This window comes from Lepisosteus platostomus, chromosome 5, assembly GCF_059453375.1.
Source record: "Lepisosteus platostomus isolate fLepPlt1 chromosome 5, fLepPlt1.hap1, whole genome shotgun sequence".
Classification (NCBI taxonomy): domain Eukaryota; kingdom Metazoa; phylum Chordata; class Actinopteri; order Semionotiformes; family Lepisosteidae; genus Lepisosteus; species Lepisosteus platostomus.
The window spans coordinates 13,785,232-13,851,077 of record NC_142615.1 but is presented as its reverse complement, the minus strand read 5'-3'; the positions used below and the strand labels follow the sequence as shown (position 1 = coordinate 13,851,077).

The 65,846-nt window shown below is 53.0% G+C and overlaps 3 long non-coding RNA genes across 3 annotated transcripts; 1 reads left to right on the top strand and 2 right to left on the bottom strand.

Moving 5' to 3' along the window:
- Positions 1–24,597: 24,597 nt before the first annotated feature.
- On the top strand, positions 24,598–33,481 carry LOC148663773 (uncharacterized). The gene is made up of 4 exons (XR_015936440.1): positions 24,598–24,686; positions 26,953–27,026; positions 27,905–27,975; positions 32,492–33,481. It is a non-coding gene; the product is annotated as an uncharacterized LOC148663773 (long non-coding RNA).
- Positions 31,591–32,494, bottom strand: LOC148663774 (uncharacterized). The gene is made up of 2 exons (XR_015936445.1): positions 32,093–32,494; positions 31,591–31,921 (listed from the first exon to the last, which is right to left on the bottom strand). It is a non-coding gene; the product is annotated as an uncharacterized LOC148663774 (long non-coding RNA).
- Positions 33,482–45,086: 11,605 nt separating the features above from the next.
- Positions 45,087–46,026, bottom strand: LOC148663772 (uncharacterized). The gene is made up of 3 exons (XR_015936444.1): positions 45,972–46,026; positions 45,589–45,647; positions 45,087–45,417 (listed from the first exon to the last, which is right to left on the bottom strand). It is a non-coding gene; the product is annotated as an uncharacterized LOC148663772 (long non-coding RNA).
- Positions 46,027–65,846: the final 19,820 nt, after the last annotated feature.

Genomic DNA, 65,846 nt, shown 5'->3' with positions numbered 1-65,846 from the left:
TTCTGTTCTTTTCTCTGTCCATCTGTCCTTCTGACTTTCTGTTCTTTTCTCTGTCCATCTGTCCTTCTGTCCATCTCTTTCTGTCCGTCTGTCTTTCTGTCCGTCTGTCCTTCTGTCCTTTTCTCTGTCCATCTTTCCTTCTGTCCATCTGTCCCTTTCACTGTCCTTCTGTCTTTCTGTTCTTTTCTCTGTCCATCTGTCCTTCTGACTTTCTGTTCTTTTCTCTGTCCATCTGTCCTTCAGTCCATCTGTCTTTCTGTCCTTTTCTCTCTTTCTGTCCATCAGTCCATCTGTCCTTTTCTCTGTCTTTTTGTCCGTCTGTACTTCGCTCTTTCTGTCTTTCTGTCCTTCTGTCTGAGTCTCTGTGTTTGTCCCTCTCTCCCTGTCTCTCTCCCTGTGTCTCCCTGCTCTCTGTCTGTCCTGCGTTGTCCCAGCTGGGTCTCTCTCCCTGTGTCTCCCTGCTCTCTGTCTGTCCTGCGTTGTCCCAGCTGGGCCTGTCTCCCCGGCTCTCTGCCTTCAGCTCTGTTCGCCGATGTCCCGCCAGCCCGTCTCTCTCTCAGCCTGTCTCTTGACTTGCAGGAGGAAGAGGAGGTGGAGACAGCTCTTCCGGCAGGAGAGAGGAAGGAGGTCAGTGCTGGTCCCACCCTGCCCCCTGTCCTGTCTGTGGTGGAGTTTCGCCGTCTTGTCTGTCCCTGGGTCTCAGTGTCTCTCTCTCTTTCAGCCCTGTCTGTCAGTGTCTCTCTCTCGGCCTGCTGTCTGTCTGTCCCTGCCTCTCTGTCTCTCTCTCTTTCAGCCCTGTCTGTCAGTGTCTCTCTCTCGGCCTGCTGTCTCCCTGTCCCTGGGTCTCAGTGTCTCTCTCTCTTTCAGCCCTGTCTGTCAGTGTCTCTCTCCTCCTCCTCTCTGTCCTCAGTGTGTCTCTCTCCTCCTCCTCTCTGTCCTGTGGTGTCCAGGCAGTGTGTCTCTCTCCTCCTCCTCCTCTCTGTCCTGTGGTGTCCAGGCAGTGTGTCTCTCTCCTCCTCCTCCTCTCTGTCCTGTGGTGTCCAGTGGGTCAGTATTAGTGGGCTACACCCAGGCTCACTCCCTGCGAGTGTGATCTCAGCAGAGTCTCTGTGCTCTTGGGACACTTGACTCACCTGTCTCTCTCTTTCTCTCCCTGTGCTGTCCCTCTCCTGCCCCCTCTCTCCCTCCTCGGACTCCAGCTGGAGGAGGTCCAATCACCACCTCCTGTGAGACAGAAGAAAAAGAAGGTGGGTGATGCTCTGATCCTCTCTTTACTCCTGTCCAGTGTCCAATCAGTGTGTGTGTATGAACCCCTCTCTCTCTCAGTGCAGTGTTCATGTCCTGGAGTGTCCAGTCAGTGTGTCTGTATGAACCCCTCTCTCTCTCAGTGCAGTGTTCATGTCCTGGAGTGTCCAGTCAGTGTGTCTGTATGAACCCCTCTCTCTCTCAGTGCAGTGTTCATGTCCTGGAGTGTCCAGTCAGTGTGTCTGTATGAACCCCTCTCTCTCTCTCTCAGTGCAGTGTTCATGTCCTGGAGTGTCCAGTCAGTGTGTTTGTATGAACCCCTCTCTCTCTCAGTGCAGTGTTCATGTACTGGAGTGTCCAGTCAGTGTGTCTGTGTGAACCCCTCTCTCTCTCAGTGCAGTGTTCATGTACTGGAGTGTCCAGTCAGTGTGTCTGTGTGAACCCCTCTCTCTCTCAGTGCAGTGTTCATGTACTGGAGTGTCCAGTCCGACTCTTAACGTGACTCTCCTGTCTCTGCTTCAGAAGCGCCGATGCGTCTTTTTGATGTCCCTGAGCTGCGTGTCGGTGGAGCCAGAAGACCAGGACGAGCCGATGGAGACCGTAGCTCAGGAGAGGAAGAGCGAGGGAGAGGAGGAGCTGGCTGCCGGGAAGGACAAGAGGAGGAAGAGGAGGTGCAGGTGAGCAGACAGGGGGGCGCCGCCTGGTCGTGTCTGTGATTCAAGGAGGAGTCTCCTCTTGCTGTTTGATGTCATGGTGACGTCTGTGTCTGTGTCCCTCACACCTGCAATAACAATATTCTTTCCAGGTTCCTTTCCTGGTTCTGTGCCGGCTAAGATCTGGACTGGACTGGACTGGACTGGACTGGACTGGAGCTGAGGGACACCAGACGGAACTGGACAGGAGCCTAGGGACACCAGACTGGACTGGACCGGAGCTGAGAGACACCAGACTGGACTGGACTGGAGCTGAGGGACCCCAGACTGTGCTGGACCGAAGCTGAGGGACCCCAGTCTGGACCGAAGCTGAGGGACCCCAGACTGTGCTGGACCGAAGCTGAGGGACCCCAGTCTGTGCTGGGCCGAAGCTTAGGGACACCAGACTGTGCTGGACCGAAGCTGAGGGACCCCAGTCTGTGCTGGACCGAAGCTGAGGGACCCCAGACTGTGCTGGACCAAAGCTGAGGGACCCCAGTCTGGACCGAAGCTGAGGGACCCCAGTCTGTGCTGGACCGAAGCTGAGGGACCCCAGTCTGGACTGCACTGGAGCTGAGGGACACCAGACTGGACTGGAGCTGAGAGACACCAGACTGGACTGGAGCTGAGGGGCCCCAGACTGGACTGGACCGAAGCTGAGAGACACCAGACTGGACTGGAGCTGAGAGACACCAGACTGGACAGGACCAAAGCTGAGGGACCCCAGACTGTGCTGGACCGAAGCTGAGGGACCCCAGTCTGGACTGCACTGGAGCTGAGGGACCCCAGTCTGGACTGGACTGGAGCTGAGAGACACCAGACTGGACTGGACTGAAGCTTGTAATTTTTATTCTTTTGTTAGGGATCAATAAAAAAAAAATAAAAAAAAATCTGTTTAGCTTTTGGTTTTTTCCCTCCCCCCCCCCCCCCAAGGCTGCTGCTGGGAGAGGTGTGAGTGGGGCCAGCAGGGGGCGCTCTCACCCTGCGGTCTGTGTGGGTCCTGATGCCCCAGTATAGTGACGGGGGACACTGGACTGTAAACAGGCGCCGTCAAACCGAGGTCCTGACTCTCTGTGCTCATTAACAATCCTGGGGTGTCTCTGGAGAAGAGTAGGGGTGTTACCCCAGTGTCCTGGCCTGATTCCCCCCCTGGTCTTGACCCATCATGGCCTCCTAATCACCCCCCCCTCTCTGAACTGGCTCCATCCCTCTGTTCCCTCTGCTGTGTGCTGAGCGGACTGGAGCATCATCCAGGTGGGGGCTGCACACTGGGGGGGCTGGAGGGGATCCCCCTGACCTGGGAAGAGCTCTGAGGGGAGGGTCCAGACTTATTAATTATTATTATTATTCATGCTGCACTGGGCTTCAGTCCTGGCAGTGAGAGGGGGACTCTGTGATCAGGACAGATACTTATGACTGTATAATAACACACGATAGAAATGGAAAACAGGGTAGCGCTGTAGTCTCTTCGAAACGTTTTGAACTGCCAGAAGACGTTTTCACAACCCGGACTCGTGAAGGTACAGGTCTTCTCCCATCGTCCGGAGCAAGGTGTATCGTGTCCTGGTGATTTCTCCCGTTTTGAACGGAGTTTAATGTCGCGTTTCTACTTTATTAGAGAGAGGCACTGAACATCCTGTGATGGACTGGTGTCCTGTCCAGGTTGTGTGAGTGTGTGTGTGTCCTGTGATGGACTGGTGGCCTGTCCAGGGTGTGTGAGTGTGTGTGTGTCCTGTGATGGACTGGTGTCCTGTCCAGGGTGTGTGAGTGTGTGTGTGTGTCCTGTGATGGACTGGTGTCCTGTCCAGGGTGGGTGAGTGTGTGTGTGTGTCCTGTGATGGACTGCTGCCCTGTCCAGGGTGTGTGAGTGTGTGTGTGTGTCCTGTGATGGACTGGTGTCCTGTCCAGGGTGGGTGAGTGTGTGTGTGTCCTGTGATGGACTGCTGTCCTGTCCAGGGTTTGTATGTGTGTCCTGTGATGGATTGGTGTCCTGTGATGGACTGGTGTTCTATCCAGGGTGTGTGTGTCCTGTGATGGACTGGTGTCCTGTGATGGACTGGTGTTCTATCCAGGGTGTGTGTGTCCTGTGATGGACTGGTGTCCTGTCCAGGATGTGTGAGTGTGTGTGTGTCCTGTGATGGACTGGTGTCCTGTCCAGGGTGTGTGAGTGTGTGTGTGTCCTGTGATGGACTGCTGTCCTGTCCAGGGTTTGTATGTGTGTCCTTTGATGGACTGGTGTTCTGTCCAGGGTGTGTGTGTCCTGTGATGGACTGGTGTCCTGTCCAGGGTGTGTGTGTGTCCTGTGATGGACTGGTGTCCTGTGAAAGACTGGTGTCCTGTCCAGGGTGTGTGTGTGTCCTGTGATGGACTGGTGGATCACAATATTAATTCTCCTCCTTGATTCCCTCCTTCATCGCCAGAGTGAAAGCGGGACACGGCAGTAAAAGCTCAGCCCTGCGGCTGGTGGTCCTCTCGGCCACACGGGGGCGCTGTGGCCCCACGGGGGGGGGTTATGTTCACGTCCCGCTGGGAATCGCACCGACGCGGTGGAGTTCGTGAACGTCCCAGACACCAAGAAAACGAGAGAGAGAAAAAAGGTCGTTTTCGGGGTTCAAGAAGCAACCCCGAGATTCAGGGAGTTTCCCCGCTGAGCTTACTCTGCCGAAAACACGCAGGTTTTATTTTTTTCCCGTGCCCCCCCTCACACAGGCCGTTTCTGTAGCGTGAAGTTGTGTTTTTTTGCGCAGCGGTCGGTGAGGGGCGAAATTGTATTTATTTTTTTCCCACGGTCTGAAACAGAAACAGCCGGGTGGTGTTGTAGAGAGGTCGACGTGCCTGGGTTTCTTCGCCTGCGAAGCCCGGTTTTTTTTTTTTGGGGGGGGGGGTCGTGAGGTCCCACGCAGCGCTCGGAAGAGAAAATGGCGTCTCTTTTCCCCGCAGGACGGGGGGGACTCGTGTTTTTTGGACGTGGCGTGGCCCGAAGTTTCCGCCCTTGGCCGCTAGAGGGGGGTGGAGGTTGGTCTTTCTTTGATTTGGGGGTCGGGGGGGGGGGTGCTAATTTCACTGAACCAAACCCCACGGAAACCCGTGTTGGACGTGGGGGTGCTGAATGCGCCCTCGACGTGATTTTGTCTTTAAATTCAAGTGCAGCTTTTGTAAGCCTTGGGCCGGAAACAGCTGGACCCGTTTCCCCTGCCTGTCCGAGGTGGCGACTACCGGGGTCGTACAGGGACACCCGGCTGGCCGCCGAGAGTTGGAAACATAAAATGTCCACCCAAAAAAAAACAACAACCGTGAAAAATGTCGGCCATTTTTGTTTCGCGGCCGAGCCGTGAGCGCTTCGGGGGCGACGTCACGGAGGCGTCACAATGAGCCGCCTGACGTCACAGAGCGGCGGATTCTTGCGGGTGGCGGCGCCGGAGCCCCGTGAGCTCAGAGGAGTGAAGAGAGAAGAGGAGGAAAGCGCTATATAGTCTTTTCTGAACACGTGTTTCTTCCAATAAAGTTACTTCGACTTAGATCGTTAGTTTCAGCTTCAAAATCGCTCTTCAGTATCCCCGTGAAATTGGTAAGTCAGTCAAAAGTGCTGCTGGCGAGAAATAACAAAATAAGTGGAGAAATACGTTGTTTTTTTTACCGTTACTCCACTCTTATGGGTGTGATCGTGCTGTAAAAAGATATTGAGAGGAGGTGCACCTCTACACAGAGAGTGGTGGGGGTGGGGAACAAGCTGCCCAGCCCTGTGGTTGAAGCCGATACCCTGGCTTCTCTCCAGACACAGCTGAGTGAGCTCCTCCAGTCAGGACAGGAGGCTCTTCTGTACACAGAGGGTGGCGGGGGTGTGGAACAAAGCTGATACCCTGGCTCCTCTCCAGACAGAGCTGGGTGAGCTCCTCCAGTCAGGACAGGAGGCTCTTCTCTACACAGAGGGTGGCGGGGCTGTGGAACAAAGCTGATAACCTGGCTCCTCTCCAGACACAGCTGGGTGAGCTCCTCCTGTCAGGACAGGAGGCTCTACTGTACACAGAGGGTGGTGGGGGTGGGGAACAAGCCGCCCAGCCCTGTGGTTGAAGCCGATACCCTGGCTTCTCTCCAGCCACAGCTGGGTGAGGTCCTCCAGTCAGGACAGGAGGCTCTTCTATACACAGAGGGGGGCGGGGGTGGGGAACAAGCCGCCCAGCTGTGTGGCTCCGCCCCCTCCCCTCCCCTCTGTGACTCTGCTTGTCTCGGCAGGACGATGGACCGACAGAGATGCCGCACGGCCGTGCGCGGTCGCAGCAGGACCCGGGCCCGGCGAGGCGTCGTAAGTCCACCCCTCCCGCCAGCCGTCCAGCGTCCAGCGTCCAGCCCTCCTCCGACTGGCCTCTCCGCCCCCAGCAGTGCTCGCTGTATTATAATAATAATAATAATAATAAACTTCACTGATAGAGCACCTTTCACACACATAGCAGCGCAAAGCGCTTGACAGACCAGGTCTCACGGTAACACCTCTAGACGAGGAGAGACACTTCCAGTGGTGATCTTGACTGAGGACACGTCTCGGCTCAAGAGACAGGGTCGCGGGTCCGAGGAAAACCAAGCTGCAGGTCCATTATGGCCTTCTGAGAGCACAGATTGCCTCTGGACGTCCCACACTCTTCCTGGACACACTGTAGAGACTCACCTGTCCAGACTCTCACTGGACACACTGTACACACTCACCTGTCCACACTCTCACTGGACACACTGTACACACTCACCTGTCCACACTCTCACTGGACACACTGTACACACTCACCTGTCCACACTCTCACTGGACACACTGTACACACTCACCTGTCCACACTTTCACTGGACACACTGTACACACTCACCTGTCCAGACTCTCACTGGACAGACTGTAGAGACTCACCTGTCCAGACTCTTTCTGGACACACTGGACACACTCACCTGTCCAGACTCTCACTGGACACACTGTACACACTCACCTGTCCACACTCTCACTGGACACACTGTACACACTCACCTGTCCACACTCTCACTGGACACACTGTACACACTCACCTGTCCAGACTCTCACTGGACAGACTGTAGAGACTCACCTGTCCAGACTCTCACTGGACACACTGTACACACTCACCTGTCCACACTCTCACTGGACACACTGTAGAGACTGCCCAAGGCCTCTAGTCTCGACACGACTGGGCTGGGCTATGTGGTCAGAGCTGTCTCGGAGATGGGCTGTTTGGCGTCTTCACAGGTCACACCGGTCAGGCCGAACCCGGACTGGCAGCGGGAGAGGTCCCGGCCCAAATCCCGGTGCTTTTCCGTAAGTCTGACCCGGTCGCCTTCCGCGAGACTGGACCGGCCGCCCTGTGGTGGGCCCGGTGCCCCACATCTACCCTACAGCTCCCCACACTGACCCCTAAACTCCCGATACCCTACAGCTCCCCACACTGACCCCTAAACTCCCGATACCCTACAGCTCCACACTCTGACCCCTAAACTCCCGATACCCTACAGCTCCCCACACTGACCCCTAAACTCCCGATACCCTACAGCTCCCCACTCTGACCCCTAAACTCCCGATACCCTACAGCTCCCCACTCTGACCCCTAAACTCCCGATACCCTACAGCTCCCCACACTGACCCCTAAACTCCCGATACCCTACAGCTCCCCACTCTGACCCCTAAACTCCCGATACCCTACAGCTCCCCACACTGACCCCTAAACTCCCGATACCCTACAGCTCCCCACACTGACCCCTAAACTCCCGATACCCTACAGCTCCCCACACTGACCCCTAAACTCCCGATACCCTACAGCTCCCCACTCTGACCCCCACAGTCCTGATGGCCGAGAGGTCTCTGCTTGCTGTAGTGATTGAGTGAGCTCTGTGGACCTGACCTCTGTCTTGTGTCCTCGTTTCCAGCGTCTCCTAGTGGTCCGGCATTTCAGCAGGCCTGAAGGTGAGATCTGGGGAGGAGACAGAGCACCCCCTAACACCCCTGAGCTAGGTTACAGGGTAAGACAGCTTCTTACTGTTGGACACACCTGTCCACACTCTTTCTGGACACACTGGACACACTCGCCTGTCCGGACTCTTACTGGACACACTGGACACACTCGCCTGTCCGGACTCTTACTGGACACACTGTACAGACTCACCTGTCCACACTCTCACTGGACACACTGTACACACTCACCTGTCCACACTCTCACTGGACACACTGTACACACCCACCTGTCCAGACTCTTACTGGACACACTGTCCACACTCGCCTGTCCGGACTCTTACTGGACACACTGGACACACTCACCTGTCCAGACTCTTGCTGGACACACTGTACACACTCACCTGTCCAGACTCTTACTGTCCACACTCACCTGTCCACACTCTCACTGGACACACTGTACAGACTCGCCTGTCCACACTCTCACTGGACACACTGTACACACTCACCTGTCCAGACTCTCACTGGACACACTGGACACACTCACCTGTCCAGACTCTCACTGGACACACTGTACACACTCACCTGTCCAGACTCTTTCTGGACACACTGTACACACTCACCTGTCCAGACTCTCACTGGACACACTGGACACTCTCACCTGTCCAGACTCTCACTGGACACACTGTAGAGACTCACCTGTCCACACTCTCACTGGACACACTGTACACTCTCACCTGTCCAGACTCTCACTGGACACACTGGACACACTCACCTGTCCAGACTCTTACTGGACACACTGGACACACTCACCTGTCCAGACTCTTACTGGACACACTGTACACACTCACCTGTCCACACTCTCACTGGACACACTGTCTACACTCACCTGTCCACACTCTCACTGTCCACACTCACCTGTCCAGGCGTAGTCTCATCCCCCCTGCGTTGTGTCTCCCCCTCTCCCCGCTGGACAGAATCCCGAGGTGTCTTCGTGTCTCCCCGAGCTCGTCCAGAAGCTGGAGAGGGCGGCCGAGCTGCATCTGGAGCTCCCAGAGTCGCCCGGCTCGTCCCGCTCGGGCTCGCCCGGCTCATTCCGCTCGGTGTCCCCCCCGTCCTCGCCCGAGAGCCCCCTCCGCCCCCCGCCCCCGGCCCCCCCCTCCGGCCCCCTCCGGCCCCTGACCGCCCCGCCCCGCCGCCCCCCCTTCCTCGCCGCCATGCCCCTCGAGCCCCCCCTGCTGCCCGGGGCGGTGCCCCTGCCCCTGCCCCCACCCGTCCTGCCCCCCATCGCCCGCCCGGCCCCGCCAGGCCCCTCCTGGGGCTCCCCGGTGCGGAGGGCAAGGAGAGAGGCGGAGATGTCTGACGAGGCAAGTGGGGCAGAGTCTGTCCGTCTGTCTGTCTGTCTGTCTGTCCGTCCATCTGTCTGTCTGTCTGTCTGTCTGTCCATCTGTCCGTCTGTCTGTCTGTCTGTCTGTCTGTCTGTCCGTCTGTCCGTCTGTTTGTCTATCTGTTTGTCTGTCTGTCTGTCTGTCCATCCGTCTGTCCTTCTGTCCTTCTGTCCGTCCATCTGTCTGTCTGTCCATCTGTCCTTCTGTCCGTCTGTCCGTCTGTCTGTCCATCCGTCTGTCTGTCTGTTTGTCTGTCTGTCCATCTGTCCGTCTGTCTGTCTGTCTGTCTGTCTGTCTGTCCATCCGTCTGTCTGTCCGTCTGTCCGTCTGTCTGTCTGTCTGTCCATCTGTCCGTCTGTCTGTCTGTCTGTCTGTCTGTCCATCCGTCTGTCTGTCTGTCTGTCTGTCTGTCCGTCTGTCCATCTGTCTGTCTGTCTGTCCATCTGTCCTGCTGTCCTTTTCTCTGTCTATCTTTCCTTCTGTCCATCTGTCCCTTTCACTGTCCTTCTGTCTTTCTGTTCTTTTCTCTTTCCATCTGTCCTTCTGACTTTCTGTTCTTTTCTCTGTCCATCTGTCTGTCCGTCCATCTGTCTGTCTGTCCATCTGTCCGTCTGTCCTTCTGTCCTTTTCTCTGTCCATCTTTCCTTCTGTCCATCTGTCCCTTTCACTGTCCTTCTGTCTTTCTGTTCTTTTCTCTGTCCATCTGTCCTTCTGACTTTCTGTTCTTTTCTCTGTCCATCTGTCCTTCTGTCAATCTCTTTCTGTCCGTCTGTCTTTCTGTCCGTCTGTCCTTCTGTCCTTTTCTCTGTCCATCTTTCCTTCTGTCCATCTGTCCCTTTCACTGTCCTTCTGTCTTTCTGTTCTTTTCTCTGTCCATCTGTCCTTCTGACTTTCTGTTCTTTTCTCTGTCCATCTGTCCTTCAGTCCATCTGTCTTTCTGTCCTTTTCTCTCTTTCTGTCCATCAGTCCATCTGTCCTTTTCTCTGTCTCTGTCATCTGTCCATCTGCACTTCTCTCTTTCTGTCTTTCTGTCCTTCTGTCTGAGTCTCTGTGTTTGTCCCTCTCTCCCTGTCTCTCTCCCTGTGTCTCCCTGCTCTCTGTCTGTCCTGCGTTGTCCCAGCTGGGTCTCTCTCCCTGTGTCTCCCTGCTCTCTGTCTGTCCTGCGTTGTCCCAGCTGGGCCTGTCTCCCCGGCTCTCTGCCTTCAGCTCTGTTCGCCGATGTCCCGCCAGCCCGTCTCTCTCTCAGCCTGTCTCTTGACTTGCAGGAGGAAGAGGAGGTGGAGACAGCTCTTCCGGCAGGAGAGAGGAAGGAGGTCAGTGCTGGTCCCACCCTGCCCCCTGTCCTGTCTGTGGTGGAGTTTCGCCGTCTTGTCTGTCCCTGGGTCTCAGTGTCTCTCTCTCTTTCAGCCCTGTCTGTCAGTGTCTCTCTCTCGGCCTGCTGTCTGTCTGTCCCTGCCTCTCTGTCTCTCTCTCTTTCAGCCCTGTCTGTCAGTCTGTCTGTCCCTCGATCTCAGTGTCTCTCTCTCGGCCTGCTGTCTGTCTGTCCCTGCCTCTCTGTCTCTCTCTCTTTCAGCACTGTCTGTCAGTGTCTCTCTCCTCCTCCTCTCCGTCCTCAGTGTGTCTCTCTCCTCCTCCTCTCTGTCCTGTGGTGTCCAGTGGGTCAGTATTAGTGGGCTACACCCAGGCTCACTCCCTGCGAGTGTGATCTCAGCAGAGTCTCTGTGCTCTTGGGACACTTGACTCACCTGTCTCTCTCTTTCTCTCCCTGTGCTGTCCCTCTCCTGCCCCCTCTCTCCCTCCTCGGACTCCAGCTGGAGGAGGTCCAATCACCACCTCCTGTGAGACAGAAGAAAAAGAAGGTGGGTGATGCTCTGATCCTCTCTTTACTCCTGTCCAGTGTCCAATCAGTGTGTGTGTATGAACCCCTCTCTCTCTCAGTGCAGTGTTCATGTCCTGGAGTGTCCAGTCAGTGTGTCTGTATGAACCCCTCTCTCTCTCAGTGCAGTGTTCATGTCCTGGAGTGTCCAGTCAGTGTGTCTGTATGAACCCCTCTCTCTCTCTCTCAGTGCAGTGTTCATGTACTGGAGTGTCCAGTCAGTGTGTCTGTATGAACCCCTCTCTCTCTCTCAGTGCAGTGTTCATGTCCTGGAGTGTCCAGTCAGTGTGTGTGTATGAACCCCTCTTTCTCTCAGTGCAGTGTTCATGTACTGGAGTGTCCAGTCAGTGTGTCTGTGTGAACCCCTCTCTCTCTCTCTCAGTGCAGTGTTCATGTACTGGAGTGTCCAGTCAGTGTGTCTGTGTGAACCCCTCTCTCTCTCAGTGCAGTGTTCATGTCCTGGAGTGTCCAGTCAGTGTGTCTGTGTGAACCCCTCTCTCTCTCTCTCTCTCTCAGTGCAGTGTTCATGTACTGGAGTGTCCAGTCAGTGTGTGTGTATGAACCCCTCTCTCTCTCAGTGCAGTGTTCATGTACTGGAGTGTCCAGTCAGTGTGTCTGTATGAACCCCTCTCTCTCTCAGTGCAGTGTTCATGTACTGGAGTGTCCAGTCAGTCAGTGTGTCTGTGTGAACCCCTCTCTCTCAGTGCAGTGTTCATGTACTGGAGTGTCCAGTCAGTGTGTCTGTATGAACCCCTCTCTCTCTCAGTGCAGTGTTCATGTACTGGAGTGTCCAGTCAGTGTGTCTGTATGAACCCCTCTCTCTCTCTCTCAGTGCAGTGTTCATGTCCTGGAGTGTCCAGTCAGTGTGTCTGTATGAACCCCTCTCTCTCTCTCAGTGCAGTGTTCATGTCCTGGAGTGTCCAGTCAGTGTGTCTGTATGAACCCCTCTCTCTCTCTCAGTGCAGTGTTCATGTACTGGAGTGTCCAGTCAGTGTGTCTGTATGAACCCCTCTCTCTCTCAGTGCAGTGTTCATGTACTGGAGTGTCCAGTCAGTGTGTCTGTGTGAACCCCTCTCTCTCTCTCTGTGCAGTGTTAATGTACTGGAGTGTCCAGTCAGTGTGTCTGTATGAACCCCTCTCTCTCTCAGTGCAGTGTTCATGTCCTGGAGTGTCCAGTCAGTGTGTCTGTATGAACCCCTCTCTCTCTCAGTGCAGTGTTCATGTACTGGAGTGTCCAGTCCGACTCTTAACGTGACTCTCCTGTCTCTGCTTCAGAAGCGCTGGTGCGCCCTTCTTAACTCCCTGAGCTGCGTGTCGGTGGAGACAGAAGACCAGGACGAGCCGATGGAGGTGGCGACCGTAGCTCAGGAGAGGAAGAGCGAGGGAGAGGAGGAGCTGGCTGCCGGGAAGGACAAGAGGAGGAAGAGGAGGTGCAGGTGAGCAGACAGGGGGGCGCCGCCTGGTCGTGTCTGTGATTCAAGGAGGAGTCTCCTCTTGCTGTTTGATGTCATGGTGACGTCTGTGTCTGTGTCCCTCACACCTGCAATAACAATATTCTTTCCAGGTTTCCTTTCCTGGTTCTGTGCCGGCTAAGATCTGGACTGGACTGGACTGGACTGGACTGGAGCTGAGGGACACCAGACGGGACTGGACAGGAGCCTAGGGATACCAGACTGGACTGGACCGGAGCTGAGAGACACCAGACTGGACTGGACTGGAGCTGAGGGACCCCAGACTGTGCTGGACCGAAGCTGAGGGACCCCAGTCTGGACTGAAGCTGAGGGACACCAGACTGTGCTGGACCGAAGCTGAGGGACCCCAGTCTGTGCTGGACCGAAGCTGAGGGACCCCAGACTGTGCTGGACCGAAGCTGAGGGACCCCAGTCTGGACCGAAGCTGAGGGACACCAGACTGTGCTGGACCGAAGCTGAGGGACCCCAGTCTGTGCTGGACCGAAGCTGAGGGACCCCAGACTGGACTGGACTGGAGCTGAGGGACACCAGACTGGACTGGACTGGAGCTGAGGGGCCCCAGACTGGACTGGACTGGAGCTGAGGGACCCCAGACTGTGCTGGACCGAAGCTGAGGGACCCCAGTCTGGACCGAAGCTGAGGGACCCCAGTCTGGACTGCACTGGAGCTGAGGGACACCAGACTGGACTGGAGCTGAGAGACACCAGACTGGACTGGACTGAAGCTTGTAATTTGTATTCTTTTGTTAAGGATCAATAAAAAAAAAATTAAAAAAAATCTGTTTAGCTTTTGGTTTTTTCCCTCCCCCCCCCCCAAGGCTGCTGCTGGGAGAGGTGTGAGTGGGGCCAGCAGGGGGCGCTCTCACCCTGCGGTCTGTGTGGGTCCTGATGCCCCAGTATAGTGACGGGGGACACTGGACTGTAAACAGGCGCCGTCCTTCGGATGAGACGTCAAACCAACTCTCTGTGCTCGTTAACAATCCCGGGGTGTCTCTGGAGAAGAGTAGGGGTGTTACCCCAGTGTCCTGGCCTGATTCCCCCCCTGGTCTTGACCCATCATGGCCTCCTAATCACCCCCCCCTCTCTGAACTGGCTCCATCCCTCTGCTCTCCTCCCCACTGAGAGCTGCTGTGTGCTGAGCGGACTGGAGCATCATCCAGGTGGGGGCTGCACACTGGGGGGGCTGGAGGGGATCCCCCTGACCTGGGAAGAGCTCTGAGGGGAGAGTCCAGACTTATTAATTATTATTATTATTGGTGCTGCACTGGGCTTCAGTCCTGGCAGTGAGAGGGGGACTCTGTGATCAGGACAGATACTTATGACTGTATAATAATACACGATAGAAATGGAAAACAGGGTAGCGCTGTTGTCTCTTCGAAACGTTTTGAACTGCCAGAAGAAGTTTTCACAACCCGGACTCGTGAAGGTACAGGTCTTCTCCCTTCGTCCGGAGCAAGGTGTATCGTGTCCTGGTGATTTCTCCCGTTTCGAACGGAGTCTAATGTCGCGTTTCTACTTTATTAGAGAGAGGCACTGAACATCCTATGATGGACTGGTGTCCTGTCCAGGGTGTGTGAGTGTGTGTGTGTCCTGTGATGGACTGGTGTTCTATCCAGAGTGTGTGTGTCCTGTGCTGGACTGGTGTCCTGTCCAGGGTGTTTGAGTGTGTGTGTGTCCTGTGATGGACTGGTGTCCTGTCCAGGGTGTGTGAGTGTGTGTGTCCTGTGATGGACTGCTGTCCTGTCCAGTGTTTGTATGTGTGTCCTTTGATGGACTGGTGTCCTGTCCAGGGTGTGTGTGTCCTGTGATGGACTGGTGTTCTATCCAGGGTGTGTGTGTCCTGTGATGGACTGGTGTCCTGTCCAGGATGTGTGAGTGTGTGTGTCCTGTGATGGACTGGTGTCCTGTCCAGGGTGTGTGAGTGTGTGTGTGTCCTGTGATGGACTGCTGTCCTGTCCAGGGTTTGTATGTGTGTCCTTTGATGGACTGGTGTTCTGTCTAGGGTGTGTGTGTCCTTTGATGGACTGGTGTTCTGTCCAGGGTGTGTGTCTCCTGTGATGGACTGGTATCCTGTGAAGGACTGGTGTCCTGTCCAGGGTGTGTGTGTACTGTGATGGACTGGTATCCTGTGAAGGACTGGTGTCCTGTCCAGGGTGTGTGTGTGTGTCCTGTGATGGACTGGTGTCCTGTCCAGGGTGTGTGTGTGTCCTGTGATGGACTGGTGTCCTGTCCAGGGTGTGTGTGTGTCCTGTGATGGACTGGTATCCTGTGAAGGAGTGGTGTCCTGTCCAGGGTGTGTGTGTGTCCTGTGATGGACTGGTGGATCACAATATTAATTCTCCTCCTTGATTCCCTCCTTCATCGCCAGAGTGAAAGCGGGACACGGCAGTAAAAGCTCAGCCCTGCGGGTGGTGGTCCTCTCGGCCACACGGGGGCGCTGTGGCCCCACGGGGGGGGGTTATGTTCAAGTCCCGCTGGGAATCGCACCGACGCTGCGGAGTTCGTGAACGTCCCAGACACCAAGAAAACGAGAGAGAGAAAAAAGGTCGTTTTCGGGGTTCAAGAAGCAACCCCGAGATTCAGGGAGTTTCCCCGCTGAGCTTACTCTGCCGAAAACACGCAGGTTTTATTTTTTTCCCGTGTCCCCCCCCACACACATACACAGGCCGTTTCTGTAGCGTGAAGTTGTGTTTTTTTGCGCGGCGGTCGGTGAGGGGCGACATTTTATTTATTTATTTTTTTTCCCACGGTCTGAAACAGAAACGGCCGGGTGGTGTTGTAGAGAGGTCGACGTGCCTGGGTTTCCTCGTCTACCGAAGCCCGTTTTTTTTGGGGGGGGGTCGTGAGGTCCCACGCAGCGCTCGGAAAAGAAAATGGCGTCTCTTTTCCCCGCAGGACGGGGGGGACCCGTGTTTTTTGGACGTGGCGTGGCCCGAAATGTCCGCCCTTGGGCGCTAGAGGGGGGTGGAGGTTGGTCTTTCTTCGACTTGGGGGTCGGGGGGGGTGCTACTTTCACTGAACCCCACCCCACGGAAACCCGTGTTGGACGTGGGGGTGCTGAATGCGCCCTCGACGTGATTTTGTCTTTAAATTCAAGTGCAGCTTTTGTCACCCTTGGGCCGGAAACAGCTGGACCCGTTTCCCCTGCCTGTCCGAGGTGGCGACTACCGGGGTCGTACAGGGACACCCGGCTGGCCGCCGAGAGTTGGAAAAATAAAATGTCCGCCCCCCCAAAAAAAACAACCGTGAAAAATGGCGGCCATTTTTGTTTCGCGGCCGAGCCGTGAGCGCGTCGGGGGCTGACGTCACGGGGGCGTCACAATGAGCCGCCTGACGTCACAGAGCGGCGGATTCTAGCGGGGGGCGGCGCCGGAGCCCCGTGAGCTCAGAGGAGTGAAGAGAGAAGAGGAGGAAAGAACTATATAGCGCTTAATAAACAGAATCGGTCTTCAGTATCCCCGTGAAATCGGTAAGTCAGTCAAAAGCGCCGCTGGCAAGAACTAACAAAGTAAGTGGAGAAATAAGTTGTTTTTTTTTTACCGTTACTCCACTCTTATGGGTGTGATCGTGCTTTAAAAAGATATTGAGAGGAGGTGCACCTCTACACAGAGGGTGGTGGGGGTGGGGAACAGGCCGCCCAGTCCGTGTGGTTGAAGCCGATACCCTGGCTCCTCTCCAGACACAGCTGGGTGAGCTCCTCCAGTCAAGACAGGTGGCTCTACTGTACACAGAGGGGGGTGGGGGTGGGGAACAAAGCCGATACCCTGGCTCCTCTCCAGACACAGCTGGGTGAGCTCCTCCAGTCAGGACAGGAGGCTCTACTGTACACAGAGGGTGGTGGGGGTGGGGAACAAAGCCGATACCCTGGCTTCTCTCCAGACACAGCTGGGTGAGCTCCTCCAGTCAGGACAGGAGGCTCTTCTGTACACAGAGGGTGGCGGGGGTGGGGAACAAGCTGCCCAGCCCTGTGGTTGAAGCCGATACCTTGGCTTCTCTCCAGCCACAGCTGTGTGAGCTCCTCCAGTCAGGACAGGAGGCTCTACTGTACACAAAGAGTGGCGGGGGTGTGGAACAAAGCTGATACCCCGGCTTCTCTCCAGACACAGCTGGGTGAGGTCCTCCAGTTAGGACAGGAGGCTCTTCTGTACACAGAGGGGGGCGGGGGTGGGGAACAAGCCGCCCAGCTGTGTGGCTCCGCCCCCTCCCCTCCGCTCTGTGACTCTGGTTGTCTCGGCAGGACGATGGACCGACAGAGATGCCGCACGGCCGTGCGCGGTCGCAGCAGGACCCGAGCCCGGCGAGGCGTCGTAAGTCCACCCCTCCCGCCCGCCGTCCAGCGTCCAGCGTCCAGCCCTCCTCCGACTGGCCTCTCCGCCCCCAGCAGAGCTCGCTGTATTATAATAATAATAATAATAAACTTCACTGATAGAGCACCTTTCACACACATAGCAGCGCAAAGCGCTTGACAGACCAGGTCTCACGGTAACACCTCCAGACGAGGAGAGACACTTCCAGTGGTGATCTTGACTGAGGACACGCCTCGGCTCAAGAGACAGGGTCGCAGGTCCATTATAGCCTTCTGAGAGCACAGATTGCCTCTGAACGTCCCAGACTCTTACTGGACACACTGTACACACTCACCTGTCCAGACTCTCACTGGACACACTGTACACACTCACCTGTCCACACTCTTACTGGACACACTGGACACACTCACCTGTCCAGACTCTCACTGGACACACTGTACACACTCACCTGTCCACACTCTCACTGGACACACTGTAAACACTCACCTGTCAACACTCTCACTGGAAACACTGTAGAGACTGCCCAAGGCCCCTAGTCGCGACACGACTGGGCTGGGCTATGTGGTCAGAGCTGTCTCGGAGATGGGCTGTTTGGCGTCTTCACAGGTCACACCGGTCAGGCCGAACCCGGACTGGCAGCGGGAGAGGTCCCGGCCCAAGTCCCGGTGCTTTTCCGTAAGTCTCACCTGGTCGCCTTCCGCGAGACTGGACCGGCCGCCCTGTGGTGGGCCCGGTGCCCCACATCTACCCTACAGCTCCCCACACTGACCCCTAAACTCCCGATACCCTACAGCTCCCCACACTGACCCCTAAACTCCCGATACCCTACAGCTCCCCACACTGACCCCTAAACTCCCGATACCCTACAGCTCCCCACTCTGACCCCCACAGTCCTGATGGCTGAGAGGTCTCTGCTTGTTGTAGTGATTGAGTGAGCTCTGTGGACCTGACCTTTGTCTTGTGTCCTCGTTTCCAGCGTCTCCTAGTGGTCCGGCATTTCACACGACCTGAAGGTGAGATCTGGGGAGGAGACAGAGCACCCCCTAACACCCCTGAGCTGGGTTACAGGGTAAGACAGCTTCTTACTGTTGGACACACCTGTCCACACTCTTACTGGACACACTGGACACACTCGCCTGTCCGGACTCTTACTGGACACACTGGACACACTCACCTGTCCACACTCTCACTGGACACACTGTACACACTCACCTGTCCACACTCTCACTGGACACAGTGTACACACTCACCTGTCCAGGCGTAGTCTGTGCTCCTCATCCCCCCTGCGTTGTGTCTCCCCCTCTCCCCGCTGGACAGAATCCTGTGGTGTCTTCGTGTCTCCCCGAGCTCGTCCAGAAGCTGGAGAGGGCGGCCGAGCTGCAGCTGGAGCTCCCGGGGTCGCCCGGCTCGTTCCGCTCGGTGTCCCCCCCCTCCTCGCCCGAGAGCCCCCTCCGCTCCCCGCCCCCGGCCCCCCCCTCCGGCCCCCTCAGGCCCCTGACCGCCCCGCCCCGCCGCCCCCCCTTCCTCGCCGCCATGCCCCTCGAGCCCCCCCTGCTGCCCGGGGCGGTGCCCCTGCCCCTGCCCCCGCCCGTCCTGCCCCCCATCGCCCGCCCGGCCCCGCCAGGCCCCGCCTGGGGCTCCCCGGTGCGGAGGGCAAGGAGAGAGGCGGAGATGTCTGACGAGGCAAGTGGGGCAGAGTCTGTCCGTCTGTCTGTCTGTCTGTCTGTCCGTCCATCTGTCCGTCTGTCCATCTATCCTTCTTTCCATCTGTCCTTTTCTCTGTCCTGTCCTTCTGTCCTTTTCTCTGTCCTTCTGTCTTTCTGTTCTTTTCTGTGTCCATCTGTCTTTCTGTCCTTTTCTGTCTTTCTGTCTTTTTCTGTCTTTCTATCCATCACTCTATCTATCCTTTTCTCTGTCCATCTGTCCTTCTGTCCATCTGTCTTTCTGTCCTTTTCTGTCTTTCTGTCCTTTTCTCTGTCTTTTTGTCCATCTGTACTTCTCTCTTTCTGTCTTTCTGTCCTTCTGTCTGAGTCTCTCTTTTTCTCTGTGTCTGTCCCTCTCTCCCTGTCTCTCTCCCTGTGTCTTTCCATGTCTCCCTGCTCTCTGTCTGTCCTGCGTTGTCCCAGCTGGGTCTGTCTCCCTGTGTCTCTCCGTGTGTCCCCCTGCTCTCTGTCTGTCCTGCGTTGTCCCAGCCGGGTCTCTCTCCCTGTGTCTCTCCGTGTGTCTCCCTGCCTGTCTCTCTGTCTGTCCTGCGTTGTCCCAGCTAGGTCTCCCTCCCTCCTCTCTCTCTCCGTGTGTCTCCCTGCTCTCTGTCTGTCCTGCGTTGTCCCAGCTGGGTCTCTCTCCCTGTGTCTCTCCGTGTGTCTCCCTGCTCTCTGTCTGTCCTGCGTTGTCCCAGCTGGGCCTCTCTCCCTGTGTCTCTCCGTGTGTCTCCCTGCTCTCTGTCTGTCCTGCGTTGTCCCAGCCAGGTCTCTCTCCCTGTGTCTCTCCGTGTGTCTCCCTGCCTGTCTCTCTGTCTGTCCTGCGTTGTCCCAGCTAGGTCTCCCTCCCTCCTCTCTCTCTCCGTGTGTCTCCCTGCTCTCTGTATGTCCTGCATTGTCCCAGCTGGGTCTCTCTCCCTGTGTCTCTCCGTGTGTCTCCCTGTCTGTCTCTCTGTCTGTCCTGCGTTGTCCCAGCTGGGCCTGTCTCCTCTGCTCTCTGACTTCAGCTCTGTTCGCCGATGTCCCGCCAGCCCGTCTCTCTCTCTCAGCCTGTCTCTTGACTTGCAGGATGAAGAGGAGGTGGAGACAGCTCTTCCGGCAGGAGAGAGGAAGGAGGTCAGTGCTGGTCCCACCCTGCCCCCTGTCCTGTCTGTGGTGGAGTTTTGCCGTCTTGTCTGTCCCTGGGTCTCAGTGTCTCTCTCTCTTTCAGCCCTGTCTGTCAGTGTCTCTCTCGTCCTGCTGTCTGCCTGTCCCTGCCTCTCTGTCTCTCTCTTTTTCAGCCCTGTCTGTCAGTGTCTCTCTCCTCCTCCTCTCTGTCCTCAGTGTGTCTCTCTCCTCCTCTCTGTCCTGTGGTTTCCAGTGGGTCCGTATTAGTGGGCTACACCCAGGCTCACTCACTGCGAGTGTGATCTCAGCAGAGTCTCTGTGCTCTTGGGACACTTGACTCACCTGTCTCTCTCTTTCTCTCCCTGTGCTGTCCCTCTCCTGCCCCCTCTCTCCCTCTTTGGACTCCAGCTGGAGGAGGTCCAATCACCACCTCCTGTGAGACAGAAGAAAAAGAAGGTGGGTAATGCTCTGATCCTCTCTTTACTCCTGTCCAGTGTCCAGTCAGTGTGTGTGTATGAACCCCTCTCTCTCTCAGTGTAGTGTTCATGTACTGGAGTGTCCAGTCAGTGTGTCTGTATGAACCCCTCTCTCTCTCAGTGCAGTGTTCATGTACTGGAGTGTCCAGTCAGTGTGTCTGTATGAACCCCTCTCTCTCTCAGTGCAGTGTTCATGTACTGGAGTGTCCAGTCAGTGTGTCTGTATGAACCCCTCTCTCTCTCAGTGCAGTGTTCATGTACTGGAGTGTCCAGTCAGTGTGTCTGTATGAACCCCTCTCTCTCTCAGTGCAGTGTTCATGTACTGGAGTGTCCAGTCCGACTCTTAACGTGACTCTCCTGTCTCTGCTTCAGAAGCGCCGATGCGTCTTTTTGATGTCCCTGAGCTGCGTGTCGGTGGAGATAGAAGATCAGGACGAGCCGATGGAGGTGGCGGAGACCGTAGCTCAGGAGAGGAAGAGCGAGGGAGAGGAGGAGCAGGCTGCCGGGAAGGACAAGAAGAGGAAGAGGAGGGGCAGGTGAGCAGACAGGGGGGTGCCGCCCGGTCATGTCTGTGATTCAAGGAGGAGTCTCCTCTTGCTGTTTGATGTCATGGTGACGTCTGTGTCTATGTCCCTCACACCTGCAATAACAATATTCTTTCCAGGTTCCTTTCCTGGTTCTGTGCCTGCTAAGATCTGGACTGGACTGGACTGGACTGGAGCTGAGAGGCACTAGACTGGACTGGAGCTGAGGGACACCAGACTGGACTGGACCGGAGCTGAGAGGCACTAGACTGGACTGGAGCTGAGGGACACCAGACTGTGCTGGACCGAAGCTAAGGGACCCCAGTCTGGACTGAAGCTGAGGGACCCCAGACTGTGCTGGACCGAAGCTGAGGGACCCCAGTCTGTGCTGGACCGAAGCTGAGGGACCCCAGTCTGTGCTGGACTGAAGCTGAGAGACCCCAGACTGTGCTGGTCTGAAGCTGAGGGACTGCAGACTGGACTGCACTGGAGCTGAGGGACACCAGACTGGACTGGACTGGAGCTGAGGGGCCCCAGACTGCACTAGACTGGAGCTGAGAGGCCCCAGACTGGACTGGACCAAAGCTGAGGGACCTCAGGCTGTGCTGTACCGAAGCTGAGGGACCCCAGACTGTGCTGGACCGAAGCTTAGGGACCCCAGTCTGGACCGAAGCTGAGGGACCCCAGTCTGTGCTGGACCGATGCTGAGGGACCCCAGTCTGGACTGAAGCTGAGGGACCCCAGACTGCACTGGACTGAAGCTGAGGGGTCCCAGACTGGACTGATGACCTTTTGTTAAGCATCAATAAATTTTTTTAAAAAAATATCTGTTTAGCTTTTGGTTTTTTCCCTCCCCCCCCCTAAGATTGCTGCTGGGAGAGGTGTGAGTGGGGCCAGCAGGGGGCGCTCTCACCCTGCGGTCTGTGTGGGTCCTGATGCCCCAGTATAGTGAGGGGGGACACTGGACTGTAAACAGGCGCTGTCCTTCGGATGAGACGTCAAACCGAGGTCCTGACTCTCTGTGCTCATTAACAATCCCGGGGTGTCTCTGGAGAAGAGTAGGGGTGTTACCCCAGTGTCCTGGCCTGATTCCCCCCCTGGTCTTGACCCATCATGGCCTCCTTATCACCCCCCCTCTCTGAACTGGCTCCATCCCTCTGCTCTCCTCCCCACTGAGAGCTGCTGTGTGCTGAGCGGACTGGAGCATCATCCAGGTGGGGGCTGCACACTGGGGGGACTGGAGGGGATCCCCCTGACCTGGGAGGAGCTCTGAGTGGAGAGTCCAGACTTATTAATTATTAATATAAGAAGTTTTCACAACCCGGACTCGTGAAGGTACAGGCTCCCTTAATCCAAATGGGAATAGGAGTTCTTTTTTTCTTTCTTTTCCGGACGTCAGTTGTATCGTGTCCTGGTGATTTCTCCCGTTTCGAACGGAGTTTAATGTCGCGTTTCTACTTTATTAGAGAGAGGCACTGAACTTTGGGGAACGTGACATCCACCCAGTATTACTAGTAGGTTGATAAATATAAATGTTATTTTTCCCCCCGTATTATACCTCGCGAAATATAACGATGGCCAACTCCTTAAGTCGAAATTTAAACCCTTATCAGCTACAAGACAGTCCGTCAACATCGCCGCGGCCCGAAGCGCGACCTTCGGTATGACGTTGGCCGAAGCGGGTAGGGTAAGTACGTCACAGCCGGGGGAAGCCCCTATCACGTGAGAGGGGTGCGGCGGGCGACGAGCCCCCGGGGGCGAAGAGAAGCTGATTTGCGTGGGGTGTGGAAACACTACACGACCGGGCAAGCGAGCCGTTTTTTTTTGTTTGTTTTTTTCCAGAACATCAGAACAACTGCAGAGATGACCATCGATCCACTCCGGACGTTTCCTTTTTTGTCCTCTTTGGCCTCCAAAATAAAAAAAAAAACTGGGATCCATCGTGGCGTTGCCAAATTAAAACGTCGACCACATTTCGGGCTTTCGTGGTGTCCATGATGAAACCGTCATGGTTGTGTAAGGATACGTTACGTCACAGACCGGCGGCGCTCGGGCGTGAGGACTATCGTTACGTTTTTGAAACGGGCATGTCAGACAAGATCTCTGACAAGATCTCCGAAAAACCCAAACCTGTAAGATTCAATTTCAATTGAGTTTGTTTTATATAGCGCCTTTCACAACAAGAATGCCCCAAGGCCCCGAACAAAGGAGTTGTTCCACACCCCCGCCACCCTCTGTGTACAGTAGAGCCCCCTGTCCTGACTGGAGGAGCTCACCCAGCTGTGTCTGGAGAGAAGCCGGGGTATCGGCTTCAACCACAGGGCTGGGCGGCTTGGGCTTGTTCCCCACCTCCACCACCCTCTGTGTACAGTAGAGCCTCCTGTCCTGACTGGAGGAGCTCAGCCAGCTGTGTCTGGAGAGAAGCCAGGGTATCGGCTTCAACCACAGGGCTGGGCGGCTTGTTCCCCACCCCCACCCCCTTCTGTGTACAGTAGAGCCTCCTGTCCTGACTGGAGTGACAGTAGAGACGGGGTTCATGGGTTATCTGGAGGGGGACTTCGCTCCAACAAGACGCCCAGCCCTGCTGCTCCTACCTCGGACGGAAGACACTTTCCCCAGCTGCTTCATCGTCTTCTCCCTGCGGGAGACCGGCCGCCTGCCGGATCGGGGGGCGCTGTCGTTGGGGCGGGCCGCGGCCCCGACGTCGAGGGGCTCACGGGGGGGGGGGGGCACCCCGCTCGTCGTCGGCACCGGCGCCGCGTTCTCTGCCGCCGCCAGCACCGCCACCACCGGCGTCGGGCCGCAGGCCTCACCTGGAGGCAACACACCGGCTTCTTTTAACAGATCACCTCGGGAATCGGGAACAACGGAGCTGTGTGCGGCCGTCTGTACGGAGGGGTTCAGCGCGGGGGGGCTCCGGGCTCGGGTCTGGACCCGGGGGGGGGACTGTCTGTGTGGAGTCTGCATGGTCTACCTGTGTTCTCCGGGTCCAAACACAGGCTTTTGGGCTAATTGGCTTCTGGGAAAACTGGACCTGGTGTGTGTGTGTCCTGTGATGGACTAGTGTCCTGTCCAGGGTGTGTGAGTGTGTGTGTGTCCTGTGATGGGCTGGTGTCCTGTCCAGGGTGTGTGAGTGTGTGTGTGTGTCCTGTGATGGACTGCTCTCCTGTCCAGGGTGTGTGAGTGAGTGTGTGTGTGTCCTGTGATGGACTGCTGCCCTGTCCAGGGTGTGTGAGTGAGTGTGTCTGTGTGTCCTGTGATGGACTGCTGCCCTGTCCAGGGTGTGTGAGTGAGTGTGTGTGTGTCCTGTGATGGACTGGTGTCCTGCCCAGGGTGTGTGAGTGAGTGTCTGTGTGTCCTGTGATGGACTGGTGTCCTGTCCAGGGTGTGTGAGTGTGTGTGTCTGTGTGTCCTGTGAGGGACTAGTGTCCTATCCAGGTTGTGTGTGTGTGTCCTGTGATGGACTGGTGTCCTGTCCAGGGTGTGTGAGTGTGTGTGTCTGTGTGTCCTGTGAGGGACTAGTGTCCTATCCAGGTTGTGTGTGTGTGTCCTGTGAGGGACTGGTGTCCTGTCCAGGGTGTGTGTGTGTGTGTCCTGTGATGGACTGGTGTCCTGTCCAGGGTGTGTGAGTGAGTGTGTGTGTGTCCTGTGATGGACTGGTGTCCTGTCCATGGTGTGTGAGTGTGTGTGTCTGTGTGTCCTGTGATGGACAGATGGTACCCAGCCTGGACACCCATGAGACACTGTCTTCCTCAGAAGACTCTCACGGAGGGCACACTGTCCCTAACCCGGGTCCAGAAGAAACTACAGTGATCTATAATTCCTGCGCCTCGGAAGGGGTTATGACGTCTATGTCCGGCGCCCGCGCCCGCGGACTGGCGGTTCGGCGTCGCGCTCCGCAGCTCGAGCTTCGGTGCGAGGCAGGGCGGGAGGGAGTCGATGTGGCCTCGGCGCCATCTTTGCTGGTGAGTCAATTGTGACCGTTGCGGTACAATAAACCATCAAATAACCTTTTCCCACCCCGACCAGTATTTCTTTCGCGGTCCACGTCCCTTACAATCGACAAACTATAAAAAAACAGTAGCCCTTCGCAACATTACACGCCATTTTTTTATTTTAAACGTCCGTTAGATACGCAGGTGGCTCGATACCTGTCTTAACCTCGCCGGCGTCTTTATACCGGCAAGTGAATTTTATTTGGGGTCCCTCAGAATTGTGACAGAAATGTCAGTGAAACACAATAAAAAACGAAACTTTTTTTTTAAAGGCGGTGAATGGATTTTATGAGTAAGCGTGTAGCAACTAACGTAAGGAAAAAAAAGTTGTCTTTCCCTACGAAGACGTTTTGATACAGGACTTTCTTTAAATATCAGTTGTGCATAGCGTTTTACAAAAAGTTGATGATGATCTTGGAGATAATTGCAAAGGAAAATTGAGATAACTACCAAAACATTACGTGTGAAACGACAGGACAGAACTTTGAACCCACAAAGAAACAAAGGTATGAAATATTGCCTCGTCATGGGGGGTTGATAATTGTAATAAGTGTTCCTAATTTTCGTAAAGAAATGTATATTATGGGAGTCACACGTGAGATTTAGTGTATATACGTTTCATATTGTGCATATATACGGGGTTAAAAAGTGGAATGAGTATGATTATAAACTCGTGTGTCCTATAATCAGATAATTTTTGAACAAGCTTTGATTAGACAGGTGAAAAACAACATCAGATCCCTTTTTTAAATATATTCTCACGTCTGAATATCAGCTTCTGCCCTCTGACCAACATTTCAGGGCTCTCAGGTGTAGATCCCAAATTGAAACAAATATTCATTTGTTACCCTTATTAAAACAGTTAATAGAAGTGAGTGACCAGGGTAAATAAAGGTGGGTCAGTGTAAACTGTTTATTCTGGACCAGACTTTGTCATGTGTGATATGTCATGACTTCTTATATCAAGTTTTATCTTTATATTTAGCTATACATGTGTAATAGATGCGATATGTGTCCATAAAAAGGTTTCTCCAGGGGAAAATCAAGTTGGTTTTAAAACCGTGTTTCCTTTTTAGGGTACGTTTGCATTCCAAGTGTGGGGATTTTGTCTTTATGTCATATTTCGGATGTGAATCCGTGGTATTTTTGCCGAGACAAGTTGCCTTTCTTATACGCGGAGGGATCTGCTCGTGAGATGTCCGCTCGGTCCATTTCTGAGCTCAGTATAAGGTGTAGAAAGCATGACTGTCATCATAACCCGCCTGTCACCCTGGCCCGAGCCTGAAGCACGCCCCTTAGTGCAGGGTTAGAGGTGTGGAATAATGTTGTGACTATTGCTTCATCAATAACATGCTGATTGCATGTTTCTAGATGGGTATAACAGAGATCTCAACTACTGAGGGGCCTTATTAATAATTGCTTACACTTATATAGCGCTTTTCTGGACACTCCACTCAAAGCGCTGCACAGGGAATGGGGAATCCCACTATCACCACCATTGTACAGCCCCCACCTGGATGATGTGACGGCAGCCATAGTGCGCCAGAACGCTCCCCACACAGCAGCTCTCAGTGGGGAGGAGAGCAGAGGGATGGAGCCAGTTAAGAGAGGGGGGTTATTAGGAGGCCATGATTGGTAAGGGCCAATGGGAAATTTGGCCAGGACGCCTGGGTTACACCCCTACTCTTTTCGAGAAACACCCCGGGATTGTTAATGACCACAGAGAGTCAGGACCTCGGTTTTACGTCTCATCCGAAGGACGGCGCCTGTTTACAGTATAGTGTCCCCCGTCACTATACTGGGGTATCAGACCGCAGGGTGAGCGCCCCCCTGCTGTCCCACTAACACCTCCTCCACCTCTTATTAGCCAATGAAAAATGGTAGCTTCCTCAGAGATACCGCAGGAAGACAGGAGTTTGTGATGAAAGTTCGAGAGGGATGGCCACACCCTAGTTCGGTCAGACTCGGCTGTCGATATTTTAGCAATCACTCCTGACTCCTCTCCTGAAACACTGTCAATACTGCACGTGATCCCCCTCTCACCCTCGCGTCCCTCTCTCACCCCGTCTCCACCTGTGTAGCTGCCCCCCCTGGTCACTCCTCCTCGCTTAGCAGGGGGGGTCCCAGCCTCCTCGTCTTCTGGCCAGGAGCCCTCAGCCAAGCGGGTTCAGCCAGATCATCACTCCATGATCCTTTCAGTATGCTAAATTCCTGGTGTTGTTTTTTTTCTCCCCAGAAAACTGACTGTTCACCCCACCTCTGCGCTAAGTGGACGATGAAGTCAGGTTCAAGTGTGCCTGGTGTTTACAGGTAATACTTCAGACTGGTCGGCCTCACCTCAGGGTGTCTGGGCGTTTGATATTATACAGTTGCAATGCTGAGATCCTGGAGATCCTGAGTGGTTTCCGGCGTTCGTGTGGAAACACAGCCCCACCCTCCCGCAGTGTCCAGTCCGCAGAATTTCCTGGAGACGTGGTCTCGTTGATGGGCGACCCCGCCAGCGAGAGACTAGCTGAGGCAGGATGTTCTGTACGGTTCAGTTAATTAGACACGCACAGATGTTGAGCTCATCGTCCTTTTAATTGTGCCATCTATGCTAACTGTAGCCGAGATCGAACTATCAAGGTGACAGATCAATAATTTTAAATTAAATAGATGCATGATATTGCTAGCGCTGATGCAAGAGGCAAGTCAGAGGAACGTAACACAGAATGGATAGGAGTCGCAGTGAGTGAGAGAGGAATGAGCTAAATTATTTAAGAGGATTAAAACACTGAAGAACAGGAGACACAGTGAGAGAGAGGAGATCACAGGAAATACCTCAGTAACAAACAAACTAACACACAGGACAGGAGACACAGTGAGAGAGAGAGGAGATCACAGAGAATCCCTCAGTAACAAACACACAGGACAGGAGACACAGCGAGAGAGAGGAGATCACAGAGAATCCCTCAGTAACAAACCCACAGGACAGGAGACACAGCGAGAGAGAGGAGATCGCAGGAAATACCTCAGTTTTAAGTGCAGACAACCGGACAGGAGACAGAGTGAGGAAGAGTAAATGAAACACAGTAGGATTGATAGGAGATGGGTTATGAAGAGATGGGACACATCTATTCATAAAGAGATGTGTCCCATCTCGCTGAACTCACTGGCTGAGTTAATTGACGCTGCTGTTTCTTTGGCAGATGAAGTCGGGGTCCAGAGTTTCGCTGACGTGGCAGAACCGTCTCAGCTCGGTCTCCTCCCATTCCTGCAGGTCAGTGCCCCTTCAGTCAGACCCTGTATTCGGGGAGACACACAGGGAAGTCGCACACTGTGAAAAAAGGCTCCAGAGACATCGCTGAACCACAGAATAGCTCCTGAGCATTTGTGCACCTTTTGGAATTCTTCACGTATAGTGAAAGGTGAAAATAAAACCAAGAATGGGTGTCGCGTCTTTACACAGAGGCGGATGGGGAACAAGCTGCCCAGCCTTGTTGTTGATGCCGATACCCTGGCTTCTCTCCAGATACAGGTGGATTAAATCATGGGTCCAATTAATCACTAACTACCAGACAGGCTTGAAAAACCGAATGGCGTTCTCTCGTTTTTAACCTTTCTTCAATTCTTAGAAAACCTGCACGCAGAAAAAAAATAATTTGCATTTTTTTACTACTTCCAACGGTCAGGTCTGTGGGTATTTAAATCTGACTAGAATGTGTATTGTTCAAAATCTCTTGTTCACTATCAGTGTTGTTGTTTTTAGTGTCATTCTCATTACTCCTGTGGGTTTTATACTGTGGTAGAGAGTTAAAAAAGTCCTCACTTTGTGCTGCTCTCGGTTTGTTGACGGTGGCGTACTCCACATCACTGTTTGGTAGTGTGATGTCTGTAGAGAACAGGATACGGGTCAATACTTATGTTAACTTATACTATACAGGATAAGACTTACATTAACACCATACTGAACAACAGGGCTCACTGTTCACACGTGTATTGACACTGTTCAGACGACATGATTCACTGTTCACGCTTGTATTCACGCTGTACACAACAGCAGGACTCACTATTATTACAAATGTTCACACTTGTGTTAAAACTGGACAGAGCAGCAAGAAGTTATCATGATGTTTTATTTCTGCTAGTTTAATAGATAGAAGTAAAAGATCCTCACTTTGTGCGGCTCGGGGTTTGCTGACTGTGGAGTATTCAACAGCAGTATCTGTCTGTGTTAATTCTGCAAAGAATAAAACACGTGTTCTCACCCGTTAACACTGTGCAGAGCAAGAGGGAATTCAATGAGTTAACACTGTACAGAACCGGACTCACTGTTCACACTCGTATTGACACTGTACAGAACCGGACTCACTGTTCACACTCGTATTGACACTGTACTGAACAACAGGACTCCCTGTTCACACTCATATTGACACTGTACTGAACAACAGGACTCGCTGTTCACACTCGTATTGACACTATACTGAACAACAGGACTCACCGTTCACACTTCTATTAATACTTTTTTGATCAACAGGACTCAGTGTTCACACTCATGTCGACACTTATCACACTCGTATTGACACTATACTGAACAACAGGACTCACCGTTCACACTTATATTGAGGTTCAGGTGGGTATCTGCGTCAGCATGCGTAGGCTGCAAAGGAACAAGTAATAGGTTTATTCCATGCTGACACCTGAAGAAGGCTCCACGGCCGAAACGTTGTGTTCTCTTTCTTCTTTTTTTTCAGCATGGAATAAACCTATTACTTGTTCCTTTGCACACTTATATTGATACTTTTTTTGATCAACGGGACTCACTGTTCACACTCGTGTCGACACTGTTCACACTCGTATTGACACTGTACTGACCAACAGGACTCACCGTTCACACTTATATTGATACTTTTTTGATCAGCGGGACTCACTGTTCACACTCGTGTCGACACTGTTCACACTCGTATTGACACTGTACTGACCAACAGGACTCACTGTTCACACTCGTATTGACACTGTACTGAGCAACAGGACTCGTGTTGACACCGTTCACACTCGAATCGACGCTGCTCACACTCGTGTCGACACTTGACACTCGTATCCAGTAAGCCTTTGCTACCATTATCAAACACAGAAATCGTTATAATTTAATTTTAAAAACATGGCTAAGCATGGGTTTAAAGTATATTCAACAGTGCAGGTGCATTCAAAGAAATAGAGTTTCCCAAGCCCTCGGAAAGAATTACCATTTCCAAAGATGTCTAGTCTCAAGCATTAACATCCAAAGTACCTGTCTTAGCTGGGGCAGGAAGTTTGCCAAGCCACCTGAAAGAATTACCATTTCAAAAGATGTCTGTTGTAAGCCAGGTTCAATCATTACCATCCAAAGTATCGGTCTTCCCTTGGGGCAAGAGGGTTTCCTGTGTGTCTAGGATGTGTACTTCCCTTAAATAAAGGATGAATATGGGTACCATAGGTATTAAATCTCTCAAAGCTCAGAGTTAAACTAAAAAACCCTTGGTGAGTGTGTTATAACATGGATGGGTATTTATAGTCCAGTGCCTCCTATTTTACTAGAGATTCTGTTTGGGATTCAGAACTCGGGATCAAAATACTCCTAGGTACAGAGTAATTAACACACCTTCCTGCTACCATGATCAGAGCAGTATTAGATTAAATTTGTCATTTATTGAAAGCCCAGTTTTTAACAATCATTTTCATTTGAACTTACTTTTTTCAAAAAAGGATCTGAGGTTCACTTCCTGAATTAAATCTTTTGACAAGAGGTAAGACTTCTATTTTACATTTAAACCCATGTTTAGCTGTGTTTTTTAGATTTAACTGAACCAATTTCTGTGTGTGATAATGTCCTTGAATTCTGACAACATCACACTAAATTACATGATATAAAACAGCTAATGTTTCTAGAGATAAAGTTTCTGGGATGCTTCTAATTACTTTGCATTACCAGGGACAGTTTAATTCACCTTGTACAGTACTGAAAGACCAAAATGCTTTTTTTAAAAGTTATTTAACATTTTATAGAACTTTGTCTACTATGGCAATATGATGAGCTTGGCCACTTATCTTAGGATAAAGATAGGATAAAGGTTTATCTTTTGCACCTACCTGCCCCCCAGGGAAGGCCAATGCTTTCTACGTTGATGGTTCCCTACAGTAGATTGTACCTTATCTTCAAAGGTAATGTATATTGACCCAAATCAGTTTTGGGATCCAATCTACTGACGAGATGGAGCACATCCTTTTTTCAGTATTTTAGCATCATATGTTTAGTATATTTAGTCCCTAATGCTGAAAGAAATGATCATAGAACATTTGGACACTTTGTGGGCATGAAATACAAAGAAAATCATGTTCTATGGTACAAGATAAATACAAAACTTAAGCTTTTATTTTAATTAGATTTGTTGTTAAAGCATAAGCAATGATTTATTACATTAATATATGTGAAAATAACATTTTAGCATCATACGTTTAGTATATTTAGTCCCTAATGCTGAAAGAAATGATCATTTGTTTAACACGCACGGGTCTGTCTCAAAGGATGCAGTGCTCCTGAAAGGGCTTTCAAACCCTGCATTTCAGATGCCTAGCTGTATCCCTCACATGTGGCACCTCAGAATGACTTCTAACCTTACCTGTGGTGTCTTCAGTCCCTATTGCTCAATGCATGGTGTACGTACTACATACATGTGTCTTGAGAATGAGGAATGGGCCCCTGAGACAGTCATTTGCCTGTTTCACAAATGATCGTATTTTACTAGAGATTCTGTATGGGATTCAGATGTGCATTCGGATTTATTGGTACATGCCCAGGGCAGTAAGCAGTCTGAGGATTTATTTCCAGACAGCATAGAGCAGTGAAGCAGTGAAGTAGTGCATAAAGCATAAGCAATCATTTATTACATTAATATATGTGAAAATAACATTTTAGCATCATACGTTTAGTATATTTAGTCCCTAATGCCAAGGACTCCAGCAGTCTTACAACCACTGCCCTGTTTGCCTCGCCAGACACGATCTCTATTCTGTTGTAATCCACGATGTTCTTCAGGTGATTTATCATGTCCTTCCTCGCCTGTTGAGAGGCCATCCTGATCTCTTCTGCCGTGGCGTGCTTCATACATGCCCTCTTCAAGTGAGCAGGAAGCTGATCAAAAGTATTCAGGCACATCTTGCACACCAGGGGAATCCTCGTGGGTTTCCTTTGAGAATAAATAATACCATCTGTGTATAGAAACAAGCTAAGACTGATTTCTTAAATTATCCTTAATTTTCTCTCTCATAGTTTGAGCATAATGATTTTATTGTATTTATATAAGAATTGCTCATTGCTCCAAAATAAATAATGGTTTCATAAAAAAGTGAACACTTACTTGGTCTCAGTCACAGACTTTCCAATAGAAGCCATTGTGGAGTTCAGCAACTGCAGGTCCTAGAAGTGGGGAAGGAATTTTAAAAGAGAAATTGAATTACAAAACAGAAGGAATGGCTGAGGGATCACTGAAATATATATATATATACAAATTCCAAAGACTGAGTCTATATCTCCTTTAGGTGAGGACAGACTGGATCAAACAAAAACAACATTTGAAGTGAATTGCAAATGTATTGAGTTGTGATGCAACTGTAACTTGAACCTAACATGACTGGGGCGTGCATTTTTGAAATTGCATTTTCACAGCTGAAATACAAAATGAAGCTGATCGCAGTCCAAACTCAAGGTATTGTTGTAAAACTAAATATTCAACATGTTTCTACCTGTCCCTTTTCAGCTCACTCAGAAGTCCACAGCCTGCAGCCTGGTGCCTCTCTGTCTCTCCCCCTCCACACTGCTGGTCCAGTGGAGGTGCTGTTTGATCCTGCAGGATCTGTCCAGTCTCGTATAGTCTTACTGAGCAACGCAGGGCTCCCTGGCCCCAGGTACGAACAGTGAGTGTCAGTGCAGAACAGCTCTCTGACACTCCGCTCCCTCACTCCAGCTGATCAGGGCAACTACACAGTGTGATCGTCACTGTGGGCGGTGAGCAGGTCTACAGTAGGGTCACTAGAGGGCTCTATATTCTTGACAGAGTGTGTTCTTCTATCATCCTCTGTCCTGATTGTCTTTCAGCTCACAGAGACACTGTCACCCTGCAGCCTGGAGCCTCTCTGTCTGTCCCTCTGTTCACTGGAGAGCCAGTGGGGGTGCTGTTTGATCCTGCAGGAGGTGGAAACTGGACCTCAGTGTGTTCTGTCCAGAACAGCACAGCCAGCTGTGTCCCCCAGTACAGTTTTTTTATTTTTGATGATTAGCCATATGTTGATTATAATATTGTACATAATGTATAATTTGAACTCAATATTTTTCAGGAGTGAATGATTGTATATTTTCAGAATAAATTTCGAAACCAAATTATTGTCCCTCGATCTCTGTCTCTCTATCTCTGTCTCTCTCTCGTCCTGCTGTCTGTCTGTCCCTGCCTCTCTGTCTCTCTCTTTCAGCCCTGTCTGTCAGTCTGTCTGTCCCTCGATCTCTGTCTCTCTCTCTCCTTCCTCTCTCTCTCTCGGTTTGTTTGTCCCTCAATCTCAATCTTTCTCTTTGCCTTCTGTCTTTCTGTGCCTTCATCTTTGTCTCTCTCCTTCCTTTCTGTCTGTCTCTCTGTCTGTCCTGCGTTGTCCCAGCTGGACCTGTCTCCCCGGCTCTCTGCCTTCAGCTCTGTTCGCCGATGTCCCACCAGCCCGTCTCTCTCTCAGCCTGTCTCTTGACTTGCAGGAGGAAAAGGAGGTGGAGACAGCTCCTTCGGCAGGAGAGAGGAAGGAGGTCAGTGCTGGTCCCACCCTGCCTCCTGTCCTGTCTGTGGTGGAGTTTCGCCGTCTTGTCTGTCCCTGGGTCTCAGTGTTTCTCTCTCTTTCAGCCCTGTCTGTCAGTGTCTCTCTCCTCCTCCTCTCTGTCCTCAGTGTGTCTCTCTCCTCCTCCTCTCTGTCCTGTGGTGTCCAGGCAGTGTGTCTCTCTTCTCCTCCTCCTCCTCTCTGTCCTGTGGTGTCCAGTGGGTCAGTATTAGTGGGCTACACCCAGGCTCACTCACTGCGAGTGTGATCTCAGCAGAGTCTCTGTGCTCTTGGGACACTTGACTCACCTGTCTCTCTCTTTCTCTCCCTGTGCTGTCCCTCTCCTGCCCCCTCTCTCCCTCCAAGGACTCCAGCTGGAGGAGGTCCAATCACCACCTCCTGTGAGACAGAAGAAAAAGAAGGTGGGTAATGCTCTGATCCTCTCTTTACTCCTGTCCAGTGTCCAGTCAGTGTGTCTGTATGAACCCCTCTCTCTCTCAGTGCAGTGTTCATGTACTGGAGTGTCCAGTCAGTGTGTCTGTATGAACCCCTCTCTCTCTCAGTGCAGTGTTCATGTACTGGAGTGTCCAGTCAGTGTGTGTGTATGAACCCCTCTCTCTCTCAGTGCAGTGTTCATGTACTGGAGTGTCCAGTCATGTGTCTGTATGAACCCCTCTCTCTCTCAGTGCAGTGTTCATGTCCTGGAGTGTCTAGTCAGTGTGTTTGTATGAACCCCTCTCTCTCTCAGTGCAGTGTTCATGTACTGGAGTGTCCAGTCAGTGTGTGTGTATGAACCCCTCTCTCTCTCAGTGCAGTGTTCATGTACTGGAGTGTCCAGTCATGTGTCTGTATGAACCCCTCTCTCTCTCAGTGCAGTGTTCATGTCCTGGAGTGTCTAGTCAGTGTGTTTGTATGAACCCCTCTCTCTCTCAGTGCAGTGTTCATGTACTGGAGTGTCCAGTCAGTGTGTCTGTATGAACCCCTCTCTCTCTCAGTGCAGTGTTCATGTACTGGAGTGTCCAGTCAGTGTGTCTGTATGAACCCCTCTCTCTCTCAGTGCAGTGTTCATGTCCTGGAGTGTCCAGTCAGTGTGTCTGTATGAACCCCTCTCTCTCTCAGTGCAGTGTTCATGTACTGGAGTGTCCAGTCCGACTCTTAACGTGACTCTCCTGTCTCTGCTTCAGAAGCGCCGATGCGTCTTTTTGATGTCCCTGAGCTGCGTGTCGGTGGAGACAGAAGATCAAGACGAGCCGATGGAGGTGGCGGAGCCTGTAGCTCAGGAGAGGAAGAGCGAGGGAGAGGAGGAGCAGGCTGCCGGGAAGGACAAGAAGAGGAAGAGGAGGGGCAGGTGAGCAGACAGGGGGGCGCCGCCCGGTCATGTCTGTGATTCAAGGAGGAGTCTCCTCTTGCTGTTTGATGTCATGGTGACGTCTGTGTCTGTGTCTGTGTCTCTCACACCTGCAATAACAATATTCTTTCCAGGTTCCTTTCCTGGTTCTGTGCCTGCTAAGATCTGGACTGGACTGGACTAGACTGGACCGGAGCTGAGGGGCCCCAGACTGTGCTGGACCGAAGCTGAGGGGCCCTAGACTGGACTGGACCTAAGCTGAGGGTCCCCAGACTGGACTTAATCTGTATTGTAATTTTTGTTCTTTTGTTAAGCATCATTAAAATGGTTTTAAAAAAAATCTGTTTAGCTTTTGGTTTTTTCCCTCCCCCTCCTTGAAACGAACGGAGTCTGTCCTTCTCTTTCATCCCGGAGAGTTTGTGGTTGACGGATTGAGGCCGAGAGCCCTCGTCGTCGACGTGCCACCAGTTGGCGGGGATATAGCAGGGGGGGGCATCGTGTCCAATACTCCTTGAAACGAGACAGATTTCAAGCCACCTCCGTCTGAAGAGCAGGAAGTTGACCACGAAGTCCAGGGTGTCCTAGGAAGATCTTTAGCCCTCGTTTGCCCAGCAGCCATCTCACCCTGCAGCTCCCAGCTGGCAGCCCCCTCCCCACTGGAGCCCAGCAGGTGGGAGCCTGGTCAGTACCTGGAGGGGAGACTCCTGGGAAAAACTGAGGTTGCTGCTGGGAGAGGTGTTAGTGGGGCCAGCAGGGGGCGCTCTCACTCTGCGGTCTGTGTGGGTCCTGATGCCCCAGTATAGTGACGGGGACACAGGACTGTAAACAGGCGCCGTCCTTCAGATGAGACGTCAAACCGAGGTCCTAACTCTCTGTGGTCATTAAGAATCCCGGGGTGTTTCTGGAGAAGAGTAGGGGTGTTACCCCAGTGTCCTGGCCTGATTCCCCCCCTGGTCTTTACCCATCATGGCCTCCTTATCACCCCCGTCTCTGAACTGGCTCCATCCCTCTGCTCTCCTCCCCACTGAGAGCTGCTGTGTGCTGAGCGGACTGGAGCATCATCCAGGTGGGCTGCACACTGGGGGGGCTGGAGGGGATCCCCCTGACCTGGGAGGAGCTCTGAGGGGAGGGTCCAGACTTATTAATTATTATTATTATTCGTGCTGCACTGGGCTTCAGTCCTGGCAGTGAGAGGGGGACTCTGTGAGCAGTACAGATACTTATGACTGTATAATAATACACAATAGAAATGGAAAACAGGGTAGCGCTGTAGTCTCTTCGAAACGTTTTGAACTGTCAGAAGAAGTTTTCACAACCCGGACTCGTGAAGGTACAGGTCTTCTCCCATCGTCCGGAGCAAGGTGAGAGGCCACCCCCTCGGGGCGCAGTATCCCCGATGCACCCCCCACCACCACCCAAAACGACACACACTTCTGTGACGATTGGGAGACCCCGGTTCGACCAGCCCCTGTGGTGGAGGAAACGACCCGCTGGAGAGAACACGCAGACTCCACACAGAAGGGTCACCTCGGCATTTATTCCAACAGCAAAACAACACCAGAGAGAAACGGTCTCCGAAAGAGAAGCGTACACCGGGAAAAACACGACGGGGTCATTACAAATGGGAATAGGAGTTCTTTTTTTCTGTTCCGGACGTCAGTTGTATCTTGTCCTGGTGATTTCTCCCGTTTCGAACGGAGTTTAATGTCGCGTTTCTACTTTATTAGAGAGAGGCACTGAACTTTGGGGAACGTGACATCCACCCAGTATTACTAGTAGGTTGATACATATAAATGTTCTTTTTCCCCCCGTATTATACCTCGTGAAATATAACGACGGCCAACTCCTTAAGTCGAAATTTAAACCCTTCTCACGCTACAAGACAGTCCGTCAACATCGCCGCGGCCCGAAGCGCGACCTTCGGTATGACGTTGGCCGAAGGGGGTAGGGTAAGTACGTCACAGCCGGGGGAAGCCCCTATCACGTGAGAGGGGTGCGGCGGGCGACGAGCCCCCGGGAGCGAAGAGAAGCTGATTTGCGTGGGGTGTGGAAACACTACACGACCGGGCAAGCGAGCCGTTTTTTTTTTTGTTTGTTTTTTTCCAGAACATCAGAACAACTGCAGAGATGACCATCGATCCACCTCCGGACGTTTCCTTTTTTGTCCTCTTTGGCCTCCAAAATAAAAAAAAAACTGGGATCCATCGTGGCGTTGCCAAATTAAAACGTCAACCACTTTTCGGGCTTTCGTGCTGTCCATGATGAAACCGTCATGGTTGTGTAAGGATACGTTACGTCACAGACCGGCGGCGCTCGGGCGTGAGGAGTGTCGTTACGTTTTTGAAACGGGCACGTCAGACAAGATCTCTGACAAGATCTCCGAAAAACCCAAACCTGTAAGATTCAATTTCAATTCAGTTTTTTTATATAGCGCCTTTCACAACAAGAATGCCCCAAGGCACCGAACAAAGGAGTTGTTCCACACCCCTGCCACCCTCTGTGTACAGTAGAGCCCCCTGTCCTGACTGGAGGAGCTCACCCAGCTGTGCCTGGAGAGAAGCCGGGGTATCGGCTTCAACCACAGGGCTGGGCAGCTTGTTCCCCACCCCCACCCCCTTCTGTGTACAGAAGAGCCTCCTGTCCTGACTGGAGTGACAGTAGAGACGGGGTTCATGGGTTATCTGGAGGGGGACTTCGCTCCAACAAAACGCCCAGCCCTGCTGCTCCTACCTCGGACAGAAGACACTTTCCCCAGCTGCTTCATCGTCTTCTCCCTGCGGGAGACCGGCCGCCTGCCGGATCGGGGGGCGCTGTCGCCGGGGCGGGCCGCGGCCCCCGACGTCGAGGTGCTTTCGGGGGGGGGGGGGCGCCCCGCTCGTCGTCGGCACCGGCGCCACGTTCTCTGCCGCCGCCACCACTGCCACCACCGGCGTCGGGCTGCGGGCCTCACCTGGAGGCAACACACCGGCTTCTTTTAACAGATCACCTCGGGAATCGGGAACAACGGAGCTGTGTGCGGCCTTCTGTACGGAGGGGTTCAGCGCGGGGGGGCTCCGGGCTCGGGTCTGGACCCGGGGGGGGGGGACTGTCTGTGTGGAGTCTGCATGTTCTCCCTGTGTTCTCCGGGTCCAAAGACAGGCTTTTGGGCTAATTGGCTTCTGGGAAAACTGGCCCTGGTGTGTGTGTGTCCTGTGATGGACTGCTGTCCTGTCCAGGGTGTGTGAGTGAGTGTGTGTGTGTCATGTGATGGACTGGATTCCTGTCCAGGGTGTGTGAGTGTGTGTGTCTGTGTGTCCTGTGAGGGACTGGTGTCCTATCCAGGTTGTGTGTGTGTCCTGTGAGTGACTGGTGTCCTGTCCAGGGTGTGTGAGTGTGTGTGTGTCCTGTGATGGACTGGTGTCCTGTCCAGGATGTGTGAGTGTGTGTGTCTGTGTGTCCTGTGATGGACAGATGGTACCCAGCCTGGACACCCATGAGACACTGGCTTCCTCAGAAGACTCTCACTGAGGGCACACTGTCCCTAACCCGGGTCTTGAAGAAACTACAGTGATCTATAATTCCTGCGCCTCGGAAGGGGTTATGACGTCTATGTCCGGCGCCCGCGCCCGCGGACCGGCGGTTCGGCGTCGCGCTCCGCAGCTCGAGCTTCGGTGCGAGGCAGGGCGGGAGGGAGTCGATGTGGCCTCGGCGCCATCTTTGCTGGTGAGTCAATTGTGACCGTTGCGGTACAATAAACCATCAATAAATCTTTTCCCACCCCGACCAGTATTTCTGTCGCGGCCCACGTCCCTTACAATCGACAAACTTTAAAAAAACAGTAGCCCTTCGCAACATCACACGCCATTTTTTTTTATTTTAAACGTCCGTTAGATACGCAGGTGGCTCGATACCTGTCTTAACCTCGCCGGCGTCTTTATACCGGCAAGTGAATTTTATTTGGGGTCCCTCAGAATTGTGACAGAAATGTCAGTGAACCACAATAAAAAACGAAACTTTTTTTTAAAGGCGATGAATGGATTTTAAGAGTAACCGTGTAGCGACTGACGTAAGGAAAAAAAAGTTGTCTTTCCCTACGAAGACGTTGGTACAGGACTTTCTTTAAATATCAGTTGTGCATAGCGTTTTACAAAAAGTTGATGATGATCTTGGAGATAATTGCAAAGGAAAATTGAGATAACTACCAAAACATTACGTGTGAAACGACAGGACAGAACTTTGAACCCACAAAGAAACAAAGGTATGAAATATTGCCTCGTCATGGGGGGTTGATAATTGTAATAAGTGTTCCTAATTTTCGTAAAGAAATGTATATTATGGGAGTCACACGTGAGATTTAGTGTATATACGTTTCATATTGTGCATATATACGGGGTTAAAAAGTGGAATGAGTATGATTATAAACTCGTGTGTCCTATAATCAGATCATTTTTGAACAAGCTTTGATTAGACAGGTGAAAAACAACACCAGATCCTTTTTTTAAATATATTCTCACGTCTGAATATCAGCTTCTCCCCTCCCAGATCTACATCTGGGAGCCCAACATTTCAGGGCTCCCAGATGTAGATCCCAAATTGAAACAAATATTCATTTTTTACCCTTATTAAAACAGTTAATAGAAGTGAGTGACCAGGGTAAATAAAGGTGGGTCAGTGTAAACTGTTTATTCTGGACCAGACTTCGTCATGTGTGATATGTCATGACTTCTTATATTAAGTTTTATCTTTATATTTAGTTATACATGTGTAATAGATGCGATGTGTCCATAAAAAGGTTTCTCTTTCAAGTTGGTTTTAAAACAGTGTTTCCTTTTTAGGGTACGTTTGCATTCCAAGTGTGGTGTTTTTGCCTTTTTATCATGTTTCGGATGTGAATCCGTGGTATTTTTGCCGAGACAAGTTGCCTTTTTATACGCGGAGGGATCTGCTCGTGAGATGTCCGCTCGGTCCATTTCTGAGCTCAGTATAAGGTGTAGAAAGCATGACTGTCATCATAACCCACCTCTCACTCTGGCCCGAGCCTGAAGCATGCCCCCTAGTGCAGGGTTAGAGGTGTGGAATAATGTTGTGACTATTGCTTCATCAATAACATGCTGATTGCATGTTTCTAGATGGGTATAACAGAGATCTCAACTACTGAGGGGCCTTACTAATAATTGCTTACACTTATATAGCGCTTTTCTGGACACTCCACTCAAAGCGCTGCACAGGGAATGGGGAATCCCACTACCGCCACCAATGTACAGCCCCCACCTGGATGATGCAACGGCAGCCATAGTGCGCCAGAACGCTCCCCACACAGCAGCTCTCAGTGGGGAGGAGAGCAGAGGGATGAAGCCAGTTCAGAGAGGGGGGTTATTAGGAGGCCATGATTGGTAAGGGCCAATGGGAAATTTGGCCAGGACGCCTGGGTTACACCCCTACTCTTTTCGCGAGACGCCCTGGGATTTTTAATGACCACAGAGAGTCAGGACCTCGGTTTTACGTCTCATCCGAAGGACGGCGCCTCTTTACAGTATAGTGTCCCCCGTCACTATACTGGGGTATCAGACCGCAGGGTGAGCGCCCCCCTGCTGTCCCACTAACACCTCTTCCACCTCTTATTAGCCAGTGAAAAATGGTAGCTTCCTCAGAGACACCGCAGGAAGACAGGAGTTTGTGATGAAAGTTCGAGAGGGATGGCCACACCCTAGTTCGGTCAGACTCGGCTGTCGATATTTTAGCAATCACTCCTGACTCCTCTCCTGAAACACTGTCAATACTGCACGTGATCCCCCTCTCACCCTCGCGTCCCTCTCTCACCCCGTCTCCACCTGTGTAGCTGCCCCCCCTGGTCACTCCTCCTTGCTGTGCAGGGGGGGTCCCAGCCTCCTCGTCCTCTGGCCAGGAGCCCTCAGCCAAGCGGGTTCAGCCAGATCATCACTCCATGATCCTTTCAGTATGCTAAATTCCTGGTGTTGTTTTTTTTCTCCCCAGAAAACTGACTGTCCGCCCCACCTCTGCGCTAAGTGGACGATGAAGTCAGGTTCCAGTGTGCCTGGTGTTTACAGGTAATACTTCAGACTGGTCGGCCTCACCTCAGGGTGTCTGGGCGTTTGATATTATACAGTTGCAATGCTGAGGCCTGTGACTGTGATGCTGTAAGGCTACAGGAGTCTCTCTGGAGATCCTGAGTGATTTCCGGCGTTCATGCGGAAACACAGCCCCACCCTCCCGCAGTGTCCAGTCCGCAGAATTTCCTGGAGACGTGGTCTCGCCGATGGGCGACCCCGCCAGCGAGTGACTAGCTGAGGCAGGATGTTCTGTACGGTTCAGTTAATTAGACGCGCACAGATGTTGAGCTCATCGTCCTTTTAATTGTGCCATCTATGCTAACTGTAGCAGAGATCGAACTATCAAGGTGACAGATCAATAATTTTAAATTAAATAGATGCATGATATTGCTAGCGCTGATGCAAGAGGCAAGTCAGAGGAACTGAACACAGAATGGATAGGAGTCGCAGTGAGTGAGAGAGGAATGAGCTAAATTATTTAAGAGGATTAAAACACTGAAGAATAGGAGACACAGTGAGAGAGAGGAGATCACAGGAAATACCTCAGTAACAAACATACTTACACACAGGACAGGAGACACAGTGAGAGAGAGAGGAGATCACAGAGAATCCCTCAGTAACAAACACACAGGACAGGAGACACAGCGAGAGAGAGGAGATCACAGAGAATCCCTCAGTAACAAACCCACAGGACAGGAGACACAGCGAGAGAGAGGAGATCACAGAGAATCCCTCAGTAACAAACCCACAGGACAGGAGACACAGCGAGAGAGAGGAGATCACAGGAAATACCTCAGTTTTAAGTGCAGACAACCGGACAGGAGACAGAGTGAGGAAGAGTAAATGAAACACAGTAGGATTGATAGGAGACGGGTTATGAAGTGATGGGACACACAGAGATGGAGAAAAGGGAGGCGACAGTTGAACTCGCTGGCTGAGTTAATTGACGCTGCTGTTTCTTTGGCAGATGAAGTCGGGGTCCAGAGTTTCGCTGACGTGGCAGAACCGTCCCAGCTCGGTCTCCTCCCATTCCTGCAGGTCAGTGCCCCTTCAGTCAGACCCTGTGTTCGGGGAGACACACAGGGAAGTCGCACACTGTGACAAAAGGCTCCAGAGACATCGCTGAACCACAGAATAGCTCCAGAGCATTTGTGCACCTTTTGGAATTCTTCACGTAAAGTGAAAGGTGAAAATAAAACCAAGAATGGGTGACGCGTCTTTACACAGAGGCGGGTGGGGAACAAGCTGCCCAGCCTTGTTGTTGATGCCGATACCCTGGCTTCTCTCCAGATACAGATGGATTAAATCATGGGTCCAATTAATCACTAACTACCAGACAGGCTTGAAAAACCGAATGGCGTTCTCTCGTTTTTAACCTTTCTTCAGTTCTTAGAAAACCTGCACGCAGAAAAAAAATAATTTGCATTTTTTTACTACTTCCAACGGTCAGGTCTGTGGGTATTTAAATCTGACTAGAATGTGTATTGTTCAAAATCTCTTGTTCACTATCAGTGTTGTTGTTTTCAGTGTCATTCTCATTACTCCTGTGGGTTTTATACTGTGGTAAAGAGTTAAAAAAGTCCTCACTTTGTGCTGCTCTCGGTTTGTTAACGGTGGCGTACTCCACATCACTGTTGGGTAGTGTGATGTCTGTAGAGAACAGGATACGGGTCAATACTTATGTTAACTTATACTATACAGGATAAGACTTACATTAACACCATACTGAACAACAGGACTCACTGTTCACACGCGTATTGACACTGTACAGACGACAGGATTCACTGTTCACGCATGTATTCACGCTATACACAACAGCAGGACTCACTATTATTACAAATGTTCACACTTGTGTTAAAACTGGACAGAGCAGCAAGAAGTTATCATTATGTTTTATTTCTGCTAGTTTAATAGATAGAAGTAAAAGATCCTCACTTTGTGCGGCTCGGGGTTTGTTGACTGTGGAGTATTCAACAGCAGTATCTGTGTTAATTCTGCAAAGAATAAAACACGTGTTCTCACCTGTAACACTGTGCAGAGCAAGAGGGAATTCAATGAGTTAACACTGTACAGAACCGGACTCACTGTTCACACTCGTATTGACACTGTACAGAACCGGACTCACTGTTCACACTCGTATTGACACTGTACTGAACAACAGGACTCACTGTTCACACTCATATTGACACTGTACTGAACAACAGGACTCGCTGTTCACACTCGTATTGACACTATACTGAACAACAGGACTCACCGTTCACACATCTATTAATACTTTTTTGATCAACAGGACTCAGTGTTCACACTCATGTCGACACTTATCACACTCGTATTGACACTATACTGAACAACAGGACTCACCGTTCACACTTATATTGATACTTTTTTGATCAACGGGACTCACTGTTCACACTCGTGTCGACACTGTTCACACTCGTATTGACACTGTACTGACCAACAGGACTCACTGTTCACACTCGTATTGACACTGTACTGAACAACAGGACTCGTGTTGACACCGTTCACACTCGAATCGACGCTGCTCACACTCGTGTCGACACTTGACACTCGTATCCAGTAAGCCTTTGCTACCATTATCAAACACAGAAATCGTTATAATTTAATTTTAAAAACATGGCTAAGCATGGGTTTAAAGTATATTCAACAGTGCAGGTGCATTCAAAGAAATAGAGTTTCCAAAGCCCTCGCAAAGAATTACCATTTCCAAAGATGTCTAGTCTCAAGCATTAACATCCAAAGTACCTGTCTTATCTGGGGCAGGAAGTTTGCCAAGCCACCTGAAAGAATTACCATTTCAAAAGATGTCTGTTGTAAGCCAGGTTCAATCATTACCATCCAAAGTATCGGTCTTCCCTTGGGGCAAGAGGGTTTCCTGTGTGTCTAGGATGTGTACTTCCCTTAAATAAAGGATGAATATGGGTACCATAGGTATTAAATCTCTCAAAGCTCAGAGTTAAACTAAAAAACCCTTGGTGAGTGTGTTATAACATGGATGGGTATTTATAGTCCAGTGCCTCCTATTTTACTAGAGATTCTGTTTGGGATTCAGAACTCGGGATCAAAATACTCCTAGGTACAGAGTAATTTTCACACCTTCCTGCTACCATGATCAGAGCAGTATTAGATTAAATTTGTCATTTATTGAAAGCCCAGTTTTTAACAATCATTTTCATTTGAACTTACTTTTTTCAAAGAAGGATCTGAGGTTCACTTCTTGAATTAAATCTTTTGACAAGAGGTAAGACTTCTATTTTACATTTAAACCCATGTTTAGCTGTGTTTTTTAGATTTAACTGAACCAATTTCTGTGTGTGATAATGTCCTTGAATTCTGACAACATCACACTAAATTACATGATATAAAACAGCTAATATTTCTAGAGATAAAGTTTCTGGGATGCTTCTAATTACTTTGCATTACCAGGGACAGTTTAATTCACCTTGTACAGTACTGAAAGACCAAAATGCTTTTTTTTAAAGTTATTTAACATTTTATAGAACTTTGTCTACTATGGCAACATGATGAGCTTGGCCACGTATCTTAGGATAAAGATAGGATAAAGGTTTATCTTTTGCACCTACCTGCCCCCCAGGGAAGGCCAATGCTTTCTACGTTGATGGTTCCCTACAGTAGACTGTACCTTATCTTCAAAGGTAATGTATTTTGACCCAAATCAGTTTTGGAATCCAATCTACTGACGAGATGGAGCACATCCTTTTTTCAGGATTTTAGCATCATACGTTTAGTATATTTAGTCCCTAATGCTGAAAGAAATTATCATTTGTTTAACACGCACGGGTCTGTCTCAAAGGATGCAGTGCTCCTGAAGGCTCTCAAACCCTGCATTTCAGATGCCTAGCTGTATCCCTCACATGTGGCACCTCAGAATGACTTCTAACCTTACCTGTGGTGTCTTCAGTCCCTATTGCTCAATGCATGGTGTACGTACTACATACATGTGTCTTGAGAATGAGGAATGGGCCCCTGAGACAGTCATTTGCCTGTTTCACAAATTATCGTATTTTACTAGAGATTCTGTTTGGGATTCAGATGTGCATTCGGATTTATTGGTACATGCCCAGGGCAGTAAGCAGTCTGAGGATTTATTTCCAGACAGCATAGAGCAGTGAAGCAGTGAAGTAGTGCATAAAGCATAAGCAATCATTTATTACATTAATATATGTGAAAATAACATTTTAGCATCATGCGTTTAGTATATTTAGTCCCTAATGCCAAGGACTCCAGCAGTCTTACAACCACTGCCCTTTTTGCCTCGCCAGACACGATCTCTATTCTGTTGTAATCCACGATGTTCTTCAGGTGATTTATCATGTCCTTCCTCGCCTGTTGAGAGGCCATCCTGATCTCTTCTGCCGTGGCGTGCTTCATACATGCCCTCTTCAAGTGAGCAGGAAGCTGATCAAAAGTATTCAGGCACATCTTGCACACCAGGGGAATCCTCGTGGGTTTCCTTTGAAAATAAATAATACCATCTGTGTATAGAAACAAGCTAAGACTGATTTCTTAAATTATCCTTAATTTTCTCTCTCATAGTTTGAGCATAATGATTTTATTGTATTTATATAAGAATTGCTCATTGCTCCAAAATAAATAATGGTTTCATAAAAAAGTGAACACTTACTTGGTCTCAGTCACAGACTTTCCAATAGAAGCCATTGTGGAGTTCAGCAACTGCAGGTCCTAGAAGTGGGGAAGGAATTTTAAAAGAGAAATTGAATTACAAAACAGAAGGAATGGCTGAGGGATCACTGAAATATATATATATACAAATTCCAAAGACTGAGTCCATATCTCCTTTAGGTGAGGACAGACTGGATCAAACAAAAACAACATTTGAAGTGAATTGCAAATGTATTGAGTTGTGATGCAACTGTAACTTGAACCTAACATGACTGGGGCGTGCATTTTTGAAATTGCATTTTCACAGCTGAAATACAAAATGAAGCTGATCGCAGTCCAAACTCAAGGTATTGTTGTAAAACTAAATATTCAACATGTTTCTACCTGTCCCTTTTCAGCTCACTCAGAAGTCCACAGCCTGCAGCCTGGTGCCTCTCTGTCTCTCCCCCTCCACACTGCTGGTCCAGTGGAGGTGCTGTTTGATCCTGCAGGATCTGTCCAGTCTTGTATAGTCTTACTGAGCAACGCAGGGCTCCCTGGCCCCAGGTACGAACAGTGAGTGTCAGTGCAGAACAGCTCTCTGACACTCCGCTCCCTCACTCCAGCTGATCAGGGCAACTACACAGTGTGATCGTCACTGTGGGCGGTGAGCAGGTCTACAGTAGGGTCACTAGAGGGCTCTATATTCTTGACAGAGTGTGTTCTTCTATCATCCTCTGTCCTGATTGTCTTTCAGCTCACAGAGACACTGTCACCCTGCAGCCTGGAGCCTCTCTGTCTGTCCCTCTGTTCACTGGAGAGCCAGTGGGGGTGCTGTTTGATCCTGCAGGAGGTGGAAACTGGACCTCAGTGTGTTCTGTCCAGAACAGCACAGCCAGCTGTGTCCCCCAGTACAGTTTTTTTATTTTTGATGATTAGCCATATGTTGATTATAATATTGTACATAATGTATAATTTGAACTCAATATTTTTCAGGAGTGAATGATTGTATATTTTCAGAATAAATTTCGAAACCAAATTATTGTCCCTCGATCTCTGTCTCTCTCTCGTCCTGCTGTCTGTCTGTCCCTGCCTCTCTGTCTCTCTCTTTCAGCCCTGTCTGTCAGTCTGTCTGTCCCTCGATCTCTGTCTCTCTCTCTCCTTCCTCTCTCTCTCTCGGTTTGTTTGTCCCTCAATCTCAATCTTTCTCTTTGCCTGCTGTCTTTCTGTGCCTTCATCTTTGTCTCTCTCTCTCCTTCCTTTCTGTCTGTCTCTCTGTCTGTCCTGCGTTGTCCCAGCTGGGCCTGTCTCCCCGGCTCTCTGCCTTCAGCTCTGTATCGCCGATGTCCCACCAGCCCGTCTCTCTCTCAGCCCGTCTCTTGACTTGCAGGAGGAAGAGGAGGTGGAGACAGCTCCTTCGGCAGGAGAGAGGAAGGAGGTCAGTGCTGGTCCCACCCTGCCTCCTGTCCTGTCTGTGGTGGAGTTTCGCCGTCTTGTCTGTCCCTGGGTCTCAGTGTTTCTCTCTCTTTCAGCCCTGTCTGTCAGTGTCTCTCTCCTCCTCCTCTCTGTCCTCAGTGTGTCTCTCTCCTCCTCCTCTCTGTCCTGTGGTGTCCAGGCAGTGTGTCTCTCTCCTCCTCCTCCTCTCTGTCCTGTGGTGTCCAGTGGGTCAGTATTAGTGGGCTACACCCAGGCTCACTCACTGCGAGTGTGATCTCAGCAGAGTCTCTGTGCTCTTGGGACACTTGACTCACCTGTCTCTCTCTTTCTCTCCCTGTGCTGTCCCTCTCCTGCCCCCTCTCTCCCTCCAAGGACTCCAGCTGGAGGAGGTCCAATCACCACCTCCTGTGAGACAGAAGAAAAAGAAGGTGGGTAATGCTCTGATCCTCTCTTTACTCCTGTCCAGTGTCCAGTCAGTGTGTCTGTATGAACCCCTCTCTCTCTCAGTGCAGTGTTCATGTACTGGAGTGTCCAGTCAGTGTGTGTGTATGAACCCCTCTCTCTCTCAGTGCAGTGTTCATGTCCTGGAGTGTCCAGTCAGGGTGTCTGTATGAACCCCTCTCTCTCTCAGTGCAGTGTTCATGTATTGGAGTGTCAAGTCATGTGTCTGTATGAACCCCTCTCTCTCTCAGTGCAGTGTTCATGTCCTGGAGTGTCCAGTCCGACTCTTAACGTGACTCTCCTGTCTCTGCTTCAGAAGCGCTGGTGCATCTTTTTGAAGTCCCTGAGCTGCATGTCGGTGGAGACAGAAGATCAGGACGAGCCAATGGAAGTGGCGGAGACCGTATCTCAGGAGAGGAAGAGCGAGGGAGAGGAGGAGCAGGCTGCTGGGAAGGACAAGAAGAGGAAGAGGAGGTGCAGGTGAGCAGACAGGGGGGCGCCACCCGGTCGTGTCTGTGATTCAAGGAGGAGTCTCCTCTTGCTGTTTGATGTCATGGTGACGTCTGTGTCTGTGTCTCTCACACCTGCAATTACAATATTCTTTCCAGGTTCCTTTCCTGGTTCTGTGCCTGCTAAGATCTGGACTGGACTAGACTGGACCGGAGCTGAGGGGCCCCAGACTGTGCTGGTCCGAAGCTGAGGGGCCCCAGACTGTGCTGGACCGAAGCTGAGGGGCCCTAGACTGGACTGGACCTAAGCTGAGGGTCCCCAGACTGGACTTAATCTGTATTGTAATTTTTGTTCTTTTGTTAAGCATCATTAAAATGGTTTTAAAAAAAATCTGTTTAGCTTTTGGTTTTTTCCCTCCCCCTCCCTGAAACGAACGAACAGAGTCTGTCCTTCTCTTTCATCCCGGAGAGTTTGTGGTTGATGGATTGAGGCCGAGAGCCCTCGTCGTCGGCGTACCACCAGTTGGCGGGGATATAGCAGGGGGGGGCATCGTGTCCAATACTCCTTGAAACGAGACAGATTTCAAGCCACCGCCGTCTGAAGAGAAGAAAGTCGACCACGAAGTCCAGGGTGTCCTAGGAAGCTCTTTAGCCCTCGTTTGCCCAGCAGCCATCTCACCCTGCAGCTCCCAGCTGGCAGCCCCCTCCCCACTGGAGCCCAGCAGGTGGGAGCCTGGTCAGTACCTGGAGGGGAGACTCCTGGGAAAAACTGAGGTTGCTGCTGGGAGAGGTGTTAGTAGGGCCAGCAGGGGGCGCTCTCACCCTGCGGTCTGTGTGGGTCCTGATGCCCCAGTATAGTGACGGGGACACTGGACTGTAAACAGGCGCTGTCCTTCGGATGAGACGTCAAACCGAGGTCCTGACTCTCTGTGTTCATTTACAATCCCGGGGTGTCTCTGGAGAAGAGTAGGGGTGTTACCCCAGTGTCCTGGCCTGATTCCCCCCCTGGTCTTGACCCATCATGGCCTCCTTATCACCCCCCCTCTCTGAACTGGCTCCATCCCTCTGCTCTCCTCCCCAATGAGAGCTGCTGTGTGCTGAGCGGACTGGAGCATCATCCAGGTGGGGGCTGCACACTGTGGGGGCTGGAGGGGATCACCCTGACCTGGGAAGAGCTCTGAGGGGAGGGTCCAGACTTATTAATTATTATTATTATTCGTGCTGCACTGGGCTCCTGTCCTGGCAGTGAGAGGGGGACTCTGTGATCAGTACAGATACTTATGACTGTATAATAATACACGATAGAAATGGAACACAGGGTAGCGCTGTAGTCTCTTCGAAACGTTTTGAACTGCCAGAAGAAGTTTTCACAACCCGGACTCGTGAAGGTACAGGTCTTCTCCCATCGTCCGGAGCAAGGTGTATCGTGTCCTGGTGATTTCTCCCGTTTCGAATGGAGTTTAATGTCGCATTTCTACTTTATTAGAGAGAGGCACTGAACTTTGGGGAACGTGACATCCACCCAGTATTACTAGTAGGTTGATAAATATAAATGTTCTTTTTCCCCCCGTATTATACCTCGCGAAATATAATATGTGTGTGTGTCCTGTGATGGACTGGTGTCCTGTCCAGGGTGTGTGAGTGTGTGTGTCTGTGTGTCCTGTGATGGACAGATGGTACCCAGCCTGGACACCCATGAGACACTGGCTGTGATGGACTGGTATCCTGTGAAGGACTGGTGTCCTGTCCAGGGTGTGTGTGTGTCCTGTGATAGACTGGTGGATCACAATATTAATTCTCCTCCTTGATTCCCTCCTTCATCGCCAGAGTGAAAGCGGGACACGGCAGTAAAAGCTCAGCCCTGCGGCTGGTAGTCCTCTTGGCCACACGGGGGCGCTGTGGCCCCACTGGGGGGGGGGTTATGTTCAAGTCTCGCTGGGAATCGCACCGACGCGGTGGAGTTCGTGAACGTCCCAGACACCAAGAAAACGAGAGAGAGAAAAAAGGTCGTTTTCGGGGTTCAAGAAGCAACCCCGAGATTCAGGGAGTTTCCCCGCTGAGCTTACTCTGCCGAAAACACGCAGATTTTATTTTTTTCCCGTGCCCCCCCTCACACAGGCCGTTTCTGTAGCGTGAAGTTGTGTTTTTTTGCGCAGCGGTCGGTGAGGGGCGAAATTTTATTTATTTTTTTCCCACGGTCTGAAACAGAAACAACCGGGTGGTGTTGTAGAGAGCTCGACGTGCCTGGTCTTCCTCGTCTGCGAAGCCCGTTTTTTTTTTTTTGGGGGGGGGGGGTCGTGAGGTCCCACGCAGCGCTCGGAAAAGAAAATGGCGTTTCTTTTCCCCGCAGGACAGGGGGGTACCCGTGTTTTTTGGAAGTGGCGTGGCCCGAAATTTCCGCCCTTGGGCGCTAGACGGGGGTGGAGGTTGGTCTTTCTTTGATTTGGGGGGGGGGGGTCTAATTTCACTGAACCAAACCCCACGGAAACCCGTGTTGGACGTGGGGGTGCTGAATGCGCCCTCGACGTGATTTTGTCTTTAAATTCAAGTGCAGCTTTTGTAACCCTTGGGCCGGAAACAGCTGGACCCGTTTCCCCTGCCTGTCCGAGGTGGCGACTACCGGGGTCGTGAAGGGACACCCGGCTGGCCGCCGAGAGTTGGAAAAATAAAATGTCCACCCAAAAAAAAACAGCAACCGTGAAAAATGTCGGCCATTTTTGTTTCGCGGCCGAGCCGTGAGCGCGTTAGGGGCGACGTCACGGGGGCGTCACAATGAGCCGCCTGACGTCACAGAGCGGCGGATTCTAGCGCGGGGCGGCGCCGGAGCCCCGTGAGCTCAGAGGAGTGAAGAGAAAAGAGGAGGAAAGCGCTATATAGTCTTTTCTAAACACGTGTTTCTTCCAATAAAGTTACTTCGACTTAGATCGTTAGTTTCAGCTTCAGAATCGCTCTTCAGAATCCCCGTGAAATCGGTAAGTCAGTCAAAAGTGCCGCTGGCGAGAAATAAGTTGTTTTTTTTACCGTTACTCAACTCTTATGGGTGTGATCGTGCTGTTAAAAGATATTGAGAGGAGGTGCACCTCTACACAGAGAGTGGTGGGGGTGGGGAACAAGCTGCCCAGCCCTGTGGTTGAAGGCGATACCCTGGCTTCTCTCCAGACACAGCTGGGTGAGCTCCTCCAGTCAGGACAGGAGTCTCTTCTGTACACAGAGGGGGGCGGGGGTGTGGAACAAAGCTGATACCCTGGCTCCTGTCCAGACAGAGCTGGGTGAGCTCCTCCAGTCAGGACAGGAGGCTCTTCTGTACACAGAGGGTGGCGGGGGTGTGGAACAAAGCTGATACCCTGGCTCCTCTCCAGACACAGCTGGGTGAGCTCCTCCAGTCAGGACAGGAGGCTCTACTGTACACAGAGGGTGGTGGGGGTGGGGAACAAGCCGCCCAGCCCTGTGGTTGAAGCCGATACCCTGGCTTCTCTCCAGCCACAGCTGTGTGAGCTCCTCCAGTCAGGACGGGAGGCTCTACTGTACACAAAGAGTGGCGGGGGTGTGGAACAAAGCTGATACCCCGGCTTCTCTCCAGACACAGCTGGGTGAGGTCCTCCAGTTAGGACAGGAGGCTCTTCTGTACACAGAGGGGGGCGGGGGTGGGGAACAAGCCGCCCAGCTGTGTGGCTCCGCCCCCTCCCCTCCCCTCTGTGACTCTGCTTGTCTCGGCAGGACGATGGACCGACAGAGATGCCGCACGGCCGTGCGCGGTCGCAGCAGGACCCGGGCCCGGCGAGGCGTCGTAAGTCCACCCCTCCCGCCCGCCGTCCAGCCCTCCTCCGACTGGCCTCTCCACCCCCAGCAGCGCTCGCTGTATTATAATAATAATAATAATAATAATAATAATAATAAACTTCACTGATAGAGCACCTTTCATACACATAGCAGCGCAAAGCGCTTGACAGACCAGGTCTCACGGTAACACCTCCAGACGAGGAGAGACACTTCCAGTGGTGATCTTGACTGAGGACACGCCTCGGCTCAAGAGACAGGGTCGCGGGTCCATTATGGCCTTCTGAGAGCACAGATTGCCTCTGGACGTCCCAGACTCTTACTGGACACACTGTACAGACTCACCTGTCCAGACTCTCACTGGACACACTGTAGAGACTCACCTGTCCAGACTCTCACTGGACACACTGTACACACTCACCTGTCCACACTCTCACTGGACACACTGTACACACTCACCTGTCCAGACTCTCACTGGACACACTGTACACACTCACCTGTCCAGACTCTCACTGGACAGACTGTAGAGACTCACCTGTCCAGACTCTTTCTGGACACACTGGACACACTCACCTGTCCACACTCTCACTGGACACACTGTAGAGACTGCCCAAGGCCTCTAGTCTCGACACGACTGGGCTGGGCTATGTGGTCAGAGCTGTCTCGGAGATGAGCAGTTTGGCGTCTTCACAGGTCACACCGGTCAGGCCGAACCCGGACTGGCAGCGGGAGAGGTCCCGGCCCAAGTCCCGGTGCTTTTCCGTAAGTCTGACCCGGTCGCCTTCCGCGAGACTGGACCGGCCGCCCTGTGGTGGGCCCGGTGCCCCACATCTACCCTACAGCTCCCCACTCTGACCCCTAAACTCCCAATACCCTACAGCTCCCCCCACTGACCCCTAAACTCCTGATACCCTACAGCTCCCCACTCTGACCCCTAAACTCCCGATACCCTACAGCTCCCCACACTGACCCCTAAACTCCCGATACCCTACAGCTCCCCACACTGACCCCTAAACTCCCGATACCCTACAGCTCCCCACACTGACCCCTAAACTCCCGATACCCTACAGCTCCCCACACTGACCCCTAAACTCCCGATACCCTACAGCTCCCCACACTGACCCCTAAACTCCCGATACCCTACAGCTCCCCACACTGACCCCTAAACTCCCGATACCCTACAGCTCCCCACACTGACCCCTAAACTTCCGATACCCTACAGCTCCCCACACTGACCCCTAAACTCCCGATACCCTACAGCTCCCCACTCTGACCCCTAAACTCCCGATACCCTACAGCTCCCCATACTGACCCCTAAACTCCCGATACCCTATAGCTCCCCACACTGACCCCCACAGTCCTGATGGCCGAGAGGTCTCTGCTTGCTGTAGTGATTGAGTGAGCTCTGTGGACCTGACCTCTGTCTTGTGTCCTCGTTTCCAGCGTCTCCTAGTGGTCCGGCATTTCACCAGAGATGAAGGTGAGATCTGGGGAGGAGACAGAGCACCCCCTAACACCCCTGAGCTGGGTTACAGGGTAAGACAGCTTCTTACTGTTGGACACACCTGTCCACACTCTTACTGGACACACTGGACACACTCGCCTGTCCGGACTATTACTGGACACACTGTACACACTCACCTGTCCAGACTCTTACTGCCCACACTCACCTGTCCAGACTCTCACTGGACACACTGTCCACACTCACTGGACACACTGTCCACTCTCACCTGTCCACACTCTCACTGGACACACTGTACACACTCACCTGTCCACACTCACTGGACACACTGTCCACTCTCACCTGTCCACTCTCACTGGACACACTGTCCACTCTCACCTGTCCACACTCTCACTGGACACACTGTACACACTCACCTGTCCACACTCACTGGACACACTGTCCACTCTCACCTGTCCAGACTCTCACTGGACACACTGTCCACTCTCACCTGTCCAGACTCTTACTGGACACACTGTACACACTCACCTGTCCAAACTCTCAGTGGACACACTGTACACACTCACCTGTCCAGACTCTTACTGGACACACTGGACATACTCACCTGTCCAGGCGTAGTCTCTGCTCCTCATCCCCCCTGCGTTGTGTTTCCCCCTCTCCCCGCTGGACAGAATCCTGTGGTGTCTTCGTGTCTCCCCGAGCTCGTCCAGAAGCTGGAGAGGGCGGCCGAGCTGCATCTGGAGCTCCCAGAGTCGCCCGGCTCGTCCCGCTCGGGCTCGCCCGGCTCGTTCCGCTCGGTGTCCCCTCCCTCCTCGCCCGAGAGCCCCCTCCGCTCCCCGCCCCCGGCCCCCCCCTCCGGCCCCCTCAGGCCCCTGACCGCCCCGCCCCGCCGCCCCCCCTTCATCCCCGCCATGCCCCTCGAGCCCCCCCTGCTGCCCGGGGCGGTGCCCCTGCCCCTGCCCCCGCCCGTCCTGCCCCCCATCGCCCGCCCGGCCCCGCCAGGCCCCTCCTGGGGCTCCCCGGTGCGGAGGGCAAGGAGAGAGGCTGAGATGTCTGACGAGGCAAGTGGGGCAGAGTCTGTCCGTCTATCCGTCCATCTGTCTGTCCGTCCATCTGTCCTTCTGTCCGTCTATCCTTCAGTCCATCTGTCCATCTGTCCTTCTGTCCATCTGTCTTACTGTCCTTTTCTGTCTTTCTGTCCATCAGTCCATTTGTCCTTTTCTCTGTCTCTGTCATCTGTCCATCTGCACTTCTCTCTTTCTGTCTTTCTGTCCTTCTGTCTGAGTCTCTGTGTCTGTCCCTCTCTCCCTGTCTCTCTCCCTGTGTCTTTCCATGTCTCCCTGCTCTCTGTCTGTCCTGCGTTGTCCCAGCTGGGCCTGTCTCCCTGTGTCTCTCCGTGTGTCTCCCTGCTCTCTGTCTGTCCTGCATTGTCCCAGCTGGGTCTCTCTCCCTCCTCTCTCTCTCCGTGTGTCTCCCTGCTCTCTGTCTGTCCTGCGTTGTCCCAGCTGGGTCTCCCTCCCTCCTCTCTCTCTCCGTGTGTCTCCCTGCTCTCTGTCTGTCCTGCGTTGTCCCAGCTGGGCCTGTCTCCCTGTGTCTCTCCGTGTGTCTCCCTGCTCTCTGTCTGTCCTGCATTGTCCCAGCTGGGTCTCTCTCCCTGTGTCTCTTCGTGTGTCTCCCTGGCTGTCTCTCTGTCTGTCCTGCGTTGTCCCAGCTGGGCCTGTCTCCCCGGCTCTCTGCCTTCAGCTCTGTTCGCCGATGTCCCACCAGCCCGTCTCTCTCTCAGCCTGTCTCTTGACTTGCAGGAGGAAGAGGAGGTGGAGACAGCTCCTCCGGCAGGAGAGAGGAAGGAGGTCAGTGCTGGTCCCACCCTGCCTCCTGTCCTGACTGTGGTGGAGTTTGCCGTCTTGTCTGTCCCTGGGTCTCAGTGTCTCTCTCTCTTTCAGCCCTGTCTGTCAGTGTCTCTCTCCTCCTCTCTGTCCTCAGTGTGTCTCTCTCCTCCTCCTCTCTGTCCTGTGGTGTCCAGTCAGTGTGTCTCTCTCCTCCTCCTCTCTGTCCTGTGGTGTCCAGGCAGTGTGTCTCTCTACTCCTCCTCCTCTCTGTCCTGTGGTGTCCAGTGGGTCAGTATTAGTGGGCTACACCCAGGCTCACTCACCGCGAGTGTGATCTCAGCAGAGTCTCTGTGCTCTTGGGACACTTGACTCACCTGTCTCTCTCTTCCTCTCCCTGTGCTGTCCCTCTCCTGCCCCCTCTCTCCCTCCTCGGACTCCAGCTGGAGGAGGTCCAATCACCACCTCCTGTGAGACAGAAGAAAAAGAAGGTGGGTAATGCTCTGATCCTCTCTTTACTCTTGTCCAGTGTCCAGTCAGTGTCCAGTCAGTGTCCCTATATGAACCCCTCTCTCTCTCAGTGCAGTGTTCATGTACTGGAGTGTCCAGTCAGTGTGTCTGTATGAACCCCTCTCTCTCAGTGCAGTGTTCATGTACTGGAGTGTCCAGTCAGTGTGTCTGTGTGAACCCCTCTCTCTCACTCTCAGTGCAGTATTCATGTACTGGAGTGTCCAGTCAGTGTGTCTGTATGAACCCCTCTCTCTCTAAGTGCAGTGTTCATGTACTGGAGTGTCCAGTTGTGTGTCTGTATGAACCCCTCTCTCTCTCTCAGTGCAGTGTTCATGTCCTGGAGTGTCCAGTCCGACTCTTAACGTGACTCTCCTGTCTCTGCTTCAGAAGCGCTGGTGCGTCTTTTTAAACTCCCTGAGCTGCGTGTCGGTGGAGACAGGTGATCAGGACGAGCCGATGGAGGCGGTGGAGACCGTGGGTCAGGAGAGGAAGAGCGAGGGAGAGGAGGAGCAGGCTGCCGGGAAGGACAAGAAGAAGAAGAGGAGGTGCAGGTGAGCAGACAGGGGGGCGCCGCCCGGTCGTGTCTGTGATTCAAGGAAGAGTTTCCTCTTGCTGTTTGATGTCATGGTGACGTCTGTGTCTGTGTCCCTCACACCTGCAATAACAATATTCTTTCCAGGTTCCCTTCCTGGTTCTGTGCCTGCTAAGATCTGGACTGGACTGGACTGGACTGGACCGGAGCTGAGGGACACCGGACGACTGGACTGGAGCCTAGGGACACCAGGCTGGACTGGACCGGAGCTGAGAGACACCAGACTGTGCTGGACCGAAGCTGAGGGACCCCAGACTGTGCTGGACCGAAGCTGAGGGACCCCAGACTCTGCTGGACTGAAGCTGAGGGACCCCATTCTGTGCTGGACTGAAGCTGAGGGACCCCAGACTGTGCTGGACCGAAGCTGAGGGACCCCAGTCTGGACTGAAGCTGAGGGACCCCAGACTGCGCTGGACCGAAGCTGAGGGACCCCAGTCTGTGCTGGACCGAAGCTGAGGGACCCCAGTCTGTGCTGGGCCGAAGCTGAGGGACACCAGACTGTGCTGGACCGAAGCTGAGGGACCCCAGTCTGTGCTGGACCGAAGCTGAGGAACCCCAGACTGTGCTGGACTGAAGCTGAGGGACCCCAGACTGGACTGGACTGAAGCTGAGGGACACCAGTCTGTGCTGGACCGAAGCTGAGGGACCCCAGTCTGTGCTGGACCGAAGCTGAGGGACCCCAGTCTGTGCTGGGCCGAAGCTGAGGGACACCAGACTGTGCTGGACCGAAGCTGAGGGACCCCAGACTGTGCTGGACTGAAGCTGAGGGACCCCAGACTGGACTGGACTGAAGCTGAGGGACCCCAGTCTGTGCTGGGCCGAAGCTGAGGGACACCAGACTGTGCTGGACCGAAGCTGAGGGACCCCAGAATGTGCTGGACTGAAGCTGAGGGACCCCAGACTGGACTGGACCGAAGCTGAGGGACTCCAGTCTGGACTGCACTGGAGCAGAGGGACACCAGACTGGACTGGAGCTGAGGGGCCCCAGACTGGACTGGACTGGAGCTGAGGGACACCAGACTGGATTGGACTGGAGCTGAGGGACACCAGACTGGACTGGACTTTTGTAAAGCATCAATAAAATGTTTTTAAAAAAAATCTGTTTAGCTTTTGGTTTTTTCCCTCCCCCCCCCCAAGGTTGCTGCTGGGAGAGGTGTGAGTGGGGCCAGCAGGGGGCGCTCTCACCCTGTGGGCTGTGTGAGTCCTGATGCCCCAGTATAGTGACGGGGGACACTGGACTGTAAACAGGCGCTGTCCTTCGGATGAGACGTCAAACCGAGGTCCTGACTCTCTGTGCTCATTAACAATCCCGGGGTGTCTCTGGAGAAGAGTAGGGGTGTTACCCCAGTGTCCTGGCCTGATTCCCCCCCTGGTCTTGACCCATCATGGCCTCCTTATCACCCCCCTCTCTGAACTGGCTCCATCCCTCTGCTCTCCTCCCCACTGAGAGCTGCTGTGTGCTGAGCGGACTGGAGCATCATCCAGGTGGGGGCTGCACACTGGGGGGGCTGGAGGGGATCCCCCTGACCTGGGAAGAGCTCTGAGTGGAGAGTCCAGACGAATTAATTATTATTATTATTCGTGCTGCACTGGGCTTCAGTCCTGGCAGTGAGAGGGGGACTCTGTGATCAGTACAGATACTTATGACTGTATAATAATACACGATAGAAATGGAAAACAGGGTAGCGCTGTAGTCTCTTCGAAACGTTTTGAACTGCCAGAAGAAGTTTTCACAACCCGGACTCGTGAAGGTACAGGTCTTCTCCCATCGTCCGGAGCAAGGTGAGAGGCCACCCCCTCGGGGCGCAGTATCCCCGATGCACCCCCCCCCACCACCCAAAACGAGACACACTTCTGTGACGATTGGGAGACCCCGGTTCGACCAGCCCCTGCGGTGGAGGAAACGACCCGCTGGAGAGAACACGCAGACTCCACACAGAAGGGTCACCTCGGCATTTATTCCAACAGCAAAACAACACCAGAGAGAAACGGTCTCCGAAAGAGAAGCGTACACCGGGAAAAACACGACGGGGTCATTACAAATGGGAATAGGAGTTCTCTTTTTCTTTTCCGGAGCAAGGTGTATCGTGTCCTGGTGATTTCTCCCGTTTCGAACGGAGTTTAATGTCGCATTTCTACTTTATTAGAGAGAGGCACTGAACATCCTGTGATGGACTGGTGTCCTGTCCAGGGTGTGTGAGGGTGTGTGTGTCCTGTGATGGACTGCTGTCCTGTCCAGGGTGTGTGTGTGTCCTGTGATGGACTGGTGGATCACAATATTAATTCTCCTCCTTGATTCCCTCCTTCATCGCCAGAGTGAAAGCGGGACACGGCAGTAAAAGCTCAGCCCTGCGGGTGGTGGTCCTCTCGGCCACACGGGGGCGCTGTGGCTCCACGGGGGGGGGGGTTATGTTCAAGTCCCGCTGGGAATCGCACCGACGCGGCGGAGTTCGTGAACGTCCCAGACACCAAGAAAACGAGAGAGAGAAAAAAGGTCGTTTTCGGGGTTCAAGAAGCAACCCCGAGATTCAGGGAGTTTCCCCGCTGAGCTTACTCTGCCGAAAACACGCAGGTTTTATTTTTTTCCCGTGCCCCCCCTCACACAGGCCGTTTCTGTAGCGTGAAGTTGTGTTTTTTTGCGCGGCGGTCGGTGAAGGGCGAAATTTAATTTATTTTTTTCCAACGGTTTGAAACAGAAACAGCCGGGTGGTGTTGTAGAGAGGTCGACGTGCCCGGTTTTCCTCGTCTGCGAAGCCCGTTTTTTTTTTTGGGGGGGGGGGGGTCGTGAGGTCCCACGCAGCGCTCGGAAAAGAAAATGACGTTTCTTTTCCCCGCAGGACGGGGGGGTACCCGTGTTTTTTGGACGTGGCGTGGCCCGAAATTTCCGCCCTTGGCCGCAAGAGGGGGGTGGAGTTTGGTCTTTCTTTGACTTGGGGGTCGGGGGGGGGGTTGCTAATTTCACTGAACCAAACCCCACGGAAACCCGTGTTGGACGTGGGGGTGCTGAATGCGCCCTCGACGTGATTTTGTCTTTAAATTCAAGTGCAGCTTTTGTAACCCTTGGGCCGGAAACAGCTGGACCCGTTTCCCCTGCCTGTCCGAGGTGGCGACTACCGGGGTCGTACAGGGACACCCGGCTGGCCGCTGAGAGTTGGAAAAATAAAATGTCCACCCAAAAAAAAACAACAAACGTGAAAAATGTCGGCCATTTTTGTTTCGCGGCCGAGCCGTGAGCGCGTCGGGGGTGACGTCATGGTGGCGTCACAATGAGCCGCCTGACGTCACAGAGCGGCGGATTCTAGCGGGGGCGGCGCCGGAGCCCCATGAGCTCAGAGGAGTGAAGAGAGAAGAGGAGGAGGAAAGCGCTATATAGTCCTTTCTAAACACGTGTTTCTTCCAATAAAGTTACTTCGACTTAGATCGTTAATTTCAGCTTCAGAAACGCTCTTCAGAATCCCCGTGAAATCGGTAAGTCAATCAAAAGTGAGAAATAACAAAATAAGTGGAGAAATAAGTTGTTTTTTTTACCGTTACTCAACTCTTATGGGTGTGATCGTGCTGTAAAAAGATATTGAGAGGAGGTGCACCTCTACTCAGAGAGTGGTGGGGGTGGGGAACAAGCTGCCCAGCCCTGTGGTTGAAGCCGATACCCTGGCTTCTCTCCAGACACAGCTGGGTGAGCTCCTCCAGTCAGGACAGGAGGCTCTTCTGTACACGGAGGGTGGCGGGGGTGTGGAACAAAGCTGATACCCTGGCTCCTCTCCAGACAGAGCTGGGTGAGCTCCTCCAGTCAGGACAGGAGGCTCTTCTCTACACAGAGGGTGGCGGGGGTGTGGAACAAAGCTGATAACCTGGCTCCTCTCCAGACACAGCTGGGTGAGCTCCTCCTGTCAGGACAGGAGGCTCTACTGTACACAGAGGGTGGTGGGGGTGGGGAACAAGCCGCCCAGCCCTGTGGTTGAAGCTGATACCCTGGCTTCTCTCCAGCCACAGCTGGGTGAGGTCCTCCAGTCAGGACAGGAGGCTCTTCTATACACAGAGGGGGGCGGGGGTGGGGAACAAGCCGCCCAGCTGTGTGGCTCCCCCCCCTCCCCTCCCCTCTGTGACTCTGCTTGTCTCTGCAGGACGATGGACCGACAGAGATGCCGCACGGCCGTGCGCGGTCGCAGCAGGACCCGGGCCCGGCGAGGCGTCGTAAGTCCACCCCTCCCGCCCGCCGTCCAGCGTCCAGCGTCCAGCCCTCCTCCGACTGGCCTCTCCGCCCCCAGCAGTGCTCGCTGTATTATAATAATAATAATAATAATAAACTTCACTGATAGAGCACCTTTCACACACATAGCAGCGCAAAGCGCTTGACAGACCAGGTCTCACAGTAACACCTCCAGACGAGGAGAGACACTTCCAGTGGTGATCTTGACTGAGGACACGCCTCGGCTCAAGAGACAGGGTCGCGGGTCCATTATGGCCTTCTGAGAGCACAGATTGCCTCTGGACGTCCCAGACTCTTACTGGACACACTGTACAGACTCACCTGTCCACACTCTCACTGGACACACTGTACACACTCACCTGTCTACACTCTCACTGGACACACTGTACACACTCACCTGTCCACACTCTCACTGGACACACTGTACACACTCACCTGTCCAGACTCTTTCTGGACACACTGGACACACTCACCTGTCCACACTCTCACTGGACACACTGTAGAGACTGCCCAAGGCCTATAGTCTCGACACGACTGGGCTGGGCTGTGTGGTCAGAGCTGTCTCGGAGATGAGCAGTTTGGCGTCTTCACAGGTCACACCGGTCAGGCCGAACCCGGACTGGCAGCGGGAGAGGTCCCGGCCCAAGTCCCGGTGCTTTTCCGTAAGTCTGACCCGGTCGCCTTCCGCGAGACTGGACCGGCCGCCCTGTGGTGGGCCCGGTGCCCCACATCTACCCTACAGCTCCCCCCACTGACCCCTAAACTCCCGATACCCTACAGCTCCCCACACTGACCCCTAAACTCCCGATACCCTACAGCTCCCCCCACTGACCCCTAAACTCCCGATACCCTACAGCTCCCCACACTGACCCCTAAACTCCCGATACCCTACAGCTCCCCAGTCTGACCCCTAAACTCCCGATACCCTACAGCTCCCCACACTGACCCCTAAACTCCCGATACCCTACAGCTCCCCACTCTGACCCCTAAACTCCCGATACCCTACAGCTCCCCACACTGACCCCTAAACTCCCGATACCCTACAGCTCCCCACACTGACCCCCACAGTCCTGATGGCCGAGAGGTCTCTGCTTGCTGTAGTGATTGAGTGAGCTCTGTGGACCTGACCTCTGTCTTGTGTCCTCGTTTCCAGCGTCTCCTAGTGGTCCGGCATTTCACCAGAGATGAAGGTGAGATCTGGGGAGGAGACAGAGCACCCCCTAACACCCCTGAGCTGGGTTACAGGGTAAGACAGCTTCTTACTGTTGGACACACCTGTCCACACTCTTACTGGACACACTGGACACACTCGCCTGTCCGGACTCTTACTGGACACACTGGACACACTCGCCTGTCCGGACTATTACTGGACACACTGTACACACTCACCTGTCCAGACTCTTACTGTCCACACTCACCTGTCCAGACTCTCACTGGACACACTGTCCACACTCACTGGACACACTGTCCACTCTCACCTGTCCACACTCTCACTGGACACACTGTACACACTCATCTGTCCACACTCTCACTGGACACACTGTACACACTCACCTGTCCACACTCACTGGACACACTGTCCACTCTCACCTGTCCAAACTCTTACTGGACACACTGTACACACTCACCTGTCCAAACTCTTACTGGACACACTGTACACACTCACCAGTCCACATTCTCACTGGACACACTGTACACACTCACCTGTCCAGGCGTAGTCTCTGCTCCTCATCCCCCCTGCGTTGTGTCTCCCCCTCTCCCCGCTGGACAGAATCCTGTGGTGTCTTCGTGCTTCCCCGAGCTCGTCCAGAAGCTGGAGAGGGCGGCCGAGCTGCAGCTGGAGCTTCGGGGGTCGCCCGGCTCGTCCCGCTCGAGCTCGCCCGGCTCGTTCCGCTCGGTGTCCCCTCCCTCCTCGCCCGAGAGCCCCCTCCGCTCCCCGCCCCCGGCCCCCCCCTCTGGTCCCCTCAGGCCCCTGACCGCCCCGCCCCGCCGCCCCCCCTTCCTCCCCGCCATGCCCCTCGAGCCCCCCCTGCTGCCCGGGGCGGTGCCCCTGCCCCTGCCCCCGCCCGTCCTGCCCCCCATCGCCCGCCCGGCCCCGCCAGGCCCCGCCTGGGGCTCCCCGGTGCGGAGGGCAAGGAGAGAGGCTGAGATGTCTGACGAGGCAAGTGGGGCAGAGTCTGTCCGTCTATCCGTCCATCTGTATGTCCGTCCATCTGTCCTTCTGTCCGTCTATCCTTCAGTCCATCTGTCCATCTGTCTTTCTGTCCTTTTCTGTCTTTCTGTCCATCAGTCCATATGTCCTTTTCTCTGTCTCTGTCATCTGTCCATCTGCACTTCTCTCTTTCTGTCTTTCTGTCCTTCTGTCTGAGTCTCTGTGTCTGTCCCTCTCTCCCTGTCTCTCTCCCTCTCTCTTTCCATGTCTCCCTGCTCTCTGTCTGTCCTGCGTTGTCCCAGCTGGGTCTCTCTCCCTGTGTCTCTCCGTGTGTCTCCCTGCTCTCTGTCTGTCCTGCGTTGTCCAGCTGGGCCTGTCTCCCTGTGTCTCTCCGTGTGTCTCCCTGCTCTCTGTCTGTCCTGCGTTGTCCCAGCTGGGCCTGTCTCCCCGGCTCTCTGCCTTCAGCTCTGTTCGCCGATTTCCCGCCAGCCCGTCTCTCTCTCAGCCTGTCTCTTGACTTGCAGGAGGAAGAGGAGGTGGAGACAGCTCCTCCGGCAGGAGAGAGGAAGGAGGTCAGTGCTGGTCCCACCCTGCCTCCTGTCCTGTCTGTGGTGGAGTTTGGCCGTCTTGTCTGTCCCTGGGTCTCTGTGTTTCTCTCTTTCAGCCCTGTCTGTCAGTGTCTCTCTCCTCCTCCTCTCTGTCCTCAGTGTGTCTCTCTCCTCCTCCACTCTGTCCTGTGGTGTCCAGGCAGTTTGTCTCTCTCCTCCTCCTCTTCTCTGTCCTGTGGTGTCCAGTGGGTCAGTATTAGTGGGCTACACCCAGGCTCACTCACTGCGAGTGTGATCTCAGCAGAGTCTCTGTACTTTTGGGAAACTTGACTCACCTGTCTCTCTCTTTCTCTCCCTGTGCTGTCCCTCTCCTGCCCCCTCTCTCCCTCCTCGGACTCCAGCTGGAGGAGGTCCAATCACCACCTCCTGTGAGACAGAAGAAAAATAAGGTAGGTAATGCTCTGATCCTCTCTTTACTCCTGTCCAGTGTCCAGTCAGTGTCCAGTCAGTGTGTCTGTATGAACCCCTCTCTCTCTCTCAGTGCAGTGTTCATGTACTGGAGTGTCCAGTCAGTGTGTCTGTATGAACCCCTCTCTCTCTTAGTGCAGTGTTCATGCACTGTAGTTTCCAGTCAGTGTGTCTGTATGAACCCCTCTCTCTCTCAGTGCAGTGTTCATGTACTGGAGTGTCCAGTCAGTGTGTCTGTGTGAACCCCTCTCTCTCTCAGTGCAGTGTTCATGTACTGGAGTGTCCAGTCAGTGTGTCTGTATGAACCCCTCTCTCTCTCAGTGCAGTGTTAATGTACTGGAGTGTCAAGTCAGTGTGTTTGTATGAACCCCTCTCTCTCTCAGTGCAGTGTTCATGTCCTGGAGTGTCCAGTCCGACTCTTAACGTGACTCTCCTGTCTCTGCTTCAGAAGCGCCGATGCGCCTTTTTAAAGTCCCTGAGCTGCGTGTCCGTGGAGACAGAAGATCAGGACGAGCCGATGGAGGCGGCGGAGACCGTAGCTCAGGAGAGGAAGAGCGAGGGAGAGGAGGAGCAGGCTGCTGGGAAGGACAAGAAGAGGAAGAGGAGGTGCAGGTGAGCAGACAGGGGGGCGCTGCCCGGTCGTGTCTGTGATTCAAGGAGGAGTCTCCTCTTGCTGTTTGATGTCATGGTGACGTCTGTGTCTATGTCCCTCACACCTGCAATAACAATATTCTTTCCAGGTTCCTTTCCTGGTTCTGTGCCTGATAAGATCTGGACTGGACTGGACTGGACTGGACTGGACCGGAGCTGAGGGACACCAGACGACTGGACTGGAGCCTAGGGACAATAGGCTGGACTGGACCGGAGCTGAGAGACACCAGACTGGACTGGACTGGAGCTGAGGGACCCCAGACTGTGCTGGACCGAAGCTGAGGGACCCCAGTCTGGACTGAAGCTGAGGGACCCCAGACTGTGCTGGACCGAAGCTGAGGGACCCCAGTCTGTGCTGGACCGAAGCTGAGGGACCCCAGTCTGTGCTGGACCGAAGCTGAGGGACATCAGACTGTGCTGGACCGAAGCTGAGGGACCCCAGTCTGTGCTGGACCGACGCTGAGGGACCCCAGACTGTGCTGGACTGAAGCTGAGGGACCCCAGTCTGTGCTGGACCGACGCTGAGGGACCCCAGACTGGACTGGACTGAAGCTGAGGGACCCCAGTCTGTGCTGGGCCGAAGCTGAGGGACACCAGACTGTGCTGGACCGAAGCTGAGGGACCCCAGTCTGTGCTGGACCGAAGCTGAGGGACCCCAGACTGTGCTGGACTGAAGCTGAGGGACCCCAGTCTGTGCTGGGCCGAAGCTGAGGGACACCAGTCTGTGCTGGACCGAAGCTAAGGGACCCCAGTCTGTGCTGGACCGAAGCTGAGGGACCCCAGACTGTGCTGGACCGAAGCTGAGGGACCCCAGTCTGGACTGCACTGGAGCTGAGGGACACCAGAGTGGACTGGAGCTGAGGGGCCCCAGACTGGATTGGACTGGAGCTGAGGTACACCAGACTGGACTGGACTTTTGTAAAGAATCAATAAAATGTTTTTTAAAAACATCTGTTTAGCTTTTGGTTTTTTCCCTCCCCCCCCCCAAGGTTGCTGCTGGGAGAGGTGTGAGTGGGGCCAGCAGGGGGCGCTCTCACCCTGCGGTCTGTGTGGGTCCTGATGCCCCAGTATAGTGACGGGGGACACTGGACTGTAAACAGGCGCTGTCCTTCGGACGAGACGTCAAACCGAGGTCCTGACTCTCTGTGCTCATTAACAATCCCGGGGTGTCTCTGGAGAAGAGTAGGGGTGTTACCCCAGTGTCCTGGCCTGATTCCCCCCCTGGTCTTGACCCATTATGGCCTCCTTATCACCCCCCTCTCTGAACTGGCTCCATCCCTCTGCTCTCCTCCCCACTGAGAGCTGCTGTGTGCTGAGCGGACTGGAGCATCATCCAGGTGGGGGTTGCACACTGGGGGGATTGGAGGGGATCCCCCTGACCTGGGAAGAGCTCTGAGTGGAGAGTCCAGACATATTAATTATTATTATTATTCGTGCTGCACTGGGCTTCAGTCCTGGCAGTGAGAGGGGGACTCTGTGATCAGTACAGATACTTATGACTGTATAATAATACACGATAGAAATGGAAAACAGGGTAGCGCTGTAGTCTCTTCGAAACGTTTTGAACTGCCAGAAGAAGTTTTCACAACCCGGACTCGTGAAGGTACAGGTCTTCTCCCATCGTCCGGAGCAAGGTGAGAGGCCACCCCCTCGGGGCGCAGTATCCCCGATGCACCCCCCCCCACCACCCAAAACGAGACACACTTCTGTGACGATTGGGAGACCCCGGTTCGACCAGCCCCTGCGGTGGAGGAAAC